Below are 72,089 nucleotides of genomic sequence, written 5' to 3'. Positions count from 1 at the left end.
AAAGCCTCCGACATTGCAAGGGTGTTTATCAAAGAGATATTCAAGCTACATGGGTTACCTAGAAGGATCATTAGCGATCGAGACTCTCTTTTCACTTCACACTTCTGGAAAGCTATCTTTGAAGCTATTGGGACTCAGCTCTGTTTTAGCACTGCCTACCATCCCCAAACAGATGGACAAACAGAGCGAGTAAATCAAATCATTGAGGATATGCTTAGGGCTTACTGCTGTCGAGATCCGAAGAGATGGATTCAATACTTGCCGTTAGTAGAATTTGCTTACAATGCTTCTTACCAGCAGAGCATTCAAATGACCCCTTTCCAGGCATTGTATGGTCATGATTGTCGAAGTCCCCTAAATTTTTCAGATCCTACCCTGAGAGTGGAAGCTTCAAGACAAATGTTGGAGGACATGGATGACCAAATAAGGTCAATAAGACAAGATATACAAGCAGCCAAAGATAGACAAAAGGCATATGCGGATTTGAAACGCCAAGAGAGGGTCTTCGGAGAAGGAGACATGGTCTTCATTCGTGTACGGCCGAAAAAGAGTTCTTTATCTCTAGGTGAATGCAAGAAGCTAAGTCCAAGGTATTGTGGTCCGTATAAAATCCTCAAATGCCTAGGACCCAATGCTTATAAATTGCAACTTCCTGATAACCTAAAAGTTCACAATGTATTCCATATTAGTCTCTTAAAAAAGTATGTACCCAACCCAAATCATGTACTTGATGACCAACAAATTGTAATGCCTAGTCAAGGAGTCCTTGAACTAAGACCCGAAAAGATTTTAGATGTTAGGGAGAGACAGTTGAGATCTAGAACCTTGAGAGAATGCCTCGTCCAGTGGAAAGATTATCCCGAAGAGGATGCTACCTGGATGGATGAAAGCTCTCTCAATCTTCAATATCCCCAGTTTATCTCGAGATGAGGACATCTCGATTTTTCTAAGGGGGAGAGAATGTAATATTTCTGCACACTGCGTACCGTAAATATTAACTTTCCGCACGCCGTGTAAACCCTGTGCAAGGGTATCCCCTACTTCGAAATTATTGGAAGCTTAATCCACACCATGCACGCTCAAAAATGAGGCCTCCACATTGTAAATTAGAGGCAGGGGTTGAGGACCATAAAAACCGTGTGGGAACACCCTTTTTGAAGGGGCAATTGGATAAATTCAAGGCAAATTTTTTTATTATTATCCCTTCCCCCAGCCGATGCATGGCTGGAGGAGAGGGAGTGTGGGGGGGGGAATGGCCAAGGAGGAGTGAAGTCGGACTGCATGAGGGGGAGTCCTCCACGTGTGTGGAGGCCCTCTTCCCCACCCCCCAAGGCCTATAAAAACTCCCCCTCCCAAGGGAGAAGGGAAGGAGGGCGACCGTGCTGTGTGAGGGAGCTGCCGTATTGACAACGCCAAGGCCTGCCGTGGTCGCCATCCGCTGCCGCGTCCAGGAGCTCCGCTGCCTGGTTGAAAGGCCCAGGCCGCCGCCCACCCCCGCCGTGATCACGGCCTCCTTCCCAATCATTGGGACCCCCCCCCCCTCGACGTTACTGCAGGAGTCCAGAAGCTTCTTAGAAGCTTCTTAAGAAGCTTCTAAGAGGGGGGGCCTCCTTAAGCCCCCTTCCCACTACATTCGCCATAGACCCATTCATACCCCCTCCCCGGGACTTTGAAGAGGAGAAGATGAAGCCCATAAAGACCTCCCACAAGACCCTTCGAAAAAGGCTTTTCGCAAAAAGACTTCAAAGCCCACAAGCCATCCGTGAATCAATTCCGTGCCAAAAGAACTCATAAAGCCCTCTTCCGCAAGCACCATTTATCCAAATCCCGTAAAGGAATCTCCTACGTACAAGGGAAGAAGGCAAAGGTCGGGAGGTTGCATGCCAAGGCAAGTCAATTCGTAGACCGCAAAAGCTAACCAGAAGCCGAGACCACGCCTACAATGGCCCCAAAAAGGACACAAGATGCGACTGCGGGAGGTTCATCTCCGAGCATACAAGTGGATATCTCCCCGAGCCCACAAGTCCAGGTTCTTTCAAGTTTATTTTTGCTTAAAGAAATGATTAGGTGCGCTTAGTTCCATAGGGAAGAATGCATTTTACACTTATTTTTTAATGCATGTGGCAGTGGTAAAAAGACATTTGATAAAGTATCCCTTGAAACGTTAGGCAAGGTTGAAGTAGGTCATGAAATCGAAACGGGTTGCCCGCCTTAGGAGACTAGCTGCATGATGCCATCTTGGTACATTATCAAAGTAATGAGTCTAAACATATATTACTTAGGCAAAGAAATGGAATTTATAAGTGCATTTTTCTTCTTAGACATGGTAGGAATAAGTATGTGCCGCATGTTAGGCAACATCCTCCTCGTAATGATTTCATGAGGAAAAGTTAACACCCATAAGATATTATCCGAAAGGAAATAGAAGAGAGTATGGAAATGATCTTATGGGCTTGCAAGTGGCATGTAAAATGGAATAAATTATCACTAGCTGTAGTTTTGTATGAACTTCATTGTAGCTAGGAGAACGTTGCGTATTGCATAGTCATCATGCAAAAATGTCATTCATTAGGAGCCGCATTTAGGAATCAAAGCATAAGATTCTAAGTATAGACAATAAGGTTGTAGGCATGACTATTTGACGTAAGTCCTAGTAGGACCTAGAAAAGTTAGTGTGGCCAGGTTATCAGGCATTTTTACCTTACCAAGGAAGGATAGGGTTATTGTGAACCATGTAATGCGTAGAAGCAGTGAATCGCATGTTTACACGTATTGGTGTAATTGTAACTATTAATCTCCACTAGATCTAGTTTATTACCTTTAGGAAAGGTTCATCCGTGACGCAAGACAAGTATATTGAGTTGACTAAATCACCTAAACCACAAGGATTCTTATGGACATGGGTGGGTCGATATGATAGGTATCTCAAGTGCTAACTAGGGTTTAGTGCAATAAGAATTCGACCTAGTTTTACACTGGTTGCCAAGTCAAAACCCGCAAATCCCAAAGATCTTACACACATTCACGAGATGTCGAATCAATTGGATGCTCATGCATAAAATGATCTAAGGTTTTATCCTAAGGATCATTCGTTCAAATGATGAAACTCCGACTGGGTTGGAAATTCCTAGGACCGTGGACCAGTATAATTAGGAATGGGTTGGGTAAGAAGACACCCTAAACCCTGCTACTCGCCTGAAGTTAATTCCGTAACCTGAATACACCATTCAATGGGTGAAATGATCCCGTGGAATAGATACAACACATGTACAAAAAGTCGCAACATCGCATAGACTTGAGATTTGTCCACGAGAGAGTTTTGTCATTTCTTGGAAATGATGTTGGCAAGTTATTGCGCTAAGTTAACCTACAAAAGGATGAGTAATCATCCTGTTACATCACCTTTCCTGGGAAATAGTTGCTAAGGAAAAGGAAAGTTAGGTATTTGCCTGGAAGCAATTGACCAATCAATAGATTGAAGCGACATGGTCGCTGGAATCTACCATTAAAAAAAACCTAAAGTATTGGTAGGGTATGACCCTAACCCAAGAATGATAGGAATCTTGCCAAGTTGCAATTGATTCCGGATCGAATGCGGGTTGCATTCGGAGAAAAGGAGTCACTCCTTAACAGTTTGCCAGCTAAACGACCATTGGAATTGATTGTGCTTGTAACAGTTTAGAAAGCACTGTTTGCATTGTTTGCTCAATGAACTAAAGGATGAAAAGATATCTAAATACTTCAGGTTGAAGGCCTGAAGGGAGAGGCAGCTTCAGTTACCCCCGACTGCCTGCATGACCCTAACCAAGGGGGTTGTTAACCGCGCCGGGAACGTGGACCGAACCCGCTGTGAGAGGTCTCTCCGTTGAGTTCTACTTGGAGCAGGAGGACGCTTGGGTGCCAGAGGGGGCTCTGGCCGTAAATCCCTCGCCTTCCGGGCCCTGCACAAGAGGCTAACGTGACTCGGGATTGGATCTCGAGGCCTGCATACTAGTCAACGGGCGGAAACTTGGATTAGTGATCCCTGGTGGATTACTGGATAGCCTTCGAGCGGATTATGAACAAGCCTACGGGCGGTACTCCTTGTATTTCAAAGATAAAAGGATAAAATGATAACAAAGAAGTTGTTTGACATTGTTTCCTTTATGTCCTGTGATAAGATTATGTGAAGGAACCAGTGCTTAACAGGGTTAATCAAGGAAGCTGTTTGTTATATGTCAAATTAATGTGGTAGGTAATTACATAACTAAAACAAACCGAGGAAAGTGCGGAGGACGGACCATGGATCTGTCCTATGGATGGGTGGTCCCGGTTAGCCGGGAACTTTTCTCAAAGTCTTCAACGAACAGAGGATGATCGTCATCACCGAAACAAGTAACGAGAACGATGACTTAGAATTAACTATTACCCGATTCATGTTGTTTTAGGGGAACGGAATCCCATGGAATCATTCCGGACACGTCTTAGCAGTCCATCGGGAAGGATGTCTAGAAAGCTCCGCCCGGCACTCCCATGGAATGTTACGGGACTTGCGATCTAGGTCTTCCCGCGTCTGCCACATAGCGGAAGTATCCTGGCCGTTCCCACTTAGGATCGACCTGAATTTGGGTTTTCCTGTTTGGTCATTAGCTAGCAACAACTAGCGTCAGACCCGAGCGAACTACTTTACGCAGAAACGCCAGGTCCGAAGTGGATTCACGCTGCACTTGGTTCAAAGAGAATGGGAAACGAGAGGGATGCAAGGCTCGACCTCTCTGCCATAAGGCATAGTCCCATTCCGTTCCCCTAAAACAACGTGAATCGGGTAATAGTTAATTCTAAGTCATCGTTCTCGTTACTTGTTTCGGTGATGACGATCATCCTCTGTTCGTTGAAGACTTTGAGAAAAGTTCCCGGCCAACCGGGACCACCCATCCATAGGACGGACCCATGGTCCATCCTCCGCACTTTCCTCAGTTTGTTTTAGTTATGTAATTACCTACCACATTAGTTTGACATATACAAACAGCTTCTTTGATTAACCCTGTTATGCACCGGTTCCTTCACGTAATCTTATCACAGGACATAAAGAAAACAATGCCAAACAACTTCTTTATTATCATTTTATCCTTTTATCTTTGAAATACAAGGAGTTCCCGCCCGTAGGCGTATTCATAATCCGCCCGAAGGCTATCCAGTAATCCACCAGGGATCACTAATCCAAGCTTCCGCCCGTAGACTAGTATGCGGGCCTCGAGATCCAATCCCGAGTCACGTTAGTCTCTTGTGCAGGGCCCGGAAGGCGAGGTATTTATGGCCAGAGCCCCCCCTAGCACCCAAGCGTCCTCCTGCTCCAAGCAGAACTCAACGGAGAGACCTCTCACGGCGGGTTCGGTCCACGTTCCCGGCACGATTAACAACCCCCTTGGTTAGGGTCAGGCAGGCAGTCGGGGATAACTGAAGCTGCCTCTCCCTTCAGGCTTCAACCTGAAGCTTTAGATATCTTTTCATCCTTTAGTTCCTTGAGCAAACAATGCAAACAGTGCTTTCTAAACTATTACAAGCACAATCAATTCCAGTGGTCGTTTTATTTGGCCAACTGTTAAAAAAAAAGTGAATCATTCTCTCCGAATGCATCCAGCATTCGATTTGGGATCAAATTGCGACTTGGCAAGATCCCCAAGGGTTTGTTTGTTCACCCTTTTATCCTTGGGTTAGGGCCATACCCTGTTAACCCAACTTAATCAATACCTTAGGTAATAGTAAATCCTGGCGACCATGTCGCCTCAATTTATTGATTGGTCATTTGCTTTCAGCCAAATACCTAACTCTCCTTTTTCTTGGCAATTATTCCTCAAGAAAGGTGAAGTAACAGGATGATTACTCATCATCTTGTAAGTTAAATTCTTTCAATAACTTGCCAACCTCATTTCGAGAAATGACAAAACTCTCTTGTGGACAAGTCTCAAGTCTATACGATGATGCAACCTTTTTCACATGTGTTGCATCTATTCCACGGGATCATTTCACCCATTGAATGGCATTTTCTGGTCACTGAATTACCTCTAGCCGAGTAGCAGGGTTTAGGGTGTCTTCTTACCCAACGCATTCCTAATTATATTGGCCCACGGCCCTAGGAATTTCCAACTCAGTCGGAGTTTCATCATTAGAACGAGTGATCCTTAGGATGAAACCTTAGATCATTTTTATGCATGAGCATCCAATTGATTCGACATCTCGTGAATGTGTGTAGGATCTTTGGGTTTGCGGGTTTTGACTTGGCAACCAGTGTAAAACTAGGTCGAATTCTTATTGCACTAAACCCTAGTTAGCACTTGGGATACCTATCATATCGACCCAACCATGCCATAAGAATCCTTGTGGTTTAGGTGACTTAGTCAACTCAATATACTTGTCTTGCATCACGGATGAACCTTTCCCAAAGGTAATAAACTAGATCTAAAGGAGAACAATAGATACAACTTCACCAATACGTGTAAACATGCGATTCACTGCTTCTACGCATCACATGGTTCACAATAACCCTATCTTTCCTTGGTAAGGTAAAAATGCCTGATAATCTGGACACTATCTTTCCTAGGTCCTACTAGGACTTACATCAAATAATCATGCCACTTGCAAGTCCATAGATCATTTTCGTGCCCTTCTATTCCTTTTCGAATAACATCTTATGGGTGTTAACTTTTCCTCATGAATCATTACAAGGAAGATTTATCTAAAAATGGGACATGCCATTAATCTTTCCATGCCTAGTAAAAAGGTGTACCTCAATAATTTCAACCTTGTAATGAGGCAACAGTTGTCCTAGGCTCGTCACTTTTGAATGCACAAAAGGAAACTTACTAATAAGGTCCTGCAAATGCATAGACACCTTATGCTCTTTTCATTAACTCCATTGAACGTACCAATGATCAATTTTCATATCTTAAGCTATTTCTAATAAATGTTCAAATAGCCAATTCATTTTCCAATTGCATTTAACTTGACTAGTTGCATTTGACATGCATGAGTGCTTCCTAATCCATGAAGTTATCGTGATTAATTCAATACTTCTGTGTGGAATCCAAATAGATAAAAACCTGGACTTGTGGACTCCGGGAAATATCCACGTAAATACTAGGAGAAGATCCTTCCGCAGGCGCGTCTTGTGACTTTTTAGGGGCCATTATGACATAATTACGGACTTCCAGGTTGCCTTTTCCCTTACGCAATCGGTGAATTTGCTCGCCCTGGTACGCAGCCTCAAGATCTTGCTCTTTTCTCCCTGGTACGCGGGAGATCCCTTTCGAAATGTGGATCCTTGAAAATACCAGCTTGGGGAATTTGGCCTTATGGAAGGCCTCGCGGGGTTGGAGCTTGGTTCTTGGAAATGGGGATTTTATGAATGGAGTTTCAGCAATTTGACCTTACGAGGATGTTCGCGGAAAGGCCTCTTGCAAATTGGCCTTGCAAGAATGGAGGCTTTAGAGTTCTTCTTCTCCTTCCCTGAAATCCTAGGACCGGCCTTGTAGGTGATTAGTGGGAAGGGCCTTTATGGGCTTCCTCTCTTATTCTTCAAAATCCCGGCCCAGGGATGACTGGTGTGAAGGGGTCTTTGTAGCCTCCTCTTCTTCAAAGTCTCGGATGGACTTATTGGGTGATTGGTGAGAAGGCTCGTAGCTTTCTTCTCTTCAAAGTCCCGGGGTATGAATAGCCCTTTGGGGAGATGTAGTGGGAAGGGGGCTTAAGGAAGCTTCTGGCAGCAGCGGCCACGTCAGGGGAGGGGTCCCAATGATCATGGGAGGAAAGGGTGTGGTCGAGGCGAGGACAGCGGCGGCCAAGTGGTTTCACGCGAGGTGGCGGCACCCTGTCGGCGGCTCCCCAGCGGCCAGCGACTTCCCCCTCCTTCACGGCAGCATGGCGACCTCCCCAGCACGGCGACGGCAGCTTCTTCCAGCACGATGACTTTCCCTCCCCTTCACTCCTTCCTTCACGGTAGCCTCCCGCCACACGACAACCTTCTGCCGCCCTTTTCCTCCTTCCTTCACGGCAGCCCTACGTCCAGCACGACCAGCCCCTCCCTTCACGTCCGGCCCCCTCCCAGCACCCTCTAGCTAGGGGGTGTTCATATAGGTCTTGGGAGGGGTGGGGAAAGGGGGCCTCCACACACGTGGAGGACTCCTCCTCATGCTAACTGACCTTCTCCTCTTTGGCCATTCCTCCCCCACACTCCCTCTCCTCCAGCCATGCATCGGCTGGGGGAAGGGATAATAATTAAAAAAATTTGCCTTGAATATTTAAAATTGCCCCTCCCAAGAGGGTGTTTTTGTGAGACTTGCGGTTTTGACCTCCTGGTTTTGGTTTACCAATGTGGAGGACCCCATTTCACGCGTGCATGGTGTGGATTAAGCTTCCAATAATTTCGAAGTAGGGAATACCCTTGCACAGGGTTTACACGGGGTGCGGGAAGTTAATATTTACGGTACGCAGTGCGCGGAAATATTACATTCTCTCCCCCTTAGAAGAATCGAGATGTCCTCATCTCGAGATAAACTGGGGATATTGAAGATTAAGAGAGCTTTCATCGATCCAGGTAGCATCCTCTTCGGGATAATCTTTCCACTGGACGAGGCATTCTCTCAAGGTTCTAGATCTCAGCTGTCTCTCCCTGACATCTAAAATCTTTTCCGGTCTTAGTTCAAGGACTCCTTGACTAGGCATTACAATTTGTTGGTCATCAAGTACATGATTTGGGTTGGGTACATACTTCATTCTTCAATAGACTGTTATGGAATACATTATGAACCTTTAGGTTTTCAGGGAGTTGCAGTCTATAAACATTAGGTCTTAAGCACTTGAGGATCTTGTATGGTCCACAATACCTTGGACTTAGCTTCCTGCAATCTCCTAAGGATAGAGAACTCTTCTTTGGGCATACATGAATGAAGACCATGTCTCCTTCCTCAAATATTCTATCTTGACACTTCAAATCCGTGTATGCCTTCTGTCTATCCTTCGCAGCTTTGATGTCCCGAGAAAGTGAAATCATGAGCTTCGTACAATACCTTCTATTTAGATAACTGGCTTGCTCGTATACATACTCTCGTCCTATAGTAGACAAGTCCACTACTGACAGAGAATTCACGATACTTAGCCTCTAACTTTTGTTCCTGGTCCTTGATAGAGACTTCCCTTAGCATCCTTTGATAGGCTAGATCATGGCATCCTTCCTCTCTAGCTAGCTCAAGTATTAGGTCGTTTGGCATGGACACCTCTGTAGCTAGAGATCTAGCTATTGATAGATTTTGCAAGATTAGTGAATTAAGGAATGCCTTGCGATTGAGTGCATCAACAACTACATTCTTCTTTCCAGGTCGGTACTTGATTTCAAAATCATATTCCTCCAATACTTCAATCCATCGACGTTGCCTCATGTTGAGCTCGTTCTGGGTAAAAATCCATTTGAGGCTCTTATGATCGGTTACTAGAGTGAACTTATTTCCCAACAGATAGTGTCTCCAAAGCTTTAGAGCATGGATGACAGCTAATAACTCCAGATCATGAGTGGCATAATTCTTTTCGTGACTCTTCAATTTCCTTGAAGAATATGCTACTGGATGACCTTCCTGCATAAGAACACACCCCAAGGCAAGAATGCTGGCATCAGTTACTACCTCGAACTCCTTATTGAGATCCGGAAGTTTCAGAATAGGTGCTGATACCAAACATTGCTTCAATTGGTCGAAGCTATTTTGTTCGGGAGTAGACCATGTAATAGAAGTCTGCTTCTTTAATAAGTCGGTAAGAGGTGCTGCAATCAAAGCATAGTTTTTGATAAAGATCCTATACCATCCTGTCAAGCCAAGAAAACTACGTATCTCTTTGACAGATATTGGTATTGGCCATTCAAGCACATCTCTGACTTTGGCTGGATCTACTGATATTCCTTCTGATGATACGATGAATCCTAGATATTCAATCTGACGTTTGAAGAATGCACACTTCTTCATTTTTGCATACAACTTATGAGACCTCATTGTCTCCAAAACAATCCGTAGTTGAGGTTCATGATCTTCTTCCTGTTTAGAATAGACTAAAGTGTCATCGAAGAAGACAAGCACGAAGTCATCAAAAAATATCCTGCATTAATCTATTGAAGGTGGCAGGTGCATTTGTAAGGCCGAATGACATAACCAAGAATTCAAAGTGCCCATATCTTGTATTGAAGGCCGTTTTTGGAATATCCTCATCCTTGATCCTGATTTGATAGTAACCTGACCTGAGATCAATTTTGGAGAAGATCTTTGCACCTTGAAGGCGGTCAAGAAGCTCATCTATTCTAGGAATAGGATACTTGTTCTTGGCTGTTGATTAATTCAGCCCACGGTAATCAATACATAGTCGAAGTGTCCCATCTTTCTTCTCTGGAATAGGACTGGAGCTCCCCATGGTGAATTGCTAGGCCGGATGTAACCTTGGTTTAGCAGTTGCTTGAGTTGTTCCTTCAACTCAATAGCTTCCGGAATGGACATCCTATAGGGTCTCTTCGCAATCGGCGCAGCTCCTATCACTGGTTTGATCTCATGATCTACTTCTCTTTGAAGTGGGAGTTCTGTTAACTCTTCAGAAACTACGTCCACGTATTCCTTCAGCCAAGTGACCAAATCACTTTTATCAATATTCATAGTCAAGACAATCGTTGATTAAAAAAGTTCTATTTCCTTCATATCAGCATAGCCCTTTCGAGGTACAATTATTTCTTGGGGCGATGGAACAAGTTGATATATTAATTCGAAGAGAATAAGATATTGTTGCATTCAGCTGCAAGAACTGAGTAGTAGTACGGATTGGGGTCATCGATTTTCAAGAATCGATAGTTCATTGGAAGATTAGGGTATCTTTTCCTTTGATATCCATTCTTCTCATGACGTCCCAAAACCTTGATTCGGTCGGTAGGGATTCTTTGAATTACTTCTCTGTACACATACTTATTCTGGTTAACCCTTCGACCTCCAACCTGTAGGGTCGCGTTTGCGTGAGCCTCAACAAAGATGAACAGCTTTACGATCTTTAGATCCTCCATCCACTTGATTCTCTTCAAGTTAATTTGAAGGTACGCAGGTCGATAGGCAGTTATGTAATAGATCCCTGAAACACCCATCCATCTCTGTTCCATGTACACAGGCGATGGATTGTAAATGCGGTCTAGGATGTTCATCATCTCAACCCTTTGTCGATAATTCGTGGAATGCATCGTGGTCATGAACATGACTCGGAACACTAAGAACCTGTTCCACGCTTCATAATTCTGGAAGACAGCAATCAAAGTAAGGAAATGTTTGGGACACAACATTTGCTTTACTTCTTCTTATTAAAATTTCCTAAAAACAAGTCCTTTGTTGGTTTGCTCTGATACCAACTGTAACGTGTCCACTAGAATCATTCCGGACACGTCTTAGCAGTCCATCGGGAAGGATGTCTAGAAAGCTCCGCCCGGCACTCCCATGGAATATTACGGGACTTGCGATCTAGGTCTTCCCGCGTCTGCCACGTAGCGGAAGTATCCTGGCCGTTCCCACTTAGGATCGACCTGAATTTGGGTTTTCCTGTTTGGTCATTAGCTAGCAACAACTAGTGTCAGACCCGAGCGAACTACTTTACGCAGAAACGCCAGGTCCGAAGCGGATTCACGCTGCACTTGGTTCAAAGAGAATGGGAAACGAGAGGGATGCAAGGCTCGACCTCTCTGCCATAAGGCATAGTCCCATTCCGTTCCCCTAAAACAACGTGAATCGGGTAATAGTTAATTCTAAGTCATCGTTCTCGTTACTTGTTTCGGTGATGACGATCATCCTCTGTTCGTTGAAGACTTTGAGAAAAGTTCCCGGCTAACCGGGACCACCCATCCATAGGACGGACCCATGGTCCATCCTCCGCACTTTCCTCAGTTTGTTTTAGTTATGTAATTACCTACCACATTAGTTTGACATATACAAACAGCTTCTTTGATTAACCCTGTTATGCACCGGTTCCTTCACGTAATCTTATCACAGGACATAAAGAAAACAATGCCAAACAACTTCTTTATTATCATTTTATCCTTTTATCTTTGAAATACAAGGAGTTCCCGCCCGTAGGCATATTCATAATCCACCCGAAGGCTATCCAGTAATCCACCAGGGATCACTAATCCAAGCTTCCACCCGTAGACTAGTATGCGGGCCTCGAGATCCAATCCCGAGTCACGTTAGTCTCTTGTGCAGGGCCCGGAAGGCGAGGGATTTACGGCCAGAGCACCCCCTGGCACCCAAGCGTCCTCCTGCTCCAAGCAGAACTCAACGGAGAGACCTCTCACGGCGGGTTCGGTCCACGTTCCCGGCGCGGTTAACAACCCCCTTGGTTAGGGTCAGGCAGGCAGTCGAGGGTAACTGAAGCTGCCTCTCCCTTCAGGCTTCAACCTGAAGCTTTAGATATCTTTTCATCCTTTAGTTCCTTGAGCAAACAATGCAAACAGTGCTTTCTAAACTATTACAAGCACAATCAATTCCAGTGGTCGTTTTATTTGGCCAATTGTTAAAAAAAAAGTGAATCATTCTCTCCGAATGCATCCAGCATTCGATCTGGGATCAAATTGCGACTTGGCAAGATCCCCAAGGGTTTGTTTGTTCACCCTTTTATCCTTGGGTTAGGGCCATACCCTGTTAACCCAACTTAATCAATACCTTAGGTAATAGTAAATCCTGGCGACCATGTCGCCTCAATTTATTGATTGGTCATTTGCTTTCAGTCAAATACCTAACTCTCCTTTTTCTTGGCAATTATTCCTCAAGAAAGGTGAAGTAACAGGATGATTACTCATCCTCTTGTAAGTTAAATTCTTTCAATAACTTTCCAACCTCATTTCGAGAAATGACAAAACTCTCTTGTGGACAAGTCTCAAGTCTATACGATGATGCAACCTTTTTCACATGTGTTGCATCTATTCCACGGGATCATTTCACCCATTGAATGGCATTTTCTGGTCACTGAATTACCTCCAGCCGAGTAGCAGGGTTTAGGGTGTCTTCTTACCCAACCCATTCCTAATTATATTGGCCCACGGCCCTAGGAATTTCCAACTTAGTCGGAGTTTCATCATTAGAACGAGTGATCCTTAGGATGAAACCTTAGATCATTTTTATGCATGAGCATCCAATTGATTCGACATCTCGTGAATGTGTGTAGGATCTTTGGGTTTGCGGGTTTTGACTTGGCAACCAGTGTAAAACTAGGTCGAATTCTTATTGCACTAAACCCTAGTTAGCACTTGGGATACCTATCATATCGACCCAACCATGCCATAAGAATCCTTGTGGTTTAGGTGACTTAGTCAACTCAATATACTTGTCTTGCGTCACGGATGAACCTTTTCCAAAGGTAATAAACTAGATCTAAAGGAGAACAATAGATACAACTTCACCAATACGTGTAAACATGCGATTCACTGCTTCTACGCATCACATGGTTCACAATAACCCTATCTTTCCTTGGTAAGGTAAAAATGCCTGATAATCTGGACACTATCTTTCCTAGGTCCTACTAGGACTTACATCAAATAATCATGCCACTTGCAAGTCCATAGATCATTTTCGTGCCCTTCTATTTCTTTTCGAATAACATCTTATGGGTGTTAACTTTTCCTCATGAATCATTACAAGGAAGATTTATCTAAAAATGGGACATGCCATTAATCTTTCCATGCCTAGTAAAAAGGTGTACCTCAATAATTTCAACCTTGTAATGAGGCAACAGTTGTCCTAGGCTCGTCACTTTTGAATGCACAAAAGGAAACTTACTAATAAGGTCCTGCAAATGCATAGACACCTTATGCTCTTTTCATTAACTCCATTGAACGTACCAATGATCAATTTTCATATCTTAAGCTATTTCTAATAAATGTTCAAATAGCCAATTCATTTTCCAATTGCATTTAACTTGACTAGTTGCATTTGACATGCATGAGTGCTTCCTAATCCATGAAGTTATCGTGATTAATTCAATACTTCTGTGTGGAATCCAAATAGATAAAAACCTGGACTTGTGGACTCCGGGAAATATCCACGTAAATACTAGGAGAAGATCCTTCCGCAGGCGCGTCTTGTGACTTTTTAGGGGCCATTATGACATAATTACAGACTTCCAGGTTGCCTTTTTCCTTACGCAATCGGTGAATTTGCTCGCCCTGGTACGCAGCCTCAAGATCTTGCTCTTTTCTCCTTGGTACTTGGGAGATCCCTTTCGAAATGTGGATCCTTGAGAATACCAGCTTGGGGAATTTGGCCTTATGGAAGGCCTCACGGGGTTGGAGCTTGGTTCTTGAAAATGGGGATTTTATGAATGGAGTTTCAGCAATTTGACCTTACGAGGATGTTCGCGGAAAGGCCTCTTGCAAATTGGCCTTGCAAGAATGGAGGCTTTAGAGTTCTTCTTCTCCTTCCCTGAAATCCTAGGACCGGCCTTGTAGGTGATTAGTGGGAAGGGCCTTTATGGGCTTCCTCTCTTATTCTTCAAAATCCCGGCCCAGGGATGACTGGTGTGAAGGGGTCTTTGTAGCCTCCTCTTCTTCAAAGTCTCGGATGGACTTATTGGGTGATTGGTGAGAAGGCTCGTAGCTTTCTTCTCTTCAAAGTCCCGGGGTATGAATAGCCCTTTGGGGAGATGTAGTGGGAAGGGGGCTTAAGGAAGCCCCCTTAGAAGCTTCTTAAGAAGCTTCTGGCAGCAGCGGCCACGTCAGGGGAGGGGTCCCAATGATCATGGGAGGAAAGGGTGTGGTCGAGGCGAGGACAGCGGCGGCCTGGTGGTTTCACGCGAGGTGGCGGCACCCTGTCGGCGGCTCCCCAGCGGCCAGCGACTTCCCCCTCCTTCACGGCAGCCTGGCGACCTCCCTAGCACGGCGACGGCAGCTTCTTTCAGCACGGCGACTTTCCCTCCCCTTCACTCCTTCCTTCACGGTAGCCTCCCGCCACACGACAACCTTCTGCCGCCCTTTTCCTCCTTCCTTCACGGCAGCCCTACGTCCAGCACGACCAGCCCCTCCCTTCACATCCGGCCCCCCCTCCCAGCACCCTCTAGCTAGGGGGTGTTTATATAGGTCTTGGGAGGGGTGGGGAAAGGGGGACCTCCACACACGTGGAGGACTCCTCCTCATGCTAACTGACCTTCTCCTCTTTGGCCATTCCTCCCCCACACTCCCTCTCCTCCAGCCATGCATCGGTTGGGGGAAGGGATAATAATTAAAAAAATTTGCCTTGAATATTTAAAATTGCCCCTCCCAAGAGGGTGTTTTTGTGAGACTTGCGGTTTTGAGCTCCCGGTTTTGGTTTACCAATGCGGAGGACCCCATTTCACGCGTGCATGGTGTGGATTAAGCTTCCAATAATTTCGAAGTAGGGAATACCCTTGCACAGGGTTTACACGGCGTGCGGGAAGTTAATATTTACGGTACGCAGTGCGCAGAAATATTACATGGATGGAGGACTTAAAGATCGTGAAGCCGTTCATCTTTGTTGAGGCTCACACAAACGCGACCCTACATGTCGGTGGTTGAAGGGTTAAACAAAACAAGTATGTGTACAAGGAAGTGACTTGAGTAATCCCTGCCGATAGGATTAAGGTGTTGGGACATCATGAGAAGAATGGATATCAAAGGAAAAGATACCCTAATCTTCCAATGACTTATTGATTCCTAAAAATCCATGATCCCAATCCATACTATTACTCAGTTCCAGTAGCTAAATGCAACAACATCTTATTCTCCTCAAATTAATGTATCAGCTTGTTCCATCTTCCCTGGAAATATTGTATCCGAAAGGGCTATGTCCATACGAATGAAATACGACTTCTTTTTATCAATGATTATCTTGACTGTGAATATTGATAAAGAAGTAAAGTGATTTGGTCACTTGGGTAAAAGCTAAAGTGGATATGTAAGGTGGAATTCTTTTTGAGAGGAAAGTCGACTTCCGTCAGATTCAGGGTCATGAACCTAGGTATCCATGAGTGTTTGCTCGGAATGGATTGGCTTAAACCTAATGACGCTGACATTCATTGTGGAAAGGGCCAAGTTTCCTTTCGAAACTCTAAAGGGGAATTGGCCACAACTCAAGGAGAGAATGGAAAGCCGAAAATTCAATTGGCCAAAGCATCTCGGATAATAAAGGGAGTTAGAAAGGGACTACCTATTTATTTGATTAAGCTTAATAAGCTAGATCAAAATTAGGAGTCTAGTGAAGAACCTTCATGGCTAAAGGAATACGCAGACATATTTTCCAAAGAGCTGACAGAACTTCTGCCTCAAAGGGAAGTTAATCATAAGATCCGGGAGCTATGCCAATTGCAAAGAGGCCTTATAGAATGTCCATCCCAGAAGCAATTGAGCTGAAGGAGCAACTCAAGCAACTGCTAGATCAGGGCTACATTCGTCCTAGCAGTTCTCCATGGGGAGCTCTAGTGCTATTTTAGAATAAGAAAGATGGAATGCTTCGGCTGTGTATTGATTACAGAGGGTTGAATCAATCAACCATTAAGAACAAATATCCTATTCCAAGAATAGATGAACTTCTTGACTACCTTCAAGGTGTGAAGATCTTCTCCAAGATTGATCTCAGGTCTAGATACTATCAGATAAGGATCAAGGAAGAAGATATCCCAAAGACGGAATTTAACACAAGATATGGACACTTTGAGTTCCTAGTCATGTCGTTCAGGCTGACAAATGCACCTGCCACCTTCAACAGGTTAATGCAGGATATCTTTAGGCTATATCTTGATGACTTCGTACTCGTCTTCTTCAACAATATCTTAGTCCACTCCAAACAGGAAGAAGATCATGAACCCTAGCTTTGCATTGTCCTTGAGACAATGAGGGCACACAAGATTTATGCCAAGATGAAGAAGTGTGCATTCTTCAAATGTTAGACTGAATATATGGGATTCATCGTGTCAGCTGAAGGAATCTCAATGGATTCGACCAAAGTCAGAGATGTTCTAGAATGGCCAATACCAACAACTATCAAGGAAATACACAATTTTTTTGGATTGACAGGATGGTACATGGTCTTTATCAAAAACTATGCTTTGATTGCAGCGCCTTTCTATAACAGACCTACTGAAGAAGAAAACATCAATTGTATGATCAACTGCTGAACAATTTAGTTTTGATAATCTAAAGCAAAGTTTGGTATCAGCACCTATCTTGAAACTTTTGGATCTTGATAAGGAGTTCAAAGTAGTAGCTGATGCTAGCACACTTGCCTTAGAATGTGTGCTTATGCAAGAAGGTCACCCTGTAGCATACTCTTCAAGGAAACTGAAGAGCCATGAGAAGAATTATGCCACACACAATTTGGAGTTTTTAGCTGTCATCCATGCTCTCAAGCTTTGGAGACACTACTTGCTAGGTAACAAGTTTACCCTAGTGATGGATCATAAAAGTTTCAAGTGGATCTTTACCCAGAACAAGCTCAACATGAGGCAACATCGATGGATTGAAGTGCTAGAGGAGTACGATTTTGAAATCAAATACCGGCCTGGAAAGGAGAATGTAGTTGCCAATGCACTCAGTCGCAAGGCATTTCTAAATTCTCTAATCTTGAAAGATCCTTCAACAGCTAGATCTCTAGCCACAAAGGTATCTATGCCAAACAACCCAATATTTGAGCTAGCCAGAGAAGAAGCATGCCATAATCACACCTATCAGAAGATGCTAAGGGAGATCCCTATCAAGGATCAAGAACCTAAGCTACAGGATAAGTATCAAGAATTCTCTATCAATAGTGGACTTGTCTACTATAGAATGAGATTATGTGTACCGACAAGTTAGTCACTCAAGAAAAAGATACTTTGGGAAGCTCACGATTCCCATTTTTTAGGACATCTTGGCTATGCTAAGACCCTCAATGCAGTCAAGAAGAGCTACTATTAGGAGAGGCTTAAAGGTGACGTTCTCAAATATGTCACTAAGTGTTTGTCTTGTCAACGTATTAAGGCCGAACATGTCAAAATGCCAGGAAAGTTGCAACCACTTGACATTTCCCAAAGGAAATGGGAATTCATCAGTATGGACTTTGTTATTGGCCTACCCCAAGTTCAGGGAGGATACAATTCCATCATGGTCATGGTGGATATGCTCACCAAGGTTGCACATCTTATTCCTCTTAAGACAAACTATAAAGCCTCTGGCATTGCAAGGTTGTTCATCAAGGAGATATTCAAACTGCATGGGTTACCCAGAAGAATCATTAGTGATCCTATTTCTCTCTTCACATCACACTTTTGTAGAGCTATCTTCGAAGCCATTTGGACTCAACTCTGTTTTAGTACAGCTTACCATCCCCAAACCGATGGTCAAATAGAGCGAGTCAACCAAGTCATCGAAGATATGATAAGGGCACACTGCTGCCGTGAACCGAAAAGGTGGATTCAATACTTGCCACTGGTTGAGTTTTCCTACAATGCTTCTTACCAACAAAGCATTCAGATGACCCCTTTTCAAGCATTGTATGGGCACGATTGTCAAAGTCCTTTAAATTTCTCAGATCCAACCTTGAGGGTTGAAGCTTCAAGGCAGATGCTAGAAGATATGGATGACCAAGTGAAGTCAATAAGACAGGACATCCAAGCTGCCAAGGATAGATAGAAGGTATACGTGGATTTGAAATGTCAAGATAGAACCTTTGCTGAAGGAGATATGATCTTCATTCGTGTACTCCCAAAGAACGGTTACATGTCCTTAGGTGAATGCAAAAAGGTAAGTCCGAGGTATTGTGGACTCTACAAGATCCTCAAGTGCCTAGGACCCAATGCTTATAGACTGCAACTCCCTAAGAACCTAAAGGTTCATAATGTATTCCGCATCAGTCTACTGAAGAAGTATGTATCTAATCCTGGCCACATACTTGATAACCAACAAGCTTGAATGCCTAGCCAAGGAGTCCTTGAGCTACGGCCTGACAGGATCTTAGATGTTAGGGAGAGGCAATTGAGATCCAGAACCTTGAGAGAATGTCTCGTCCAATGGAAAGATTATCCCGAGGAGGATTCCACTTGGATGGATGAAACTACTCTCAACCAACAATATCCCCAATTCTTCTTGAGATGAGGACATCTCGATTCCTCCAAGGAGGAGAGAATGTAATATTTCCATATGAAATATTAAGGAGATTTTGATCCCCGCACGCCACGTAAAAACTATGCAAAGTCATCTCCCGCTTTGACTACGTATTGGCAGCTAAATCCTTACCCTGCACGCGCAACAATGAGGCCATCCACATTGTGCAATTGAGGCCAGGGTTTAAGACCGCAAAGTCACAGGGGAACACCCTTTTTGAGGGGGAAAAAATGAATAATGATGAAAATTAAGAAAAAAAATTTACTAATTCCCCCAGCCGATGCATGGCTAGAGGGAAGGGAGTGGGAGAAGGAGGTGAAGAGGTGGAGTGCATGGGGAGAGGAGAGAAGCATGAGAGCTCCACGTGTGTGGAGTCTCTCCCCCCCCCCCCCCCCCCCCTTAAGCACTATATAAACCCCCTTAGCCTTGAGGGGAGGGAGGAAAAAAAAGAGAAACGCTGCAGTGTTGAGAAGAAGGCCGCCATTTGCTGTGAGACTGCCATCGTGATCGCTGCCAGTCCGCCGCACCACTGCCATACCACCGCCACCATATCGCCATCAATCTCCCCTTTCATTGTCAATCCTTCCCTCCCAATCATTGACCCTTTTCCCCCCCACATTTTTTGGGAGACAAGCTCTTTAGAAGCTTCTAAAGGCAAGGCCTTAAGCCTTGTACACACGGATTGTCCCCGAGAGAAAAACATCCCAGCTCCTTAGGCCCTGTGCATACAACTCATCCCCGGGGTTCAAGATCCAAGCTTGCAAGGGCCGTGTCCCACACAGAATTAAAAGGCCAGGGCAGGGAGGAAGTCGATATGTGGAGGAGTTAAAGAAGAGTTGCTGGGCCGAATTCTATGGCTCCCAAGAAGATGAAAGGCGCACCCATGGGAGGTTCTTCCCCAAACTTACACGTGGACATCCCCACGAGCCCACAAGCCCAGGTTCCACGATTTTAATTCCATGTGAAAGAAATACGTTAAGCATGATAACTTCCATGAAAGGGAAGCAATTATGCATGTTTCTAATTCACCTAGCATAGTTAAAATGCATTTGGGAAAAATTGCCTACTCGAACGATTTACTAGAATTAATGCATGACATGAAATCCGGTTATTTGCATTTCCAAAGTTATAAATGTAAATCACTTACTCATTTTATGAACTTAGTCGCAAATTTCCCTGTCGTGCATTTCCAAAGTGAAAGTCTAAAACGCATATTGCCTAGGGTTAAAGAGGAAATTGTTAAGTGCATTGGCCGTGAAGGAACAAGAGCATCTTGCATTTAGTCAATAACTTCCTTCGTTATGACTCGCATGAGAAATTTGTTAACTTTTGTTGCACAGCATGAAAATGAAACCATGGACATTGCAAGTTGCATGCAAAAGATGCTTGGAAATGGATTAAGGCAACACTAGTCTTAGTCTTGTATGAACTTCATTAACAAAGTTGTATCTAAGATTCACATGTTACATATTCATCATGCGTAAATTTCATTTCATCAAGTTGCATTTAGAAAAGAATGCATGGCTTATCAAAGCATGAAACTCAATTGCCTAGACAAATGGTTGTAGGCATATATCCTTAACATAAATCCTAGTAGGTCCTATGTAAGTTATTCTCCAAATTATCATGCGTAATGACTTTAGTAAGAAAAGTTAGGGTTATTGCAAACCTTTTGGTGTGTATAAGTAATGAATCGCATGATTACATGTATTGTGACGTCTTCAAACTATTTACATCCTTAGAACAAGTTTAGCATCTCTAGGAAAGGATCATCCTTGTCGCAAGACAAGTAGAACAATTTACCCAAATCACTTGTAATAATATAACCATTAGGGATTCGTATAGGCATAACTAGTCGATACGATAAACACCTCAAGTACTAACTAGGGGTTAGCACGTTAGAAATGCAGCCTAGTATCGTACTTGGATGCCAAGTCGAATCCCTCAAACCTAAAGGTCCTACCCACATTCATGGAATGTTTGGGTCAATTGGATGCCCATGCAAACAAAGATCTAGGGTTTCTACCCTAATGTTAAAACTTGGATTAAGTTTGTAAACCCTAGGACCGAACAACTCGCTAATTAGGAAGTTTTTTTATGTGTGTCCAACTAAATGTGGTAAGTAATTAGACAACTAAAACAACCCTGAGGAAAGTGCGGTGGATGTGGCCATGGGTCTATCCTACGGATGGGTGGTCCCAGCTGGCCAGGAACTTTTCTCAAGCGAAATGGACAGCAAGGAACTTTTCTCAAAGGAAATGAATAGTAGGCGACGCTGACCTAGAGTTCAGGTTACTGGAATCCGGATTTATGCTATTTTAGGGGAACGGAATGGGACTATGCCTTATGGGCAGAGAGGTCGAGCTTTGCATCCCTCTCGTTTCCCATTCTCCTTGAACCAAGTGCCGCATGAATCTACTTCGACCCTGATAATTCTATGTAAAGTAGTTCGCCTGGGGTTCAACGCTAGTTACCCTCTAGGAACTTTTCTATTAGGGAAACCCTAATTCAGGTCGGTCCTAAGTGGGAACGGTCGGAATACTTCCGCTACGTGGCAAACACGGAAAGACCTAGATCGCTAACCACGTAACATTCCATGGGAGTGCCGAGCGGAGCTTTCTAGACCCTCTTTCCGATGGGCTGCTAAGAGGTGTCCTGCAAACGAACATGTGGACATGCTACACATAGATTGTTTTTCTTTTTCTATAGATTCCAAATCTTGTGACCATATACTAGATTTGGGAATAGCAAGAACCTTGGCAAGGACTTCCTCTATTTGTAGCCAAAGTATATGCATGGATTGTTGGAACTCCATTCTTGACAGCCAAATCTTCCACCGATTTTTGCATATCTCCCTTTCCAAAATTGAAGAAAAGAGGCCTACCCATTTCTTATGCATGAATTTTATGATTATCCTAATAAATCATATTATGATTCAAAGCTTAATGATATGACTCATAGTCTCAGCGGTCATATTACAAGCTATCACCATATACAACACCTAATAAATCCCTCCCTTGGAGCATTAGAACCTTTTGAATGACTAGATTTTTCCAGCTTTGCATACTTAAGATGAAATTCATGAAAAGATTTTGTTATCTTGTCAATAATATCATCTCTAGATGAAGAAATAAAAGGCACAAGGCTTCCTCAAGACCTGTTGTGCTGTCTTAGCAATTGGATTAGCCGTAATAGTAGGCTGAATTTTCAAAGGACTAGGAATTCTTCTCTTTTCGAGTTCTTTTCTACCTATTGACCAAATTTGTCACTATAGTTTGTACATCAACCCATTTAGTTTTCAGCCCCGTACATTGTAGTATGATCTTCCAAAAGGTTCTCTAACTCATCCTACAATGGTGAATCTACTACTTGTAAGAATAATATAATTTTTGTTTCCAAAGGCAACAAGTCAATGGTATTTTTCGTAACCCATTTCCAAAGGGTAATCTTTATAAACCATTTTTGTATCCTCAATAAGAGTAGCCCAAGAAAACCCATGGCTTGCACAAATTTCACCTATTGGTATACATATTTTAGGAACCACAACTTTATGAAAATACTGATGCATCTCGACTATAGGTACATTTTTACATTCCAATTTCTTCACATGAAAATTTCTACACTAAGAAACATTCCAATTGCCATCTTGAGAGCACCTGGGGGTATTGTTGGTTGAGATTATCTTTTCCCATATAGGTGGCATCCTCTTCGGGATAATCTTTCCATTGGATGAGCTATTCTCTCAAGGTCCTTGACCTCAAATGCCTCTCTCTAACATCTAGGACTCTATCATGCTGTAGCTCGACTCCTTAGCTAGGCATTACAATTTGTTGATCATCAAGTACATGGTTCAGATTAGGTAGATATTTTTTCAATAGGCTAACGTCAAATACATTATGAATATTTAGGGTTGCGAGCAACTATAGTCTGTAAGCATTAGGTCCTAGGCACTTAATGATCTTATAAGGTCCACAATACCTCGGACTTAGCTTCTTGTACAATATGTTTTTTCCAACTAAAACAATGACTCTATTAATAAATCCCCTCAAAACATAATATTCAAAGGAAAAATGCATAACTAGCACTATCATGGACTCTCATTAAAAATGTGCAAAAAGAAATGAAGTCTATAATCGGTCCTGAATGAATAATGAATAAGTAAGTCCATAATGTCAAATCATGTGTGGTTGATACTAAAAAAAAGTACCAAGATATTAGATCTTGAGAAAATCATTTCTTCCCCTACTCATGGTATTCAAGTCCCCTTAAGCCTCTCCTACCCCTAGTTGGAAAGAAGAATCTATGTCCAAATATTGGACATAGTCTCTATAGCAGAAATATCCAATAAATTTATAGCATGACTACATTTGGTGTTTACAAGCAATGATGCTACCTATCAGCAGCCCATCAATGGCAATGCTCCTCAATCTAATTTGACTACAAAATGTTTGGCATGGCAATTGTACTCAAGAGGTGACCAAAGATTCGAAAGCCATGATCCCCTATGAATGCTCATATCTACAAGTTGGTCATGTAATCAATGGGTCCCCCATATCACTATCATATTCTTTCTTATGCCATTTAAGAGCATCCCAAAGGCTATCTTCAAAACCTCTTAATACATAAGGTATTCCCATATAGAATGTATGCGTGTCTTCTCTAGCTCTTAACCATAGAAAGGTTGAAACATTTCTAGGGCTAAAGCTATCATCCAATCTCCTTTATAAGTTAGCTAGGAGTTCCAATGAGGTACAATGTCAAATCAAGTGTTGAGTAGCAACTAATATCACTACGATCCACTATTAAGTAGCAACTCACATCACTCTAATCCTAGTCATATGGATCCTCCTCATTTTCACGATGTATCTATAAAATGTGATATCATTACATCCCTCTATCAAGGGATCTCTCCATAATCATGCCCTAAGATCTTATTATAAATTTGTAAAGTTGTTCTTTGATGGCTTGTATATCTGTAACCATCCATCACACATATCACATAATATTTTATGTGATGACGACAACATTATATTTCACAGTGGCTACCAACAATGGATTCAAACAATAGCATGCTATGGTCCTTGAAAGACAATGATAGACTGATCGGAGATGTGGTGGTTGGAAATGGGGTAGAAAAAAAGATGGATGCTGCAATGGAGGAGAAAGTGAATCGCTTTTGTATGTTGCACCATGCATCCATGGAGATGTGGCTCGCTAGGAATGAGCAAGCCACAAAAGATTAAGAAGAAGCATGATCAAAATTTCAACACATATGTGCCATCGATCGATTAGATATCATGAGGGAATGGAGGAGATGTCATGGTTTATGTCTATGCAATGGTTACATGGAGCTTTGATCATAGCCTCTTGCAAAGGGGTGGAGGTCTCTACTGAGGAGTGGGAATTCTCGAGGGGATGTAGTCCAAAGGTGACCACATGTTTTATAAGCTATCATATCTAGATTTTATATGTGACAACTAATCTAACCATTTCATTGTACAATACAAAATATACAATGTGGCGAGGTCATGCAGGTGACATTTTTACATCAAGCACATCAACAAAATGTGCTCCACAACAGATTGTGGTGTCATGGAAAAAATGCAGCAAGAGAGGTGATGGCGAGCCACAGATCCAAATACTGTTATATATGAGATTGAGTATTTTGGGAACTTGGAGAGTGTTATCTTAGTGGATTATTGTAGCTTCTCCATGATCATATTTGATATGTGCAATAGTTCAAAGTTGTACTGAAAGAAGCCACGACAACCGTGTGATGATGTCCATCTAGATTTCTCAAAACAGATTCCAAAAAAAGATGGATAGATCTGCGTGATACATTTCTCTTGCTAGCCCATTGTGAACAGGTGCATGAACTATTTTTTAAATTTTTATTACGACACAAATATGTCACAAATTTTGAATCTCTCTTGTATGTGATTTTGAACATGTAATTTTCTATTCAAACCCTCGAGAACCTTGATGGTGGTATGTTGTTTCTTTAGCTCCTCAAAGTGCACGAGTGTATGATGAAAGCAATGTTCCTAGCATAGATGAGGACAATATGCAAATGGAGGGGTCGATATTGCAAGGGGTAACGGAGCCTGTAGAGGAGGCAGAATTCGGTAACGATGATGAAAAGACAAAAGGCCATGAATGGCAAGATACAAGGATAATAATAACATAGTACATAGAAGATGCCTATAAAAATCATAGGACCAAAAAGAAAGAGGATGTATATTCCACGAATCGAAGTGGAAGATATAGATCCTCACCATCCAAAAGCTTGTCCGATGCAAAGACGCATCAAACGGAGTGTGTAAAAACAACAACTACACATCACTCCACCATACATCATGCATTTCAATAAAAATAGTAACTACAGACACAAGAAAGATGAGTGTCTTACTCGACCGCCGTATGCATACAGTCTATCAACCAATAAAAACCACCTTAGCCACTCTCTCTCAAACCTCTCCAAGAGAGAGGAGTAGCACATGTATCTTGAGTGGACTATAGGCTCACCCCATTCATGTCTCCGCAGCATCCCCTAGAACCAGTCTCTCTATCCGAGCCTAGTTCGGAGCATCAACCTTGTCTATTGAAAAACGAAGCAACAGAGCGTGCCGAAGTAGATCTAATAGAACAGTGTGATGGTGTGCGAGATAGTTCTTGGTCTCTCGTATCTCTGAATCGAGCCATCTCATTTGGAGACATAAATGTGAATGTCTCCTGCAACTCCTCGTGGCTCATCCCTTGACTCATCATGCTCTCCAAATATCATCAAAGGTTACTATCACAAATAGAAAGTGATGTTAGCATAATCAGTATAAAGATTCAAGCAAAGCACTATAATATAACTTTGAAAAAAATGATGTTACTTAAAATGCATATTCTAGAGTACCCTTATAAGCAATTCATCAACGAATTGAGTAGGTGCATGCTACAAGTATGGCGTAGCCTATGGTCCCATGTCAATCTCTTGGTACAACTGTGCATACCCTAGAAAGTCAATAGACAGGTCACCACAAAAGGATGAGTCCACCTTGTTCTCAATCGATCTTGTATTTATTCTATGTATCAATCTTGTGGGTTCAAGTACATTTTGTGCTCATTTTGATGACCATTGCATACATTTTGTAGAATGTAAATATAGCATATAGTGTTGCCTTGCCACAAATTTTCTTTTTCTCTGTAATTGTTGCTATTAGAGTCACAAATTTATTGCACGCATTGCTATTGGCATCGCAATACGCATTGCAAACCATCGCTATTGCCATTGGTATTTGTGTCACAAAACCAATACCAATACTAATGCAAATACCGATGCCAATAGTGACGATTTCATGGAGATGCTAATACTGATGCATTTAGCAATAACATGGGAAAAGTTTTTTCATTAACATTTTCATTGCTTTGAACGTCACTATGAGGCTTATATCTTGTAGTCCTTCCAAGTGACCTTATCATATGTTTCATCTAAATCCATGCTTATAATATAGTAGCTCCTACAAAGTTCCATTGTTCTAACAATCCCAATAAAAAAGGAATCCAATTTTTTTATAGAAAGAACAAAATTAAACTAAGACTTGTTGAGTACCTTGGGCAAGATATATGTGATATTGAAAGCCATTGCCTTAGCCATTAACTTTTATGGAAAATTCAACATTGCTAGGAAGCACAAGTGGCTAGGTTTCCTCCTCCAATTAGTCTTAGAGATGACCTTGATGACACCATGATTCTTCTTAGGATGTAGTTTAATTCTAGAGGTATGCACATATTACTTGCATAAATCATGGCCACACTACTCTCATGTTGCAGTATAAAATTTAAGAGGGATTCAATCTAGGCTAGGAGCTTTCCCATTCTTCATGTGAGACATAGTGAAAGAGAGTTCCTCCTTTGGAAATGGTTTCTCTAGTAGAAGAGAAAGCTCATTACTAGGAAAAGCCTTTGGGGTACCTAAAATTCAATCAATGAGATGGTCCCTATCAATACCATCCTAAGGGACCCTCCATAAAATAGCATATGGGTAGTCATGAACAAAAGAATTGAGTTTCATACCATCCCTTACCATTATCTCATCATGATTACTAATGGCAATAATGAGATAATTATATTGTTTATCCCTAAGTAGTTCTCCACACATTACACCCCAACCTTTCCGTTGAACTTATGTTGTTGTAATCAACTTCGCAATATTTTGATGTAATCCTCAAAGTCTACAAGGTGGAAAGTAGAGTACCATCCCCAAAGAGAGAGAAAAAGAGAGTTACGAATATGATTATGTAGATATATAGAGAAGTTCTGTCCCCAAGTGAGCATTACCTCTCCTGTATTTTCTACTAAACTTGTTTGTCTACCTATCTACAATATGACAATTAGTGATGTGGTCTACCACAAATGAAGAAGTATTACTCCATGTATTTCTTCTCAAAGATAAAATAGATATTCAGCTTGAAGGGAGGAGGGGACCTAATTAAGTATATTTGTCCAAACATAACTAAAAGTGGGAGGTGTTTTGAATCTCCTACATCACCCAATACACCCAATGAGAGTTTAGAGGACAACTAGATGCCTCTACTAAAAGCATATATTCTATCAAGTCTATCCCCCACCATGTGTGATCTTGATGATTATTATGACATGTGATGGTCACGGTGCAATTCCTAGAGAATATGACATTCTCTAGCAAACAAGCCCTCAATTTGAGATATTTCCATTATAACTTCTCTAATTCAAGCAAGCCACTTCCATTAGACCTGTCATGGCTATCCTTAGTTATATTCTAGTTTCCAATTAAGATAGTTTCTTTTTTTATATGGATCCTACCATCCATTTCCAAAATATAGCTTTATGACAAGAGCAGTTAGTAGCATAGGTAGAGAGTACATCAAACTCCTCATTTGTATACTTCTCTTTGATAGCCAAAATGTTTGTTTTATTATCATTATATGTTTCAAGTAATGATAAGTCCTTATTTATTTCCATTAGTATGATCTCTTCCTTTGCATTCAAGATTATTATAGAAAGAGCACCCTATCAATTGAATATTCACAACATGATTCTCATCTAGTTTGGTTTCTTACAAATGTTACTTAGGCATTATAGGGCTGAAGCAAACATAGTAGTAACTAGAAGAAAAAGAAAATGATAAAAGAGGAACATCACCAATCATAGCAAAACTATAAGATAATAAATGCATCCCATAAATGAACTCAATAATATATTCTAGTTCAACATGGAAGGGCTCAAAACATCACTCAATGCTAACAGTGAAGGCTTTAAGTATACCTAGAAGACAAAGCAACAAGACCTAGAAGACACAAACAAGGATCATCTATGAATTTGTCTTATGACCTTAGAATTATGACCCATGAAAGTGTAATGGGAATAGAGTGTAATGCTATGATCTAAATATCCCAATGATTAAAATCTAAACTCTATAAATAGCCATCAAACACATTAGTTCTGAAATTCCTTCATTAGAATACAGGTCATGTAAGTATACCTGATTGAGATAGCTAGATTCAAATAGGCTACACAATTGAAGATGATCAAAACAACAACCTATTCCCCTACTACTCTTGCAGAAAAAGTACCACTCTAAGAACCACCAAGAGTAGCCACACTACCATGCCTCATTTGATGAAACTTTGTAAGATGAACCATTGATGGCTCAAGCTACAAAAGAATAGCCCAAAATCATCCAAGTCTAAGAGGTACCACAAAAACTTCAAGGACCATCGACTAGAAAATTTTCTTGATTATTCCTCTCATCCTATACCACTACAATTGCCTCCAAAATGCAATAGTGAATGCCTAGAGTTTTTTGTTAAGATAAAATCATCAAAACCATTGTGAGCTAAGATTTAACATAGAGAACTATAGGTCTTCCCACGTCTGCCACGTAGTGGAAGTATCCTGGCCGTTCCCACTTAGGATCTCGACCGGAATTAGGGTTTTCCTGATTGGTCATTAACTAACAGCAACTAGCGTCGGACGCGAGCGAACTACTTTACGCAGAAATGCCAGGTCTGAAGCGGATTCACGATGCACTTGATTCAAGGAGAATAGGAAACGAGAGGGATGCAAAGCTCAACCTCTCTACCATAAGGCATAGTCCCATTTCGTTCCCCTAAAACAGCGTAAATCGGTTAAGACATAACTCTAGGTCATCGGTTTCTTTTGTACTCAACAAAACCTCTTACACAATGCTTGCATACAACTAATGCCTTTGACAATAGTCTATGGTCTATACGTGTCTAGTGGGTATTCTATTGCTTGTTTTAGTAAGGATGAAGATGGAGCCATGGAAATCTTCCAACAATCCTACAAGCTTACTATTGATACTCAACTCAGAATGTAGCTCCCTCCTCCATCAAAGAAGAAGAAGAAGAAACAGAAGAACAAGACTAGAAAGAAGATGAATGCACCATAGGCATATAAGTACTGTCATTTTTAAATTTAGACCGTTGCTTATACAAAGAATTAAATACCATCTCACAAGCCTAAAACTAGCACCTTGTGAAGGTAGTTTGAGCATCCAACTAATCTAAATCTAGAGGAAATAATTGGGCTCAAATTTTAGCTCATATTTACAACTAATTAGCATCATAATTACTTATCTACACCCACGAATTAGGTCTGTAGCACTATATCAACATTATTATTCTACTATTCCATTGAGATTTCCAAATTATTTACTAAAATTCCTAGTCATTTTAGGGGTGGAATTATTAGTCTCTAGCAAGGTTTAAATTCTTCAAAATGAGAAAATCTCCTTAACAATTTATGGATTAGTCACTAATCTCATCAATAGCACATAGTTGGAGCTGCCACAAAGAAGTAACAGCTATGAATAAAATTTAAGTGAAGAATTCACACTCTAAAATGATCCATAAGAAACACATGAATGTTATGAGAAGAGGCTCAAATTACGATGAAACCGATTATTACAACCATGAATGAAGCCGCATTACCCACCTTGCAACTCATGTATGAGTCTTCTAGGTATGCTATTTAGTTAACTAAATTATTGTAACATGTCCACCTTCCCCTTCAAGACACGTCTTAGCAGTCCATCGGAAAGGAGGTCTAGAAAGCTCCACCTGGCACTTCCTTGGAATGTCACAAGGTTTGGGATCTAGGGCTTTCCATGTCCGCCACATAACAGAAGTATTCTGGCCGTTCCCACTTAGGACCGACCTGAATCAGGGTTTTCCCTAATGGTCATTTCCTAAAAAGCAACTAGCGTCGAACCCCGAGCAAACTACTTTACGTAGAAACGCCAGGGCCGAAGCGGTTTGACGCTGCACTTGGTTCAAGGAGAATGGGAAACGAGAGGGATGCAAGGCTCGATCTCTCTACCGTAAGGAATAGTCCCATTCTGTTCCCCTAAAACATCGTAAATTGGGATTATTATAATCTTGACTCTAGGTCAGCGCCCTTGCTATTCATTTCCTTTGAAACGATCTCCTTGTTGTCCATTATGATTGAGAAAAGTTCCCGGCCAACCGGGACCACCCATCCATAGTAGGACGGACCCATGGCCACATCCACCGCACTTTCCTCAGGTTGTTTTAGTTGTCTAATTACCTACCACATTTAGTTGGACATGCATCAAGCATCTTCCTTAATTAGCCTATTAGGCACCAATTTCTTCACATAATCTTAGCACTTGACATAGAAAAGCAGTGTCAAATAAGTTCCTTTTCAACAGGTTATCATATTTATCCTTAGAATACATTTATAAAGTCCAGCCCGTAGGCTTATCCATAATCCGCCCGAAGGCTATTCAATAACCCACAGGGATTACTAATCTAAGATTCCACCCGTAGACTAGTATGCGGGCCTCGAGATCCAACCCCGAGTCACGTTGGCCTCTTCTGCAGGGCCCGAAAGGCAAGGGATTTATGGCCAGAGCCCCCTTGGCACCCAAGCGTCCTTGGTTAGGGTCAGACAGATAGTCGAGGGTAACTGAGGCTGCCTCTCCCTTGAAACATTAGATATCTTTTCATCCTTTAGTTCATTGAGCAAACAAAGCAAACATTGCTCTTTAAACTATTACAATCACAATCATTTCCAGTGGTCGTTTATTTGGCCAACTGCTAGGGAGTAAATCCTTCTCTCCGAATGCATCCAGCATTCAATCTGGGATCAATTGTGACTTGGCAAGATCCCCAAGGGTTTGTTTGTTAACCCAAATGTCCTTGGGTTAGGGCCATACCCTATTAACCCAACTTAACTAATACCTTAAATTCTATAATAGTAAATATGTTGCTCCTAATTATTGATTGGTCCTTTGCTTCCAAGCAAATATCTAATTCCCTTATCTTGGTCACTTTTCCCAAGAAATGTGCTATAACAGGATGACTACTCATCCTTTTGCAAGATAAACTTGAGCAAGGATCTGCCAATCTCATTCTAAGAAATTGGCCATTCTCTTGTGATCAAACCACAAGATTATGCGACTCTCCAACTTATTGCACAAGTGTCGCATCTAATCCATGGGACTATTTTACCCATCGAATGTAATATCCCACGTTAATAAAAAAAGAATTAGTTAATGGAATTTTTTTTAATTCCCCCCTTATCCCTCCAGCCGACTGACGAGCTGGAGGCGGAGGGGAATAGAAGGAGCTACTAAGCTCCTTGGTGGAGCCTTTGGAGGGAGGGAGGACATGCGTGTCTACACGCAAGGAGGGAAGATCCCCCTCCCCTCCATTATTTAATCGAGGGGGCGTAGGCTAAAAGGAGGACGATCTGTTGTTGCTGCGTAGGAGAGAAGCCGCCATAGAACAAGAGGAAGATACAAACGCTGCCGTGAGAGCTTGAAGGAGAACCACCTGACGTGAAGGGGGGGCGACGTCGCTGAGCGAGGGGAGAGGAAAGGCTGTGTGAGAGAGAAGAAAAAATTGAGGACGAAGAGGCTGTGTGGGAGTAGAAGGATTTAAGAGGCTGCCTCCCAGCGAGTAACTGCAGCCGCGCTGCGTGAAGGGCCGCCGCCTGTCAAGGAGGGTGCCAAATTCTCCGCCAGCTTGCCGATGCACCTGCACCACGGCCATTTCTCCCTGCCATGTTCATCAGTCATCCCTTTAAGCTCCTCCCCAATCATTTACCTTACGAAGCTTCTTAGAATCTTCTTTTAAGAAGCTTCTAAGGGGGCTTCTATAAGCCCCATTCACACAAACCATCTATAAGTCCTTTCCCACTAGCCACCCCAAGTTGTTAAGGGAATCCATTTTGGTGGAAGATTTCCTGCGCATGGGGGAGGGAATCTTCCCTAAGCCCTGTTTCCTTGTGGCGACCCCGAGGTTTTAAAAGAAGCATAAAGCCTCCATTCTCGCAAGCTCCATTTGTAAGATCCCTTTCCGCAAAACACCTCGTAAGGCCTCAATTTCCGAAACTCCATTCGTAAAAGCCCCCATTCCCAAGAGCTTTTGTATGAGCCCATTTCCACAAACCAAGCTCCAACTCCCACGTGCCTTTGTGAGGCTTCCAGAAGGCTTGGAAGCTTCCAAGGGGGCTTCCTAAGCCCCCTTTTCACATCTTGTTTCCCCCCCTCCCGGGTTTTAATTTCCCCCCCTAAGCCCTTGTTTCCCCCCCCCTCCCGAGTTTTAATTTCCCCCCCTAAGCCCTTGTTCTTTTTCCCCCCTCTTATCTCTTTAGACTATTCAAGTCACACCCATAGGCCTACTTTGTCCTTAGGCTACCTTGCGGACTTCCATTCTCTTGCATTAATTCCTTCACTCACTTTTTAGATCTTTTTGTGCAAGTGCTCTCTTAGTTGAGCTTTGTGTTCTTAGTTTTATCAAACAAGCCGGTGTCCACACACTCCCATGTCCTAAAAATCCACTTCATCATCATGGCCTCGTATGGTATCCCATAAGGAAGAAATAGCCGTGAGATAAAAGATAGGGAGGGAAGTAGAGGGAGTGAAAAGAGGGAGTGAAGGAGGAAGAGTGGGAAAAAGGTAAAAGAAAAGGAAGGAGAAGACGGTGGAATTCCAAGAAGAAAAAGGAAAAGGCTATCTCACATTCAAACTACGATGCCGCCGAAGAAAGTCCAAGGTGTAGCTGCGGGAGGGTCATCTCCCGGTATCCATGTGGATATCTCACCTCAAAGCCAAGTTTTTTCTTCTTGGTGTTAATTCCGTTTTAAGTCGATCATGCAAAGAAAAATTGTTAAGGATAGGATATATTTGTTTGAGTTATTTTTAACGAAGGAGTTAGCTTATGAATGACAATGTATACAACTTAGCTTTCTTCAAATTGCATCAAGCATTATAAAATTACAAGCAAGATTACCCATTTACTATAGTAATATATTCCTAAAGTGTAGAAATTATATATTGCACCATTAGTCTTATTCCTTTCGCAACGATACGTGGTAAATAGCTAAATTCAAGAAAGGTTTCTTTCGATGCTCAAATTACTAGGGAGTTATCTTTGCTAGTTGCACATCTTAGCAAGGAAATTGTTGTTATTTGGCATGAGTTCATCTTTAAAGAAAACGGAAGTTAAATGTTAGGAATTAACAAGTATAAAAATTAGATATACGAACTCATTTGGAAAGAAAATGTAAAAGGGGACTGTTGGATGACACTCTATTAACACTTTTCCCCTGCTATTTGAGGACTTGGGACTAATAAAGTGTGTATACACCAATTTCACAGCTAGGCCTTTTTGTCCCAAGGAGTATTGTCGCTCTTTGTATCACCTTGGCATTATGCTATATGCCAAATCAAACTGTATTGATTGGGAAAGTAAATTGTCACAAGGATAGTAAAACCATGACAAGACAATTAATATTACCTTCCAAAAGTTAACTAAACCAATCTAAACATAGAAACATTCATACCCTAAACACTTGACTACTTTCCTTACTGTAGGGACAATAAATTCATAAAGATAAGAAACTAGGGTTTGTCCCTAAGGTTCTTAAAAGAAGAAACCCTAGGCCTGACATTCGTCAGCTTAAAGAATCTAGACAGATTATTCCATCGCACGACTTGCGCAACATGTATGAAATCATTTTGTGATTGATTCACAAGAAGAAAAGGGAAAAACCCTCATCAAGGACGGCAGATCCTTACGCAAGTTATCTTGCAAAAAGACGTATTTTTGGATATCCTTCTAAATAAGGAAAGTTGTAAACCAGAAACTAGCATATCTAAGGTGTCTTAGGGTTAACCAAGTTGGGTATGCCCTACACCGGAATGTAAGAGATCTTGCCAAGTTACAAGACACCTTGGGAACGAGTGCTGATACACTCAAAAAGGAAAGAACACTTCCTTAGCAGTTTGCCATACAACTGGGTTGATTAATGGAAATGTTTGTGCTTGCTAGAGATTTTAGGGCTCTATTTGAATTATGAATTACAAATTAAATAAGTACCTATACTTCAGGTTAAAGGCCTGAAGGGAGAGGCAGCTTCAGTTACCCCCGACTGCTTGCCTGACCCTAACCAAGGGGGTTGTTTGACCACACCGGGAATGTGGACCAAACCTGCCGCGAGAGCTCTCTCCATTGAGTTCTACTTGGAGTAGGAGGACGCTTGGGTGCCAGGGGGGGCTCTGGCCGTAAATCCCTCACCTTCCAGGTCCTGCACAAGAGGCTAACCTGACTCGGGATTGGATCTCCAGGCCCGCATACTAGTTGACGGGCGGAAGCTTGGAATAGTGATCCCTGGAGATTACTGGTTAGCCTTCGGGCAGATTATGGAAAAGCCTACGGGCGGAACTCCTTGTATTTCAGAGATAAAATGATGAAATGTTAAAAGAACTTGCTTGATGTTGTTTTTCTATGTCACGTGATAAGATTACGTGAAGGAACCAGTGCTTAACAAGGTTAATTAAAGAAGCTGATTGTTATATGTCAAATTAATGTGTTAGATAATTACATAACTAAAACAAACCGAGGAAAGTGCGGAGGATGGGCCATGGGTCCGTCCTACGGTTGGGTGGTCCCAGTTAGTCGGGAACTTTTCTCAAAAGTCTCGAAGAACAGCGGAATTATCATCATCATCAAAAAGGAATAACGAGAACGATGACCTAGAGTTATGTCTTACTCGATCTACGCTGTTTTAGGGGAACGGAATGGGACTATGCCTTATGGCAGAGAGGTTGAGCTTTGCATCCCTCTCGTTTCCCATTCTCCTTGAACCAAGTGCAGCGTGAATCCGCTTCGGACCTGGCTTTTCTGCGTAAAGTAGTTCGCTCGGGTTTGACGCTAGTTGCTGTTAGTTAATGACCCATTAGGAAAACCCTAATTCCGGTCGATCCTAAGTGGGAATGGCCAGGATACTTCCGCTACGTGGCAGATGCGGAAAGAACTAGATCGCAAAACCCGTAACATTCCATGGGAGTGCCGGGCGGAGCTTTCTAGACATCCTTTCCGATGGACTGCTAAGATGTGTCCTGGATGATACTAGGGGACACGTTACATCGAACAACGTCTTCTAATCATGGAATCATGATTAGATAGGAAACAGGGTTAGGGTGTCTTCATTTCCAATCCGTTCCTGATTGCACTAGGCTGATATTGTCGGTCCTAGGGTTCCAACTCAATTCGAGTTTCATCTTTTTAGAGAGCGATCCTTAGGGTAGAAACCCTAGATCATCTCTTGCAAGAATGTCCTATTGTCCCTACATTCCATGAATGTGAGTAGGAGTTAGGGTATGAGAGTTTCGACTTGGCAATAAGTGCGACTAGGTCAAGTCCTTAATGTGCTAAACCCTAGTTAGCACTTGGAGTATATTGTATCAATTTAACTATTCTTAAATGAATCCTTTGTGGTTTAGGTGTTTTGGGTAATCCAATTTACTTGTCTTACGATAATGACAAACTATTCCTAAGGATATTGTCTTGATCGAAGTGGGGAAAAACTAGTAGTATTACATCATAATTCATGTAAGCATGCGATTCATTTCCTCTAGATTTGCAATCCCTAACTTTTCTTATTAAGACCAAGCACAGGTTAAAATTTTTCATAACTTCCATTGACCCTACTAGGACATGCATTCACGACTCATGCTACTAAGCTTTTAAGGTTTTATGTTAAGCAAACCATGCAGCCTTTCTCTAACTTCATTTCAAAATGAAATATTCGTACGCTGATTGAGCATTATGCAATCTTTCCTAACTACTACGTAGTTGAATGAGATTTATGCCAATTGACTAGAGTTAACCTACTTTATGCAGCCCTAGAATCATTTTCATGCCTTGCAATTTCCTACGATTGTTAGCAACTTTCTTAATGAATCATTACGAAGAAAGATTTGTCTAATAATGTGACATGCAATTTTAATCTTTCCATGCCCAATTGAAGGTGTACAACAATAATCTTGACTTTGTAATGATAGTCATTAGTTATTCTAGATTCATTTCTTTGTAATGCACAGAAGCAACTTGTTAAAAATGCATAGACATCTTTCGTTCATTCCATTGAAAAAATACAAATGAACAATCTTCAATCGTGAGTTATTTCTTTTAAAAATAGCCAATGTAATTCATTCTCATCAAACTAGGTGGATTTGACAAGCATAAGCACATCCTAATTCCATGAATTAATCCTGCATGATTGCAATACTTCGACGTAAATTTAAAAAAATAAGGAAGAAAACCTGGACTTGTGGGTTCGGTGACATGTCCACATGAATGTTAGGAGATGATCTTCCTGTGGTTGCGCCTTGTGCCTTTTTAGGGGCCATCATGAATTCGAACTTCTTGCCTTGGCCGCAGTCTTATGATCTTGGCCAGTCTCCCTCGTACACGCAGTTCCCTTTGAGGTACGGCTTCCTTGATCGAAGTACCGACTGGCAAAATTGGGCTTTGGATGGCCTTAGGGTTCGGAGCTTGGGCCTTCTTTCTTTAAAAGTCTAGGGAGTTTAAGAAAATCCTCTCCAATGGCCTTACGGGGGAAATCGAGTGGGAAGGGCTTTGTAGCTCTCTCTCCTTCAAAGCCCCCGCAAAGGCGTATTAGGGAACTAATGGGAAGACCTTATAGGCTTCCACTTCGAAGCTTAAGAGGGAAAAAAGATTTGGGCTCTGGAAGGGTTCAAAAGGGAAGGGCCTTTAAAATCCTGGGTTACAACAGACTTTATAGGGTCTCCACGGGTAGGGGGCTTTAAAACTGGCTAATATGGACTTGTGGGAGTTGCAATGGGAAGAGGATTTAAAAGAAATCGGGGGGTAAAAAGGGCTTTATGGAAATCCATGAAAAGGGGCTTTAAAAACCCGAGATAAGGGGGCTTTGTAGGGACTTGGGTGGAGAATCCACAGGAAGGGGGATTTAAGAAGCCCCCTTAGAAGCTTCTAAGAAGCTTCTTGGAAGCTTTTGGGGCCGTGTACAGTCTACGTGGAAGAGGGGAGATGATATTTACGTGGAGGGGGGGGGGGAAGGATGATGCCCACGTGGGCGGACAATGAGGATCTTGATGGCAGTAGGAGGTGGAATGGCGGCAGCAGATCGGCGTGTCATTGGCATCTTGAAGGCTAGATGGCGGCTCTGGCAATGGCAGTAGCAGTGTTCAACTCGGCTGGTGGCAGTGTTTCGTCACTCTCCCCTCCTTCTTCTACACAGATTACAGTTGTTGTAGCATGGCGAACCTTCACTCCACCTCCTTCTTTCACCCCTTTGAGGGTGTATATATAGGAAGAGGGGGGGGGGAGAGGGCTCCCTCCCATGTGGTGCCTCGCATGGCTATCCTCCCCTCCACCTCTCAAGTTCCCATTTTAGCCCATCCCCTTCCCTCAACCACGCTTCAGCTGGGGGAAGATAATTAATTTTTTTTTTGCAATAAACCTATTATTATCCTCTTGACCTCCTCCCAAGAGGATGTTCACCTGCGGTTATGCTGGTTTTTAAACCTCGGTCCTGTTTTGCCAGTGGAGATTCATGATACCTCGCTCACAGCTTAAAGATTGCATCGTTGGTAATTTCCATGCCGGAATTGTCAATTGCATGAGTCTCACGCAGGCTAGTAATATTTTTCAACAGAAATATTACAATTGTGATAGTCTTAATCATGGATTAGTTAATACTGTTGGTAAGTTTTATTTTTGTTGGGCAAATCGGATGCTAGATGCGTAGGTAGCAAGTGCCAGAAGGTCCTCAAGGACAAAAGAACTCTACTTAAGCTCAAAAAGAAAAAGGGAAGAGTTGCACAATATGAAGAAAAGAGACAAATTGGGTACAATCTCCCCCCATGCCTTGTGTGAGCACTTCACAAGGCATGTATTTATAAATTTATTCATCTTAGAGCTAAAAATAGCCGAATTTTACAATAATAATGCTTTAGCTTTTGTATTTTCTTTTGTCCAAATAAAGAATAAAGTGGTTGGGCGACCCAAAAGTCGGGATGTGGCCAAATACAATGTCTCATACTAAAATATTTAAACCGTGCACCCATGCGCATACAAAAAATAATAAATATTTGTCAATATCTTGAATAAATAAGCACTCCTTAATAAATATTATTGTTACATCTTTAATGATAAGACGCGCGTTGTCGCAACGCGTAGGGTTAAAGGTCACCACAGGGGTTTGGCAGAGAAGACCGCAGGGGTAGGAGACAGCAGGGTGAATGTAGATTCAGGAAGAGGAGTAGACGAAAGAGAAGGGGTTTGAAGAAATTAAAGACGTAGAAGAATACTCAAAAAAATAATTAGAAAATGTAGAAGAATTCTAATAGAGATTAAGCGTGACAGTTTCTTTCAGCATTATGAGAAGATATAACTCTAATAGACAAAAACGTGTATAAAATAATACCTACCTATATGCTGCTCAGATCACCAATCTAATGCTTCCATTGGCTCCGAAAGGGGGGTAAAATACCAGTACACTTGGCCAGAATTTTTCCAAATCACTCCTTCATCTCTCCTTTCGAAGTGCTTTTCACTGCCTGAAAACAGTGATCGCATGTTGCGCGGTTTCGTCAATCTCTCTTTTTACATAAAATCCTCTCAAATTGGGTGAAAGCTACATGCTTTCTTTTACTTGTCATCCTAATCTAGAAGTTTTCTATAGTTTTGTGGATTTTTACAAGAGATAATATCTAGAATATTAAAAATTGGCTAAAATTTTGTCTTAAAAAATCTAAAATGTTGAACCATGGACACTAACATTAATGCCTAAAGTGGCATTGGCTCTCTAAATCTATCTTCATCTTCATGCTCTTGACATATATTCAAGTCTTCATCTTCTTCTTCCTTTATGTCTTCATGCTCTTGACTTATATTCAAGTCTTCTAACTCATATGTTGAACTTTCTCTTCGTTTGAAGAGCTTGATTCTTTTTCCAGCTATAGTGTAATATATATCGAATATTGGAAATTCATGGGAAATTCTTTTTTATTCTTCTCACGTCAGGTGATGGTCGTGCTGGAGGGGGAGAGGGATTTAGAAAGGACAGCAAGCTCCTTGTTGGAGCTTGCTTATCCTCAATGTCATGCGCACTGACACGATGGAGAGGGAGGATTCCCCTCCCCTCCCCTATTTAAATCAAGGGGACTGCTCCCATCTCATAGGAGAGAGGGAGAGTTGTCGGGCTGCCTGTCATCGCTAGAGCCTAGGAGGAGTTATATGAGGTGGAGCCAGACGTTGGGAGAAGTCCCGGAGAGGCACTGTACAAGCTGATCGCCGCCAGTCCGCCCTGGTGGAGTCATGAGCTGCCACGCGAGTAGCCGCCACCATTCTGCCTCCAATCCACTTGATTCTGCCACCTGATCCTGTGCCAGCTGGCCACGAGGCCTAGCCATGAGGCCGTCGACTATGCCTGCCTTATTTCCCCCCACGTGGCTTCCTAGCAAACCTTGGAAACTTCCAAGGGTGTGCTATCTTAGGCCCCCTTCCTGTGGGCTTCGGATTACTATTCCCCCCGAATGTCCCTTTTGAAGCTCCTAAGCCCCCTTCCTATGCATCTTGTAACCCTTCCCCTCCCCCGTGTTTTACACTTTTCAAGTCCTTATTTTCCCCCAAAATATCTAAGGCCCTCAAAGGTCTTATTACCCCCTAGTGCTAACATCAATACTCTTTTGTCTTGGGCCGTTTTTTATAAAAAAACCCTTGTGTTCCCTTTTATTCTCCCTCCCCGGGTTTTTAAGACCCTTAAGCCCCCTTTCATCCCCCCCCCCAGTTTTACTATTTTAAAGGGCCTTTCATCCCTTTTTTTCCTCACCAAATTCTCCCTACCTCCCCCCCGCGGGTGCTAAACTCAATGACCTTTTTGTCCTAGGCCATATAAACCCTTTTCATCCCCTATTGTGCCTTTCGAAAACCTTCCATTTTCCCCCATGTCTTATCATCCCCCTTATTTATTTTAAACCTTTAGGCTCTAAAGGTCTTATCATCTCTCTTATCCCTCCCTCATCCCCCTTCCCCTATGACATATTGAAGACCCCCTCATGTCTAAAGCTCTTAAGGTTTCCTTTTTCCTTAACCCTCCCATGTTTCCCGTGGGTTTTTAAAAAAATCCGCATGCTTTATAAAATCCCTTAAGCTTCTCTTGGACTTAGGAATTACTCCCCATTTCCCCCGTGGTTAAAACCCTTAGCCATTCCTTACCTTTTCAAAATACCCTTGGGACTTTGATTTTTTCCCCTACTCGAAAAAGAGAAGAAAAGTATTGAGGTGCAAGGGAGCGACAGAGGAATTCTGAAAAGGAAGTGTAAAGTTGTTTCCACGTCCGAAGGACTACAATTGCGATGCCTCTTAAGAAAGTCCAAGGTGCAGTTGTCGCGGAAGGGTCATCTCCCGGTATCCATGTGGATATCTCACCCCAAACCCAGGTTTTTCCTTCTTAGTTTTATATCGTTGTAATTCAATCATGCAAGATGAATTGTTAGGGATAGGATATATTTTGTCCTAGTTGTTCACGATGAAGGAATTTAGTTTAATGGAATATGCAAAATAAATAAAGCATAAACGTAATTTTTTTCAAATAGCCTTATGCATGGAAAATGCAAATCATGAAAGGACTCTTACGATGCATAAACTCTATGAAATTATCATTGTTAACTGCATAACTTAGCAAGAAAAAGGTTTCTTATTTAGCATGAGTTGTGCTCGCAAAGAAAATGGAAGATTATTTGAAATTAACCTAAACTATGCCAATCCTCAAATTGATTAGTTAGGGCTACACATAGACAATGAATCAAGTGGAAGTAATCTCAAAATTATCTTCTAGAGTTAACCAAATTGATATAAACTTAAAACACCTATGCTGCGAAATACTCGTTGAGAATAAGTTAAATTTCAAGTAAACATCTATACCTTAAATACTTGCCCACATTCATTGAATGTAGGGATAGTGAATTGTAATCGTAAAAGGATCTAGGGTTTGACCCTGAGAATCTTACAAAAAAAAAGAAGCTAGGAAGCCCTAGGTCTAACAACATCAAATTAAAGAAACTGAAATGGATTGTTTCATGACTCCATTATCGCATAGTATGATGCGGGACTTGCGTAGCAAGTACGGAGTCATATGGTCTTGTGATTGAATGACAAGAAGAAAGGCCAAATTCTCGCAACAAGGATGGCGGATCCTTACGCAAGTTATCTTGCAAGAGGATGTACACTTTGATATCCTTCTGAGTAAGGAAGATTAATTGGAGATTAAAAACCAGAAACTGAAGTACCCAATGAACTTTAAGGTTTGACCAAGTTGGGCTAATAGGGAACGCCCTAACCAGAATATAAGGGATCTTGCCAAGTTGCAAGACACCCCGGATCAAGTGCTGGATGCATTCGAAAGGAAGGATTCATTCCTTAGCAGTTTGCCGACAACAAAAACGATCAATGGAAATGTTTGTGCTTGCTAGAGATTTCAGAGCACCGTTTGACTTGTTTGACCAATGAATTACAAAATAAATGAATATCTATACTTCAAGTTGAAGGCCTGAAGGGAGAGGTAGCTTCAGTTACCCTCGACTGCCTGCCTGACCCTAACCAAGGGGGTTGTTGACGGCCCCGGGAACGTGGACCAAGCCTGCTGCGAGAGTCACTCCGTTGAGCGCTACTTGGAGCAAAAGGACGCTTGGGTGCCAGGGAGGGCTCTGGCCGTAGATCCCTCACCTTCTGGGTCCTACGCAAGAGGCTAACGTGACTCGGGATTGGATCTCGAGGCCCGCATACTAGTTTACGGGTAGAAACTTGGAATAGTGATCCCTGTGGATTGTTGGATAGCCTTCGAGCGGATTGTGGATAAGCCTACAAGCAAAACTCTTTGTATTTCAAAAATAAATATGATGACTTGTTAATAAAGAACTTGTCTGATATTGTTTTTCTATGTCAAGTGATAAGAATACGTGAAGGAACTAGTGCTTAACGGGTTAATTAAAGAAGCTAGTTGTTACATGTCCAACTAATGTGTTAGATAATTACATAACTAAAACAACCCGAGGAAAGTGTGGAGGATGGGCCATGGGTCCGTCCTATAGATGGGTGGTCCTGGTTGGCCGGGAACTTTTCTCAAATCACGAGGAACAGTGAGATGATCGTCAAAGGACACAAACAACAAAAGCGTTGACCTAGAGTTATGTCTTAACCCGATTTATGATGTTTTAGGGGAATGGAATGGGACTATGCCTTATGGCAGAGAGGTTGAGCTTTGCATCCCTCTCGTTTCCCATTCTCATTGAACCAAGTGTAGCATGAATCTGCTTCAGACCTAGAGTTTCTGCGTAAAGTAGTTCGCTTGGGTCCGATGCTAGTTGCTGTTTGAAAATGACCAATCAGGAAAACCATAATTCAGGTCGATCCTAAGTGGGAATGGCCGGAATACTTTCGCTACATGGCAAACGCGGAAAGCCCTAGATCGCAAATCCCGTAACATTCCATGGGAGTGCCGCGCCGAGCTTTCTAGACATCTTTTCTGATGGACTGCTAAGACGTGTCCTGGATGATACTAGTGGACACGTTACAGTTGGTATCAGAGCCGACCAACAACGGAATTGTTTTTATGAAATCATAATAAGATGAAGTAAAGCAAATGTTGCTGTCCAAACATTTCCTTACCTTCAATGCTATCTTGCAGAATTACGAAGCATGGAACAAGTTCTTGGTATTTCGAGTCATGTTTATGACTGCAATGCATTCTCCGCTTTATAGACAAAGGATTGGAATGATGAACATCATGGAGCAGATCTATAATTCATCACCTTTGTACATGGAACGAAGATGGACGGGTGCTTCAAGAATCTACTATATAGCCGCCCACTGGTTTGCTTATCTATAGACCAGCCTAAAGAGGATCAAGTGGTTGGAAGACCTGAAAGTCGTGAAGCTATTCATTTTTGTGGAAGCTCACATAAACTCAACTTTACATATTCAAGGTCGAAGGGTTGAGATGAACTCATATGTATATGAGGAAGTAACCCGTGTAATCCCTGCCGATAGGATTAAAGTGTTGGGCCGCCATGAGAAGTATGGATTCCAATGGAAAGGATATCCTGAACTTCCAATGACTTACCGATTCCTGAAGATCCATGACCCAAAATCTTACTATTATACAGTCCTTGTAGATAAATGTAATACAATGTTGTTCTCCCCAAACTAAATGTAATAGTTGGCTTATCATCGCATGAAACGTTGTATTCGAAAGGGCTATGCCCATATAAATACAAATAGATACTTCTTTTTATGTCTCATTGTGCATGAGAGTTGATAAAAAGTTAAGTAGCTACATTAGTTACATGATAGTTGAATTAAAGATGTAATATAAATCAATAACGTTTATCGTATAATAATGTTAAGAAACCTTTATCCAGGCGCAACCCCAGGTACAGGTTCCTAGTTCACCTCCTACATCAAGTACTGCTGTAATCCAGGAGAAGAAGTTCCTTCTCAAGCAGATTAAGTTGTCCGAGTTTGACGTGAGAGGCAGATTCGTCCAAGCTGATGCTGAAATTTGGATTGAATCCATGGAGGATTACTTCGAAGCATCCGGTACTGCACCCCCCGCCAATCAAGCTATGCTCGCCAAGTTAAAGCTCACCGGGAAAGCCAGACTTTGGTGGAAGCAATGGTGCAGGGATCAAGGGATCCATTACCTGGGAGAAGCTGAAGAAAGCCATGCAGGGAAGATACTTGCCACCTGCATATCACACGCAGAAAATGAATGAGTTCTACAAGCTAAAACAGCTGGGACTCACTCTTGACGCATACTACTCTAAATCCGTCTCACTTTTAAAGTATGCGCCATAGATGGACATGACACAGTAGGTGTCCAAATTTTGTGTGGGTTTAAATCCACCAATCAATACCAGTCTTGAATCTATGCGTCCATCAGATTTTCAGGACACACTCATTCGAGCGGTGCCTATAATTTAGGAGGTCCAGTCTAGATCAAGGGGTAACAAATCTTGGTCTTATAATGACCCAAACCGAGGAGCATTCAGACCTCGAATCAAGAGAGTTCACTTCAAGAGGCAATGTCCCAAGCTTGGTGGAGGACATCGCCAAGCACCTTTCCAAGGAACAGGCTGTGGTCAAGCAGTCGCTACCCGAGGAAGAGGAAGAACCGTCTACATTGCCAATAGGCAAATGTGCGAAGAAGAAGAAGAGGAAGATCCGACCATGGAAGCAGAATTCAAAAGGGCGACAGTCCATGCCGCTTTACACAAGAAAGGGCCAAATCGCCAGTTCTCGGTGATTCAAACACCGTTGGACTATCAAGGTAAAGGTTTCAAGACCTTGATTGATTGTGGCAGTACACATTCCTTTATCTCACCAACATGTGCAAAAAGATTAGGAATAGCCACAGTACAAGTACCTACCCTGCTTGTGGAATTGGTAAATGGTCGTGAGGTTACTTGTACCAGGCAAACTACTAAGGTGGAATTCTTTCTGGGAGGAAAGAAGACTTCGGTCAAATTCAGAGTCATGAATTTAGGTATCCATGAGTGTGTACTCGGAATGGATTGGCTTAAGCCTAACGATGCCCACATTCATTGTGGAAAGGGTCAAGTTTCCTTTTGAAACTCTGAAAGGGAATTAGTCACAACTCAAGGTGAGGTAGGAGTGCCAAGAATCCAATTGGCCAAAGTATCTCGGATCATAAAAGGAGCCAGAAAAGGATTACCTGTTTACTTGATCAAACTCAACAAATTAGATCAAAAGCAAGAGTCTCATGAAGGACCTTCTTGGCTAAAGGAATACGCGGACATATTCCCTGAAGAGTTGACTGAACTTCCACCTCAAAGAGAAGTGGATCATGAAATTAGATTAGTACCAGGAGCTGCACCAATTGCAAAGAAACCTTATAGAATGTCCATACCAGAAGAAATTGAGCTGAAGGAACAACTCAAGCAACTGCTAGATCAGGGCTACATTCGGCCTAGAAATTCACCATGGGTAGCTCCAGTACTATTCCAGAAAAAGAAGGATGGGACACTTCGACTATGTATTGATTACCGAGGGTTGAATCAATCAACGGTCAAGAAAAAGTATCCTATTCCTAGAATAGATGAGCTTCTTGATCGTCTTCAGGGTACGAAAATCTTCTCCAAGATTGATCTCAGGTCAGGTTACTATCAGATAAGGATCAAGGAAGAAGATATCCCAAAGACGGCCTTGAATACAAGATATGGGCGCTTTGAGTTCCTAGTTATGTCTTTCGGGCTTACGAATGCACCTGCCACCTTCAATAGGTTAATGCAGGATATCTTTAGGCCATATCTTGATGATTTCGTGCTTGTCTTCTTCGATGACACTTTAGTCTATTCTAAACAAGAAGAAGATCATGAACCCCAACTTCGGATTGTCCTTGAGACAATGAGGTCACATAATTTGTATGCTAAAGTGAAGAAGTGTGCATTCTTCAAGCGTTAGATTGAATATCTGGGATTCATAGTATCATCAGAAGGAATATCAGTAGACCCAGCCAAGGTCAGAGTTGTGATTGAGTGGCCAATACCAGTATCCATCAAAGAGATACGTAGCTTTCTTGGATTGACAGGATGGTATAGGGTCTTCATCAAAAACTATGCTTTGATTGCGGCACCTTTGACGGACTTACTGAAGAAGCAAACTTACATTGCATGGTCAACTCCTGAACAAAATAGCTTCGACGGATTAAAGCAAAGTTTGGTATCGGCACCTATTCTAAAAATTCTAGACCTCAATAAGGAGTTCAAGGTAGTAACTGATGCTAGCATTCTTGCCTTGGGGTGTGTACTTATATAGGAAGGTCATCTAGTAGCATGCTCTTCAAGGAAATTGAAGAGTCATGAAAAGAATTATGCTACGCATGATCTGGAATTACTAGCTGTCATCCATGCTCTAAAGCTTTGGAGACACTACTTGTTGGGTAACAAGTTTACTCTAGTAACTGACCATAAGAGTCTAAAATAGATCTTTACCCAGAACGAGCTCAACATGAGGTAACGTTGGTCGATTGAAGTGTTGGAGGAATATGACTTTGAAATCAAGTACTGACCAGGGAAAGAGAATGTAGTTGCCGATGCACTTAGTCGCAAGGCATTCCTAAATTCCCTAATCTTGCAAAATCCATCAATATCCAGATCTTTAGCTACAAAAGTATCTATGCCAAACAACCCTATACTTGAGTTAGCTAGAGAGGATGCATGCCATGATCCAGCCTACGAAACAATGCTAAGGGAGATCTCTATCAAGGATCAGAATCAGAAATTACAGGCTAAGTATCATGATTTTTCTACCAATAGTGGACTTGTCTATTATAGAACAAGGCTGTGTATACCAGCAAACTAGTCACTTAAGCAGAAGATATTGTGGGAAGCTCATGATTCCCCTTTCGCAAGACATCCTGGCTATGCCAAGACTGTCAATGCAGTTAGGAAGAGCTACCATTGGGAGAGACTCAAAGGTGACATTTTGAAATATGTCACCGAGTGTTTGTCTTGTCAACGTATCAAAGCTGAACATGTCATGATGCCAGGGAAACTGCAAGCGCTTGACATTCCCCAAATGAAATGGGAATTCATCAATATGGATTTTATTGTAGGTCTACCCCAAGTCCAGGGAGGATACAACTCCATCATGGTTGTGGTTGACATGCTTACTAAGGTTGCACACCTTATTCCAGTAAAGACAAACTATAAAGCCTCAGACATTGCAAGATTGTTTATCAAGGAGATATTCAAGCTACATGGTTTACCCAAAGAATCATTAGTGACCGTGATTCTCTCTTCACATCACACTTCTGGAGAGCTATCTTTGAAGCTATTGGGACTCAAATCTGTTTTAGCACCACCTACCATCCCCAAACCGATGGCCAAACAGAGTGAATAAATCAAGTCATCGAGGATATGCTTAGGGCATACTGCTGTCGAGAGCTAAAGAGGTGGATTCAATACTTGTCTTTGGTTGAATTTGCATACAATGCTTCTTACCAGCAAAGCATTCAGATGACCCCTTTCCAAGCATTGTATGGTCATGACTGTCGAAGTCCCCTAAACTTTTCTGATCCAACCTTAAGGGTTGAAGCTTCAAGACAGATGTTGGAAGAGATGGATGACCAAATAAAGTCAATAAGACAGGACATACAAGCGGCCAAGGATAGACAGAAGGCATATGCAGATTTGAAGCGTCAAGAAAGGGTCTTCGAAGAAGAAGACATGGTCTTCATTCCCGTACACCCTAAAAAGAGTTCTCTATCCTTAGGAGATTGCAAGAAGCTAAGTCCAAGGTATTTTCGGCCATACAAGATCCTCAAAAGCCTAGGACCTAATGCTTATAGATTACAACTCCCTGAGAACCTAAAGGTTCACAATGTATTCCATATCAGTCTATTGAAGAAATATGTACCTAATCCTGACCATGTACTTGATGACCAACAAGTTGTAATGCCTAGTCAAGGAGTCCTTGAACTAAGGCCTGATAAGATATTAGATGTTAGGGAGAGACAATTAAGATCTAGAACCCTGAGAGAATGCCTCGTCTAGTGGAAAGATTGTCCCAAAGAGGATGCCACTTGGATAGATGAAGGCACACTCAACCATCAATATCCCCAGTTTATCTCGAGATGAGGACATCTCGATTCCTCTAAGGGGGAGAGAATGTAATATATTGAATATTGGAAATTCATGGGAAATTCTTTTTTATTCTTCTCCCATCAATGATGGTCGTGCTAGTGGGGGAGAGGGATTTAGAAAGGACAGCAAGCTCCTCGTTGGAGCTTGCTTATCCTCAATGCCATGCGCACTGACATGATGGAGAGGGAGGATTCCCCTCCCCTCCGCTATTTAAATCAAGGGGGACTGCTGCCGTCTGGTAGGAGAGAGGGAGAGCTGTCGGGCTACCTGTCATCGCCAGAGCCTGGGAGGAGTACGAGGTGGAGCCAGACGTTGGGAGAAGTCGGGGAGAGGCGCTGTACAAGCTAGTCGCTGCCAGCCTGCCCTGATGGAGTCATGAGCTGCCATGCTAGCAATTGCCACCATTCCACCTCCAATCCGCCTGATCCTGCACCAGCTGGCCATGAGGCCTAGCCGCGAGGCCGTCGACTATGCCTGCTTATTTTCCCCCATGTGGCTTCCCAGCAAACCTTGGAAACTTCCAAGGGTGTGCTACCTTAGGCCCCCTTCCTGTGGGCTTGGGATTACTATTCCCCCTCGAATGTTCCTTTTGAAGCTCATAAGCCCCCTTCCTATGCATCTTGTAACCCTTCCCCTCCCCCGTGTTTTACACTTTTTAAGTCCTTATTTTCCCCCAAAAGATCTAAGGCCCTCAAAGGTCCTATTACCCCCAGTGCTAACATCAATACTCTTTTGTCTTGGGCCATTTAATTTTTTTTTAAAAAAACCCTTGTGTTCCCTTTTATTCTCCCCCCCGGGTTTTTAAGACCCTTAAGTCCCCTTTCATCCCCCCCCCCCCTCGGTTTTACTATTTTAAAGGGCCTTTCATCCCTTTTTTTTCCTCACCAAATTCTCCCTACCCTCCCCCCTCCCCCCCCCCCAGTGCTAAACTCAATGACCTTTTTGTCTCGGGCCATATAAACCTTCCATTTTTCCCCGTGTCTTATCATCCCCCTTATTTCTTTTAAACCTTTAGGCTCTAAAGGTCTTATCATCCCTCTTATCCCTTAAGCCAAAAACATCCCCGTGTGTGTAAAAACCCTCATCCCCCTTCCCCTGTGACATATTGAAGACCCCCTCATGTTTAAAGCTCTTAAGGTTTCCTTTTTCCTTAACCCTCCCATGTTTCCCATGGGTTTAGAAAAAAATCCGAATACTTTATAAAATCCCTTAAGCTTCTCTTGGACTTAGGAATTACTCCCCATTTCCCCCATGGTTAAAACCCTTAGCCATTCCTTACCTTTTCAAAGTACCCTTGGGACTTTGATTTTCTCCCCTACTCGAAAAATAGAATAAAAGTATTAAGGTGCAAGGGATCGACGGAGGAATTCCGAAAAGGAAGTGTAAAGCTGTTTCCACGTCCGAAGGACTACAATTGCGATGCCTCCTAAGCAAGTCCAAGGCGCAGTCGTAGAAGGGTCATCTCCCAATATCCATGTGGATATCTCACCCCAAACCCAGGTTCTTTCTTCTTAATTTTATATCGTTGTAATTCAATCATGCAAGATGAATTGTTAGGGATAGGATATATTTTGTCCTAGTTGTTCACAATGAAGGAATTTAGTTTAATGGAACATGCAAAATAAATAAAGCATAAACATAATTTTTTTCAAATAACTTTATGCATGGAAAATGCAAATCATGAAAGGATTCTTACGATACATAAACTCTATGAAATTATCATTGTTAACTGCATAACTTAGCAAGAAAAAGATTGTTTATTTAGCATGAGTTGTGTTCGCAAAGAAAAGGGAAGATTAGTTGAATTTAACCTAAACTATGCCAATCCTCAAATCGATAAGTTAGGGTTACACATAGACAACGAATCAAGTGGAAGTAATCTCGAAATTATCTTCTAGAGTTAACCAAATTGATATAAACTTAAAACACCTATTCTGCGAAATACTCGTTGAGAATAACTTAAATTCCAAGTAAACATCTATACCTTAAATACTTGCCCACATTCACTGAATGTAGGGACAGTGAATTGTAATCATAAAAGGATCAAGGGTTTAACCCTGAGAATCTTACAAAAAAAATGAAGCTAGGAAGCCCTAGGTCTAACAACGTCAGCTTAAAGAAATTGAAACAGATTGTTTCGTGACTCCATTATCACGTAGTACAATGCGAGACTTGCGCAGCAAGTACGAAGTCATATGGTCTTGTGATTGAATGATAAGTAGAAAAAGGCCAAATTCTCGCAAAAAGGATGGCGGATCCTTATGCAAGTTATCTTGCAAGAGGATGTATACTTTGATATCCTTCGAAGTAAGGAAGATTAATTGGAGATTAAAAACCAGAAATTGAAGTACCCAATGAACTTTAAGGTTTGACCAAGTTGGGCTAATAGGGAACACCCTAACCAGAATATAAGGGATCTTGCCAAGTTGCAAGACACCCTAGATCGAGTGCTGGATATATTCGAAAGGAAGGATTCATTCCTTAGCCGTTTGCGGACAACAAAAATGATCAATAGAAATGTTTGTGCTTACTAGAGATTTTAGAGCACCGTTTGACTTGTTTGACCAATGAATTACAAAATAAATGAATATCTATACTTCAGGTTGAAGGCTTGAAGGGAGAGGCAGTTTCAGTTACCCCCGATGCCTGCCTGACCCTAACCAAGGGGGTTGTTCACGACGCCGGGAACGTGGACCGAACCCGCTGTGAGAGGTCTCTTCGTTGAGCGCAAATTGGAGCAGGAGGACGCTTGGGTGCCAGGGGGGGCTCTGGTTGTAAATCCCTCACCTTCCGGGTCCTGCACAAGAGGCTATAGTGACTCAGGATTGAATCTCGAGGCCCGCATACTAGTTTACGGGTAAAAACTTGGAATAGTGATCCCTGTGGATTGTAGGATAGCCTTCGGGCGGATTGTGGATAAGCCTACGGGCAGAACTCTTTGAATTTCAAAAATAAATATGATGACATGTTAATAAAGAACTTGTCTGATATTGTTTTTCTATGTCAAGTGATAAGATTATGTGTAGGAACCAGTGCTTAATGGGTTAATTCAAGAAGCTGGTTGTTACATGTCCAACAAATGTGTTAGATAATTACATAACTAAAACAACCCGAGGAAAGTGTCGAGGATGGGCCATGGGTCCGTCCTATGGATGGGTGGTCCCGGTTGGCCGGGAAATTTTGTCAAATCACGAGGAACAGTGGGATGATTGTCCGGTTGGCCGCAAACTTTTCTCAAATCACGAGAAACAGCGGGATGATCGTCAAAGGACACGAACAACAAAAGCGCTGACCTAGAGTTATGTGTTAACCCGGTTTACATTGTTTTAGGGGAACAGAATGGGACTATGCCTTATGGCAGAGAGGTTGAGCTTTGCATCCCTCTTGTTTCCCATTCTCCTTGAACCAAGTGCAGCGTGAATCCACTTCGGACCTGGCGTTTCTGCGTAAAGTAGTTTGCTTGGGTTCGACGCTAGTTGCTATTAGGAAATGACCAATCAGGAAAACCATAATTCAGGTCGATCCTAAGTGGGAAAGGCCGAAATACTTCCGCTACATGGTAGACGCGGAAAGCCCTAGATCGCAAATCTCGTAACATTCCATGGGAGTGCCGAGCGGAGCTTTCTAGACATCCTTTCCGATGGACTACTAAGACGTGTCTTGGATGATACTAGTGGACACGTTACATATAGGTATCTTTATGTTGGTGCCATCTAATTGAGCGAATGAATATGTGGCATTTTCATGAATGACCTTTAAAAACGTACGGTCTAAACCAACGCTTTGCCATCTTCCTAGAAGCAATGTATTGATTGTCTAGGCTGCTATCATAGACACGCACCCAATCATTTTCTTGAATTGGTCTTGGCCGGAGTCGATGTCGCTTATCAAATCTTCTTTTATTATTTAGTCTTGTTGTCTTTAGCTTCTCAATAGCTGCTTGAACATCTTCAGGCCTTCTTTCTAGCTCCCATATGCGTAAAGTCAGTAGCTCTTCTCTATTGATGCCTTCCTCCCAAGGTAGAAGACTCCGTGTGAGAATAGATTCTTCAATTGGCATAATTGGTTGTTGTCCATACATAAGTTCAGCTAGCATATAGCTAGTCATTGAACTGTGGGTAGTTTGGTCAGCCCATAATGCAAAAGCTAGCATTTTAGGCCATTCCTTGATCTTTCCACTACAAGACTTTGCTAGAGCTTTGAGAATAGGTTGATGACCTTTCTCACTCTTTCCATTGCCTTCAAGACTATCGCTAATATCAAAGACAACTTGATAGCCAATTGAGCAAAGAAGTTGCATGCCTCATCAGCATCCAATTCTCCTCTATCAACAGTTAATTTACCTACACAACCATATCTGCAAAACACATCTTCAAGCAAAAAATGACAAACAACTTGAGTGCTCTTGGTTGTAAAGGCTTTGCCTTCAACTTGATTGATTAGATCCTCTCTTGCAAGCACTAAATATCACATATTCTATATTCCTGTAGGCATAGTTACAAGATCAATAACCCATCTATAATGTATAGACAAGGAATAAGTCACTTGTAACCCATCTCAATGCTTAACCATAAAATACATCTGACACACATAACAGTTTCACACAAAATGTGCTATGTCCCGATACATGTTTTGCCACCAATATTTTTATTTTACTTTACTAAAGGTTTCCCATATGCCTCTATGGCCAACCCACAGGATTTCATGAAATTTCTTCATTACTTGTTGTTGCAATCTTTTGTTACCTAAAACTTGGACAGGCGCTCCTTTCTTCTTCTTTTTGTGCTTCCATAGATGCCCTTATTTAAGAAAAAATGCATAAGCTTTCCTCTTAATATGCTTGAACTCTTCATCAGTCCAAGACTCCTTCTTCATTGTGCTAAAATATTGGCCGGGATCTTCAGCCAATCTTCTTCATAATCTTCTTCAAGGAAATGAACTAGAACTTGAGTAGTGCAATGAGCATCCTGGCTTCTAGCTAACCACCATGTTGTTTTTAGCTTTGTACCAGTATATGAAGCAATTGAAAACGTATTTTTAGAAGCCATGAAATGAAATTCAATAAGTATAGATTCTTCAGCTTCATATTCTTCCATAAGCTCTTCTTCATTGTCATATCTTGCATGTGATAGCATGCCAACATTTGGATTTTCCTTTTCTGCAATATTGTTTAAGTCGGGATTGAGAGATTTAATATATGCAATCCATCTTAGCATAGCAATGTTGGGTGTAGAGAAGTTGGCAATCATGCTCAAGAGTGGAAGACAATCAATTTCTACCACTACAGAAGCACCCTTTAAAGTATTCACAATCACAATTTAATGTTGTTATAACTCCCCACAATTCCCTTTTTACTTGTGCATACCTTCTTTGACATTTGTTGAGAACCTTTGCTCTAGAACAAATTGCATATTTGTTACCTTCAAGGTCTTCTTGGACAACAGCTCATCCTATCCCAATGGAACTTGTATCCATAGTAAGGATGATGGGTTGACCATTTGAATAATCAACCCTTCTCAGAGTGGAGGCTAAAATTCACAGCTCCTTTAATTTATGCATAGCAAGAGTATTCTCATTAACCAAAGAGAATCTTTGGCCTTTTCTTAATAATTGATAAAGAGTTTCGTCTACATGAGCAAATTGTGGTATCCATATGAGATAGAATACACATGCGCCAAGAAATCTTCTTACTTCTAAAACATTTGTGCATTTTTCTTGCATTCTACTAATGGCATCTATCTTGATTGGCAAATGATTGTGTCCATAGGGGCCACATAGATGACTGACCACTAGGACTTCATCTAATCCAAAAATCAACTTAGCTCTAGAAAGGGTAAGATGTACCTCTTCTAGCCTTGTTAAAATCATGTCACAATCATGAATATGGTTAACTACAAATGTCCTGCAACCATCTTCATCAAGCTCCTCATTCTTTTCATTGACTTCACATCCCTTGATAGGTATATCATCAAGAAATGGAAGAGTAAGTTGTGGAATAAAGTCCCTTAAGACTTTGTGCATGGCATTCATCATATGGGTTACAGAATTTATTCCACCTTGTGGTAGAGTGCATATGCGGACCAATCCAAGAGGTGTCTTCATTGTGGTAATGTCTCGGCTTTCTAATGAAAGCTGAAATTGGTTATATCTTAAATATAGATCACCCATAGAATAAATTTCTCTACCTTCAAAAGCTTCAATAAATTTGTCAACAATTGGACCTGAACCAACATTTTTGATTGTGACATGATTAACAAGCTATAGATCTTGAATGAATCGTAAAGATCCATTTTTCTTGGGCATGGTAAACCATCGGTTTGAGTAAGGTGTTGAGGAAGGTTCTAAAATCTTCATTCTCATCTTCTCATTTAGAAGTTCCAATAAATTGGGCAAATGCGCCCTTGGAACAGGAATAGGCTTGAGATTCCAAGGCACATGTGGGACCATAAAAATGACCATAGGAGCCACAATATTTGGATCCACACCACCTATTTCACTTGGTTGAAAGACTAAAACATTTCTAGGGCTAAAGATATCCTAGTCATATGGATCCTCCTCATTTTCGTGATGTATCTAAAAAAGGTGACATCATTACATCCCTCTATTGAGGGATCTCTCCATACTCATGCCCTAAGATCTTATTATAATGTTTGTAAAGCCGTTCTTTGATGGCTTGTATATCTATAACCATCCATCATATATATCACATAATATTTTATGTGATGACGATAACATTATATTTTACAATGGCTACCAACAATGGCTTTAGACAACAGCATACTATGGTCGTTCAAGGACAGTGATAGACTGACCGGAGATGTGGTGGTTGGAAATGGGGTAGAAAAAAATATGGATGCTGCAATGGAGGAGAAAGTGAATCATTTTTGTATGTTGCACCATGCATCCATGGAGATGTGGTTTACTAGGTATGAGCAAGCCACGAAAGATTAAGAAGAAATGCAATCAAAATTTTGACACAGTATGTGCCATTGATAGATTCGATATCCTGAGGGCATGGAGGAGATGTCATGGTTTATGTCTATGCAATGGTTGCATGGAGCTTTGATCATAGCCTCTTGCAAAGGGGTGGAGGTCTCTACTGAGGAGTGGGAATTCTCGAGGGGATGTAGTCCAAAGGTGACCACATATTTTATAAGCTATCATATCTAGATTTTATATGTGATAACTAATCTAACTATTTCAATGTACAATACAAAATATACAGTGTGGCGTGGTCGTGCAGGTGACATTTTTATATCAAGCACATCAACAAAATGCGCTCCAAAATTGATTGTGGTGTCATGGTAAAGTTGTAGAAAGAGATTTGACAGCGAGCCACAGATCCAAATACCGTTATATATGAGATTGAGTATTTTCGGAACTTGTGAAGTGTTATCTCAGTGGATTGTTGTAGATTCTCCATGATCGTATTCGACATGTGCAATGGTTCAAAGTTGTATTGGAAGGAACTGCGGCAACCATGTGATGATGTCCATATAGATTTCTTGAAATAGATTCCAAAAAAAGATGGACAAATCTGCGTGACACATGTCTCTTGTCGGCCCATTGTGAATAGGTGCATGAATTATTTTTAAAAAATTTATTACGACCCAGATATGTCACAAATGTTGAATCTCTTTTGTTGCAACGCATCGTTATCAACGTCATTATTTGCATTGGTATCAATGCGACGCTGATACCGATACAAATAGCGACGATGATAATGATGCTAATATCGATTGTTCTATGGCGTCGCCAATAACGACACTTTTTGCGACGACGGGGGAAATTTTATTTATTTACATTTTCATTGCTTTTAACGTCGATATAATGCTTATATCTTGTAGTGATATAGCTAGTCACTGAACTGTGAATAGTCTGGTCAGTCCATAATGCAAAAGCTAGCATTTTAGGCCATTCTTTGATCTTTTCTCTACAAGACTTTGCTAGAGCTTTGAGAATAGGTTGATGACCTCTCTCACACTTTCCATTGCCTTCAAGATTGTAGGCTGATGTCAAGGCCAATTTGATACCCAATTGAGCAAAGAAGTTGCGTGCCTCACCAACATCCAATTCTCCTCTATTTGCAATTACTTTACCCACACAACCATATCTGCAAAACACATCTTCAAGAAAAAAATGACAAACAACTTGAGTAGTCTTGGTTATTAAGGCTTTGCGTTCAACTTGATTGGTAAGATCCTCTCTTGCAAGCACTAAATATTGCATATTCCATATTCCTGTAGGCATAATTACAAGATCAATAATTGTAACCCATCTCGATGCTTAACCATAGAATACATCTGGCACACATAACAGGTTTCAACAAAATGTGCTATGTCCCGATACATGTTTTGCCACCAATATTTTTATTTGACTTTACTAAAGGTTTTCCATATGCCTCTATGGCTAGCCCACAAGCTTTCATTAAATTCCCTCATTACTTATTTGTTGCAATCTTTTGTCACCTAAAACTTGGACAAGCGCTCCTTTCTTCTTCTTTGCGTGCTTCCATAGATGACATTTGTTAAGAAAAAAGGCATAACATTTTCTCTTAATATGCTTGAACTCTTCATCAGTCCAAGATTCCTTCTTCTTCATTGTACTCAAATATTGGCCGATCTTCAGCCAATCGTCTTCATAATCTTCTTCAAGGAAATGAACTAGAACTTGAGCAATGCAATGAGCATGTTGGCTTCTAGTTGACCATCTTGTTGTTTTTAGCTTTGGACCGGTATATGCAATAATCGAAATTGTATTTTTAGTGGAATTCAACAAGTATAGATTCTTCAGCTTCATATTCTTCCATAATTGTAATATTTTCGCTCGAAATATTAAGTCAACCTTAAAACCCGTACATCCCGCGCAATAAGGCACCCCAAAGTGATCTCCCACATCGAGAAATGTTGACAGTTAAACACTTACCCTGCGCGCACGATAATAATCCCCATCCCCGTTGTGCAAATAAGGACGAGGTTAAAACCCGCAAGGCCGCACAAGAATACTCCCTACGGGAATGGTAAGTGGATCATGTTTAAGATTAAGGAAAAAAAAAAAAATTACCCCCTCCCCTCAGCTGATGCATGGCAAGGGGAGAGGGAGTGTGAGAGGAGTCAATTAAGTGGAGAAGCATGTGGAGGAGAATGCATGCAATCATGCCACGGGGGTGGCTATTCTCCCCCCCCCCCCCCCAAGCCTATGTAACCACCCCCTCCCTAGGCTTGTGGAGGGAGAAAAGGGAGAAAGGAGCCAGACGTGCTATCTGCCATAGCCATCGCCATGCCAGGAAGCTGCCGCCAGACACCGCCCGATGTCGCCTATTGCAGTGCTACTACCGCCTCCACTCTACCATCACCATCATCATTATCACCTCCATCTTTGTCATCGGCATCTTCTCCCACTAAACTACCTTCTTCTCATTCCACGTAGCTTCTACTCAGAAGCATAGAAGCTTCTAAAAACAAGGATTCTATAAGCCTTGTTCACCCTCACCATTGTGGTTTAGCCAAAAATCACATTCTGTAAGGGCCGTGTCCCGCACAGAATAGAAAATCCAAGGCAGAAAGGAATTCGATACGCGAAAGAGTAAAAGAGGAGTTGTTGAACCAGAATTCAATGGTGCCCAAGAAAATGACAAGAGCTACACACACCGAAGTTTCTTCCTCGAGCATATTCATGGACATCCCTAAGAGCCCTCAAGCCCAGGTTCTGAAAAGAATGATTCCGCATTAAAGCAATGCATTAGGCACATTAAATTTTCATCGAAATATTGCACTTATGCATGTTTCTAATTCACGTAGTCTAGTTAAAATACATTTGGGAAATTATCTCCTTGAACGATTTACAAGAGTTAGTGCATGTCGTGCAAGTGGGTTGCTTGCATTTCCAAGTTGCAATTCCCAAGCACATATTGCTTAGGTTTAAAAGATGAAAATTTTTAAATGCATCTTTGATTGGCCATGGAAAAGAAAAGCGCTTAAGGCATTTAGGTAGTAATTTTCTTCTTGTGGAGGTGAGGCAGGAGTGCCAAGAATCGAGTTGGCCAAAGTATCTCGGATCATAAAAGGAGTCAGAAAAGGATTACCCGTTTACTTGATCAAACTCAACAAGTTAGATCAAAAGCAAGAGTCTCATGAAGGACCTTCTTGGCTAAAGGAATACGCGGACGTATTCCCTGAAGAGTTGACCAAACCTCTGCCTCAAAGAGAAGTAGATCATGAGATTAGGTTAGTACCTGGAGCTGCGCCAATTGCCAAGAGACCTTATAGAATGTCCATACCAGAAGCAATTGAGCTAAAGGAACAACTCAGATGAGCTTCTTGATCGTCTTCAGGGTGCAAAGATCTTCTCCAACATTGATCTCAGGTCAGGTTACTATCAGATAAGGATCAAGCAAGAAGATATCCCAAATACGGCCTTCAATACAATATAGGGCCCTTTGAGTTCCTGGTTATGTCATTCGGGCTTATGAATGCACCTGACACCTTCAATAGATTAATGCAGGACATCTTTAGGCCATATCTTGATGATTTCATGCTTGTCTTCTTCGATGACACTTTAGTCTATTCCAAATAGGAAGAAGATCATAAACCTCAACTGCAGATTGTCCTTGACACAATGAGGTCACATAAGCTATATGCAAAAATGAAAAAGTATGCATTCTTCAAGCGTCAGATTGAATATCTGGGATTCATAGTATCATCAGAAGGAATATCAGTAGACCCAGCCAAGGTCAGAGATGTGCTTGAGTGGCCAATACCAGTATCTATCAAAGAGATACGTAGCTTTCTTGGATTGACAGGATGGTATAGGGTCTTCATCAAAAACTATGCTTTGATTGCAGCACCTCTCACGGATTTACAGAAGAAGCAGACTTCTATTGCATGGTCAACTCCCGAACAAAATAGCTTCAACAGATTGAAGCAAAGTTTGGTATCAAGACCTATTCTAAAACTTCCAGACCTCAATAAGGAGTTCGAGGTAGTAACTGATGCTAGCATTCTTTCCTTGGGGTGTGCACTTACGCAAGAAGGTCATCCAGTAGCATACTCTTCAAGGAAACTGAAGAACCATGAAAAGAATTATGCTACGCATGATCTGGAATTACTAGCTGTCATCCATGCCCTAAAGCTTTGGAGACAGTACCTGTTAGGTAACAAGTTTACTCTAGTAACCAATCATAAGAGTCTCAAATGGATCTTTACCCAGAACGAGCTCAACATGAGGCAACGTCGGTGGATTGAAGTATTGCAGGAATATGACTTTGAAATCAAGTACTGAGCAAGGAAAGAGAATGTAGTTGTCGATGCACTTAGTCGCAAGGCATTCCTAAATTCCCTAATCTTGCAGAATCCATCAACGGCCAGATCTCTAGCTACAAAAGTATCCATGCCAAACAACCCTATACTTGAGTTAGCTAGAGAGGAAGCATGCCATGATTTGACCTACCAAGAAATGCTAAAGGAGATCTCTATCAAGGATCAGAGTCAAAAGTTGCAAGCTAAGTATCAGGAATTTTCCATTGATAATGGACTTGTCTACTACAGTACAAGGCTCTGTATACCAGCAAGCCAGTCACTTAAGCAGAAGAAAATGTGGGAAGCTCATGATTCCCCTTTCGCAGGACATCCTGGCTATGCTAAGACTCTTAATGCAGTTAGGAAGAGCTACCATTGGGAGAGGCTCAAAGGTGACATTCTCAAATATGTCACTGAGTGTTTGTCTTGCCAATGTATCAAAGCCGAACATGTCATGATGCCAGGGAAACTGCAACCGCTTGACATCCCCCAAATGAAATGGGAATTCATCAGTATGGATTTTGTTGTAGGCTTACCCCAAGTCCAGGGAGAATACAATTCCATCATGGTTGTGGTTGACATGCTTACCAAGGTTGCACACCTTATTCCAGTAAAGACAAACTATAAAGCCTCCGACATTGCAAGGTTGTTTATCAAAGAAATATTCAAGCTACATGGGTTACCCAGAAGAATTATTAGTGATCGAGATTCTCTCTTCACATCACACTTCTGGAGAGCTATCTTTGAAGCTATTGGGACTCAACTCTGTTTTAGCACTGCCTACCATCCCCAAACAGATGGCCAAATAGAGCGAGTAAATCAAGTCATCGACGATATGCTTAGGGCATACTACTGTCGAGAGCCGAAGAGGTGGATTCAATACTTGCCATTGGTTGAATTTGCCTACAATGCTTCTTACCAGCAGAGCATTCACATGACTCCTTTCCAAGCATTGTATGGTCATGATTGTCGAAGTCCCCTAAAGTTTTCTAATCCAACCCTAAGGGTTGAAGCATCAAGACAGATGTTGGAAGACATGGATGATCAAATAAAGTCAATAAGACAAGACATACAAGCTTCTAAGGATAGATAGAAGGCATACGCGGATTTGAAGCGTCATGAAAGAGTCTTTGAAGAAGGAGACATGGTCTTCATTCGCGTACGCCCTAGAAAGAGTTCTCTATCCCTAGGAGATTGCAAGAAGCTAAGTCCAAGGTATTGTGGGCCATACAAAATCCTCAAATGCCTAGGACCCAATGCTTATAGATTGCAACTCCTTGGGAACCTTAAGGTTCACAATGTATTCCATATCAGCCTATTGAAAAAATATGTACCCAACCCTAACCATGTACTTGATGACCAACAAATTGTAATGCCTAGTCAAGGAGTCCTTGAACTAAGGCCGGATAGAATCTTAGATGTTATGGAGAGACAACTAAGATCCAGATTCTTGAGAGAATGCCTCGTCCAGTGGAAAGATTATCCCAAAGAGGATGCCACTTGGATAGAAGAAGACACTTTCAACCATCAATATCCCAGTTTATCTCGAGATGAGGACATCTCGATTCCTCTAAGGTGGAGAGATTGTAATTTATCAAATATATATATTTTGAATTTCTCCTTCTCACACGGCGGCGCATCGTGCTGGAAGTGTTGAGGGGGGATAGAGGAGCCAGCAAGCTCCTCGCTGGAGCTTGCTCTGCTCCACGAGCATGCTTAACGACACGTTAAAGGGGGAGGATTCCCTCCCCTCCCCTATAAAGTCGAGGGTGGGCGGTAGAGACAAGGGAGGGCGTGAGAGAGTAGGATGAAGCCATCGCCCTATTCGTGCTACTGCTGAGGGAGGAGGAAGGCCCCGCTGCCATAGAAGGAGTCATGACTTTCGGACAGTCGTGAAGGAAGGAGGGGCTAGGTCGACGCCACCGTGGGGTACTCCATGCTGCACCGCCGCCTGAAGCCGTATGCCATTCTGAGATGCTGGTTCCATCTACCTCCTGCCCACCGTCAACGTCCTGGTGGCTCTTCCGCTTTTCAGAAGCCTTGGAAGATTGGGCCTCCTAGGCCCCCTTTCCTATGGCTTAGGACTACCCCACACGAATTCCCTCTTAAGACCCCCCATATCCCTTTTTACACTAAACCAAACCCCCTCCCCGGTTTTTCTTAGAACCTTTTCACCCCCCCCACCCCCGGGTTTTTAAAACCCTCAAGTCCCCCTTCCTATACCCTTCACTTACCCTTTTCCCCCTCCCGGATCTACCCCTTAGAAATCCTTTCACCCCGCCCCGGTCTTAAGGCCTTAACCCCTTCCCGAGGGGCCATTAAACCCCCACAACCCTTGGCCTCATAACCCAAAAATACCTTCCCCGTGCCTAAATTTGTAAAGTCCCTTCTTTTGTTTCTTTGAAACCGTGTTGCACCCCCCCTCATATTCTTTTTTTTTTCTTAACACACCCCCTAAGCCCCTTTCTAACCCCGTGTCCCCTTTTCCTTACACACCCTTTTCCCTCTTCCCCCCCGCCGTGCTAGAAGCCTTCACCCTTCACCTTTCCCCTATCAATACGGGTTAAAATCCCTCAAACCATTACTACCCCGTGTCCAAAAACCTCTCTAAAAATCCCCCTTCCTATATCTTTTACCCCAAGCCCAAAATTATCCAAGGTTCATATGGTTGCAAAGCCACACTCACCCATAACCTTTTTGCCGTGTATATACCCTATAGGGCTTTGTTAAGGCTTTATAAACTTTTCCCTCTCCGAAGAAGTTAAAAGTCTTATTATCCCTTCTCGTGGTCAATCCTTTAAACGGCTCCTTGCCTCGAAAGAGAGACGGTGGAAATCCAAAAAGGAGAGTAAAAGCTATCTTCACGTTCGAAGGATTACAACTGCGATGCCGCCTAAGAAAGTCCAAGGAGTAGCTGCGGGAGGGTCATCTCCCGGTATCCATATGGATATCTCACCCCAAAACTAGGTTTTTCCTTCTTAGTTTATATCGGTTTTAATTCAATCGTGCAAAGATGAATTGTTAGGAATAAGATATATTTTTTCCTAGTTATTTACGACGAAGGAGTTTAGTTTAACTGAACATGCAAAAAAAAAAAGATCATGTATAAAACATAGTTTCCTTCAAATAGCATCATGCATTGAAACGAATTACGAGCAAGATTATCTACCTACTATAGTAGTATATTTTGGTTAAATATTGAAGGTATAAAAACTCCATCTTGCACCATTAACCCCTATTCTTTTTTTGCAACGAATCATCATAGAAGATGAAATTCATGAAAGGTTTCTTACGTTGCTTGAACTCTAGGAAGTTATCATTGCTAACCGCATATCTTAGCAAGGAAAAGATTGTTATTTGGCATGAGTGCGTTCGTAAGGAAAAAGAAAGATTAATTGAATTTACCTAAACCCAAAGCAATAAAGTTTAGGACTGAAAAATCAATTGTGACAATGATAACAAGTTGTGCCTAGGTGATCTCAATATTACCTTCTAAAAGTTAACCGAATTAATGTAAACTTAGAAATTCCTATGCTACGAAATATACCTTGGAAATGATTTAAAAACCATGAAACGTTTATACCTTAAATATTTGCCTACCTTCCCTGATTGTAGAGTCAATAAATCGTAAATTAAAAAAAGAACTAGGGTTTGTCCCTGAGGTTCTTAAAAAGAGATCCTAGGTCTCTGACAAACGTCAGCTTAAAGAAACTAAAACGGATTGTTTCATCGTATATTACGATGCAAGACTTGTGCAGCAAGTACGAAGTCATATGGTCTTGTGATTGATTCACAAGAAGAACGGCTAAATTCCCGTAACAAGGATGGCGGATCCTTATGCAAGTTATCTTGCAAGAGGATATATACTTTGATATCCTTCTAAGTAAGGAAGGTTTAAAAAAACCGGAACTGAAGTATCCAATGAACTTTAGGGTTTGACTAAGTTGGGTTAATAGGGTATCCCCTAACCCAGAATATAAGGGATCTTGCCAAGTTGAAGACACCCTGGAACGAGTACTGATGCATTCGAAAGGAAAGAATCATTCCTTAGAAGTTAGCCAACAACAAGATCGATTAATGGAAATGTTTGTGCTTGCTAGAGATTTTAGAGCACTGTTTGATTTATGAATTACAAATTAAATAAATATATATACTTCAGGTTGAAGGCCTGAAAGGAGAGGCAGCTTCAGTTACCCCTGACTGCCTACTTGACCCTAACCAAGGCGGTTGTTGACCGCGCTAGGAATGTGGACCGAACCCGTCCGGAGAGGTCTCTTCGTTAAGCTCTACTTGGAGCAGGAGGACGCTTGGGTGCCAGGGGGGCTCCAACTGTAAATCCCTCACCTTCCGGGTCCTGCACAAGAGACTAACGTGACTCGGGATTGGATCTCGAGGCCCGCATACTAGTCTACGGGCGGAAGCTTGAAATAGTGATCTCGCAGGATTACTGGTTAGCCTTCGGGCGGATTATGGACAAGCCTACGGGCGGAACTCCTTGTATTTCAAAGATAAATATGATAATATATTAATAAAGAACTTGTTTGATATTGTTTTTCTATGTCACGTGATAAGATTATGTGAAGGAACCAGTGCTTAATGGTTTAATTAAAGAAGCTGATTGTTACATGTCAAATTAATGTGTTAGATAATTACATAATTAAAGTAAACCGAGGAAAGTGTGGAGGATGGGCCATGGGTCCGTCCTACGGTTGGGTGGTCCCAGTTGGCCGGGAACTTTTTTCAAATCTCGAAGAACAGTGGAATGATCGTCAAAGGACATGAACAACGAAAGCGATGACCTAGAGTTATGTCTTACCCGATTTTACGCTCTTTTAGGGGAACGCAATGGGACTATGCCTTATGGCAGAGAGGTTGAGCTTTGCATCCCTCTCATTTCCCATTCTCCTTGAACCAAGTGCAACGTGAATCCGCTTCGGACTTGGCATTTCTGCGTAAAGTAGTTCGCTTGGGTCCGACGCTAGTTGTTGTTAGGTAATGACCAATCAGGAAAACCCTAATTCCGGTCGATCCTAAGTGGGAATGGCCAGGATACTTCCGCTATGTGGCGGACAAGGGAAGACCTAGATCGCAAATCCTGTAACATTCCATCAGAGTGCCGGCAAAGCTTTCTAGACATCCTTCCAGATGGACTGCTAAGACGTGTTCTGGATGATACTAGTGGACACGTTAGAGTTGGTATCAGAGCCGACCAACAATGAATTTTTTTTTATAAAATCTCAATGAAATAAAGTAAAGAAATTGTTGCTGTCCAAACATTTTCTTACCTTCAACACTGTCTTGCAGAATTACGAAGCATGGAACAAGTTTTTGGTATTTCGGGTCATGTTTATGATTGCAATGCATTCTCCGCTTTATAGACAAAGGATTGGGATGATGAACATCCTAGAACAAATTTATAATCCATCATCTTTGTACATAGAACGAAGATTGATGGGTGCTTCAAGAATCTACTATATATCCGCCCACCGGTTTGCTTATCTACAGACCAACCTAAAGAGGATCAAGTGGTTGGAAGACTTGAAAGTCGTGAAGCTGTTCATTTTTGTGGAAGCTCATGTAAATTTGACTTTACATATTCGAGGTCGGAGGGTTGAAATGAACTCATATGTATATGAGGAAGTAACTCGTGTAATCCCCGCTGACAGGATTAAAGTGTTGGGCCACCATGAGAAGTATGGATTCCAACGGAAAGGATATCCTGAACATCCAATGACTTATCGATTCCTGAAGTTCCATGACCCAAAACCCTACTATTACGCAGTTCCTGTAGATAAATGCAATACAACGTTGTTCTCTCCAAACTAAATGTAACAATTGACTTATCATCACAGGGAAAGTTGTATTTGAAAGGGCTATGCCTATGTAAATACAAATAAAGACTTCTTTTTATCAATGTCTGGCTGTGCATAAGAGTTGATAAAAAGTTTAGCTACATTGTTTACGAGATAGCTGAATTAAAGATAAGCTAATGTCAATTATCGTATAATAACGATTAAGAAAACCTTTATTCAGGCACAACCCTAGGTACAGGTTCCAAATTCACCTCCTACATCAAGTACTGCTGTGATCCAAGAGAAGACGTTCCTTCTCAAGCAGATTAAGCCACCCGAATTTAACGGGAGAGGTAGATTCGCCCAAGCTGATGCTGAAATTTGGATTGAATCCATGGAGGATGACTTCGAAGCAGCCAGTACTGCACCCACCAATCAGGCTATGCTCACCAAATTAAAACTCATCGGCGAAGCCAGACTTTGGTGGAAGCAATGGTACAGGGATCAAGGGATCGTAGAGGGATCCATTACCTGGGAGAAGCTGAAGAAAGCCGTGCAGAGTAGATACTTACCACCTGCATATCGCACGCAGAAAATGAATGAGTTCTACGAACTAAAATAGCTAGGACTCACTCTTGACGCATACTACTCCAAATTTGTCTCACTTTTAAAGTATGAGCCACAGATGGACATGACACAGTAGGTGTCCAAATTTTGTGCAGGTTTAAATCCACTAGTAAATACCCGTCTCGAATGTATGCGTCCATCAAATCTTCAGCATGCACTCATTCGAGCAGCACCTATAATTCAGGAGGTGCAAGCTAGACCAAGGGGTAACAAAACTTGGTCTTGTAATGACCCGAATAGAGGAGCATTCAGATCTCAAATGAAGAGAGCTCAAGGTCATAATCAGGGACAAAGAAAGAAAGCAAGGACAAATAACGTCAACAACTTTGTTCCTACTCAAAGTAATAGCCGAAACCTCCGTTGTTTCCACTGTAACGATGTCGAAGGGTTTCGAAAGCAAAGTCGCGACCACAGAGGACTTTGAATAATTTCAAGATAGAAGTTCAATAGTGGCCGCCTCCACAAAGGATCATATTTATATTTCAACAACTCTTCAGAAGACTGATGAGACAAACATCTTATTAGCTTAGCAACTCCCTCTTTTACATCACAGAAGCTGAACTCTGTTATAACAGCTTATTCTTTTGATTTAGACAGGTAATTATTGTCTATATTCACATCCACAGCCTTTGAGAATCCTTTGAACAGTTTTTAAACCCTATAGAAAATTTTCCTTGTGATGACAGAGAGAACTCCAGTGCTATATGAAACACACTCTTACAAGAAAAATGTGAAGATTTACGCAGGTCATAATTTCTGAATATCAAGCTGAACTCTCCTTGCTTTTAACATGATTTAAATAAGAATTTCAAGCGGAAAAATTGAGCATGACTTCCATTGTAAACTGTTGGCACAGATCCCCTCAGAAAATAGAGGACTTTCAGGTCAATAAAGATCCAGTCTTTATAAAATTTCTCAAGAGCAGCTTCAGGAGTAGCATCACTTCATGGAATCCAAAGCTCATCTAATGCCTATTTTGCCTTTAAGATGGAACAGCTTCTTGGTAAAGAACTGTCGATCAAATGCATAGTGTACTCAGAACTCTCCTCCAGAGTACTGCCATGAGCAGCAACGAAACCACAGTGAAGGAGATGAGGCTTTATTTACTCAAGGCGTAAGAACCTTTGTCATCACAGTCGGTCCTTTTTCAATCATAGAAACATGGTCGAAAAGAAGATCTTTACAGAAAATAAGAATACGTAAGTTGCATAAAATGCAATTAGATTTCCTTCTTCAGCTATCATCCTGGGTGTTAATTTCCAGAAGGTGTCTGAATGACAGCAAGGCTTCATCCATGAGATCGCCACCCTCAGCAGGACAACTGCAGAAAAAGAAAGGAAGAAGTACTGTACTAACCAAAGGGTGGGATGTAAAATTGTGAGCCAAGTGCCTGCATAGGAGAAGCTGAGGCGGAAAGTCAGAATAATGAAAATCACTGGGTTCTTCTGTTATGGCCGTGAGAGGTATGCGAGGGAGAATATAATTTTTCTGCTACCCTTCAGCGCTGTGCTCAACTGTTGTTGCTGATAAACAGATTGGCCTACGATGCCCTGTTAATCCCATTTGCTAAGGACAATCCGATCCTTCTTCATCAACAGGTTGGCGTTTCCTTCAGTCTCATCGGCATTCCTCTGTCACTTTCTGTTTCCTTCTTATGAGTAGCTTTAATGCTGGGTGTATGAAGTTGATTAGATTGACGTTCGGGATGGATATCGACTGAGCATGGGTCCCTAATTTGCACAGAGATAGCCTCCAGTTCTTTCCGGCCTCCTTCTATTCGCCGTCCTTCTATGTCGCAGAGCTTTTCGACTACTTCTCTTCATTCGTCTTCATGTCCGTTTTTTATCCTCCAGGTCCCAGTACTGCACGGAATTCGACTCCTGCAGCGGCAACTTCATCACCTTCAACGTTGTCTTCGCTATGTCGTTGAATCCTCTGTCCCATCCAAGATTTCTGACATGAGTATTAAAAACACAGGAGGCGCCCGAGAGGAGCAATCAGAGACCATTCCAGTGCCTATCAGGGAACAGAAAAAAAACAGAATCCTCCCCCCCGTTTTCCCCCAAAAGCGGCCCTTCCTTTCTTCCGCTTTCAAATCTATTTTTTCCCCCCCTTGTCCGATTCAAAAAAAAAAACTATTTTCTTTTTCTATCTCATAGCTCCCAGAATGCCCGTTTCTCCCAGATTAGCTTTTCTGCCCCTCCAGTAAAGCGGCTCCTGAAAATAACCATCTCTAAATTTGTTCCTTTCGTGAGCCTCTTTGGCACAACCATATCTTTGTCGTTTCCTTTGATGAAGACCTCAATCAAATTTCTATCGACTTATCCTGTTCCTATGGTTACACAAGCTTTCAAGTAGATAACATATGTAATAGAATTGGCATGCACACCCCTTGATGTTGCATCTCCTCATAGCATCACATAGTCATATCACCTTCACGATTATGAACATAGGCATCTAGAATTATTGTTCACGATATAACATCATGGACAGTCAATTTCTCAAACGCTTCTCGTCCTTCCTTGATAAAACCACATTTTCCATACATGTCCACGAGCATGTCACCAACAACAGAGTCTCTTTCTAGGCCCTTAGGATGATCTCAGCATGTATCTCTTGGCCCATTGGAAATGCTCCTATACTGCCACAGGCTTTCAAACGAACCCTTGGTCACAATCAAAGTGGTCCATGAGATTGCATCTCGAGTCACCAATCTACCAAAATTCCTTATTCTTCTCCGTCTTTGGCATAGAATGAAAGAGCAAACATAACAACTAAATATGTACAAAGTATCAAATCACACACACGACTTTTGGGTGGTTTATACACCTCGAATGCGCAGCAATACGACATCCACCCCCTCTAATCCTGCGCATCCTCCGGATGGGCCAACTACCCATGATCATTATCATCAAGTTCCACAAACAGATCAATCTCTTCGTTATGCATTTCCGGTAGATCAACAAGATTATCTGTCATATCATCTGTTTCTTCCATTGGAGTTTCTTCTCGTTGCTTTTCTCTTGAAAATTCTTCCAATGCATAACTCTCATCATCCCTTTTCTTGAAAATCTTGATTCTTTTTCCAGCAATAGGCACTCTAAGCACTGTTCCATCCAATTCTGTCAGCTCATATGTTGCATTATCAAAGACATGTCTGACTATGTATGGCCCAAACCATCTTTTCACCATCTTCCGAAGTGCAGTATGCTGATTTTGAAGGCTGCTATCAAACACCAATACCCAATCTCCCTCTTTTATTGCTCTTGGCCGCAAGCGATACCTGCTGTCAAACCTGTCCTTATTTCTTAGTCTAGCAACCTTCAACCTTTCAATAGCTAGCTGAATATCCTCACGTCTCCTCTCCAACTGTCGAATCCGAAGAGCTAAGAGCTCTTCTCTCGTCAAATCCTCTTGCCAAGGTAAAACTGACCAAGTCAAAGCACAAGTCTCAATCGGCATAACAGGTTTCTGACCATACATCAACTCTGCAGGCATATATCCTGTGGTAACACTATGAGTCGTACGATCAGCCCACAAAGCAAATGGTAGAACTCTCAGCCATTCTCCAATCCGTCCTCTGCATGCTTTGGCTAATGCTTTCACTATCGGCGGATGCCCTCTTTCACTCTTTCCATTTCCCTCTGGATTGTATGCTGTTGTTAGAGCCAACTTGATTCCTAGCTGAGAGAAAAACTCCCTAGCTTCATCTGCATCCAATTCATCGCGATCTGCAGTGATCTTACCCACACAACCATACCTGTAGAAAATTTTCTCCAATAAGAACTTACACACTGCACTAGTGGTCTTCGTTTTCAAATATCTGCCCTCAACATGATTGGTAAGATCCTCTCTAGCCAAAACAATGTACCTCATCTGCCATAGACCCATAGGCATGGTAACCAAATCAACTACCCACTTATAATGAATGCATAGCGGATAGGTCGGATGAAGCTCATCTCGATGACGCACTACTGAATACATCTGGCAGTCTCTGCAAGTTTCAACAAAGTGAGAAACATCTCTATACATGCCTTTCCACCAATATTTCTCCTTGATTTTCTCATAAGTAGCCCACACTCCTCTATGACCAGCCCAAGGACTCCCATGAAACTCCCTCATCACCTGTAACTATGTCTCTCTATCGCAGACAACCCGCAAAGGTAATCCGCCTCTTTTCTTCGGATGCTTCCAAAGAAATCCGTCCTTGAGAAAATAACCATAGGCTTTCCTTCTGATCTTCTTGAACTCTTCATCCATCCATTCATCTCTTTTTCTTAGTGTACTAAGGTACCTGCCAATCTGCAACCAATTTCCAACATAGAGTTCTTCTGTGAAAGCCACAATATCATAGACATGACAAACATGATCAACCATAGTGGCTGAAATTTCTGCATCATCCTCTTCTGCAAGTAGAGTCTCCTCATCATCATATCTGGCTCTAGACAACATATCTACCACTGGATTATCCTTCCCTGCTATGTGTTTAAATTCTGGATTTAATGACTTTATGTATGCAATCCATCTCAACATGGCTATATCCAGAGTAGAGCAACTCGTAATCATACCAATCAATGGCAAGCAATCTGTCTCTACCACAACTGAAGCTCCAATAAAATACTCCTTGTCACATTTGAGAGCTGTGACAATCCCCAATAACTCCCTCTTGATTTGCGGATATCTCCTCTCTCTTGTTTAGGACTTTCATCCCAAACCGAATAGCATACCTATTTCCATCTGCATCATCTTGACCCACAGCCCAACCTATGCCAATTGGACTAGTGTCAACTGTCAATACAATAGGCCTTTCACAATTATAATCCGCTTTCTTGAGAGTAGGAGCATTCTGCAATAACTTCTTCAATTTCTGCATGGCTCTAGTCTGAAGTAGTAGAACAATACTCTGCAATCTTGCCTATAGCATTCACCTTATCAGATGAGGGTTTTCTGCCATAATATCCACACATATGCCCAACAATGACAACCTCATTCACTCCAAAAATAGATTTTTGCCCTGAAAGTGTCAAGTTCACTTCTTCTAACCTGGCCAAAATCTTCTCACATGCTGAAATATGATCAGCCACAAAGGATCTACATCCCTGCTCATTTAGACTCTCATTCTTCTCTTCTTTTGCACACCCCTTAATGGGCACATCATCCAAGAAAGGCATAGTAAGCTGAGGTATGTAATCACGAAGGACCTTATGCATGGCATTCATCATATGCGCAACAGAATTAGTGGCACCTTGAGGCAAGGTACACATCCTGACAAGCCCAATAGGAGTTCTCATGGTGGTTATGTCCCTGCTTTCCAAAGCCAGTTGAAACTGATCATATCGTGAATACAAATCACCCAAAGAATAGATGGCACGTCCAGCAAATGCCTCTGCAAACTCATCCACAACTGGACCTATACCAACATTCCTGATAGTAACTCTGTTCACTGGCTGCATGTCCTGAATAAATCGGAGAGTACCATTCTTCTTTGGAACTGTAAACCACCTGTTTGAGTATGGTGCAGATCAAGGCTCAAGGATTCCCATCCTGATTTTCTCATTCAATAAATCAATCAGCTTTGGCAAGTGTGCTTTAGGCACTGGAATAGGTCGAAGATTCCATGGAATATGAGGAATAGTAAAAATGACCATAGGAGCAACAATATCAAGATTCACACATCCAATCTCATGTGGGAAAAAAGCAAATCCCCTTCCATGACGCTCAAGCATCTCCTGAAAGCATTGCTTCTCTATGGGTAGCAAGAAATCACCATTTCCAATTTTCAATTCAGCAAGAGTCTCTGCTGAAAATTTATGACCAATATGCTTTGGATTCCTCAAAATTTGCTGTTTAGCAGCCCTCTCTATTTGCTGATCACTGTCAGGTGGAAGCGGTACAGCAACCGGCTTCACCTTCTTATCCATAGTTTTGTATTTCGTGTCAACCCTGGCTTCATTATGCTCTTCTGCATTACATAAACCTTGCTGTAAATCAGCAATTCTGCACTCCAATGGCTGAATATTCTCAGCCCTCTGCTCTATGGACTGCATAAAAACAGCCCCAAACTTTGAATGCTGAAATATTTCAGCAATAAACTCTCTTGGCTGAAAATTTTCAGCCCTCTGTCTCTCTAAAAGCTGATCATAACCAGTTGGAAACTCTGTTTGCTGAATTTCTTCAGCACTCAACACTCTTTGCTGAGTTACCTCAGCCTCTGACTCAATCTGTGACATAAA

The sequence above is a fragment of the Lygodium microphyllum genome, chromosome 24 (assembly GCF_053477565.2).
Source record: "Lygodium microphyllum isolate KBCC chromosome 24, Lygodium_microphyllum_v1.1.10, whole genome shotgun sequence".
NCBI classification, from domain to species: domain Eukaryota; kingdom Viridiplantae; phylum Streptophyta; class Polypodiopsida; order Schizaeales; family Lygodiaceae; genus Lygodium; species Lygodium microphyllum.
The sequence above is the reverse complement of the archived record's forward strand: the minus strand, read 5'-3'. Positions refer to the sequence as shown.